General features: G+C 39.6%; 2 non-coding genes across 2 annotated transcripts; one reads left to right on the top strand and one right to left on the bottom strand.

The window, feature by feature from the left end:
• The first annotated feature begins 25,950 nt into the window (after nucleotides 1-25,950).
• LOC130971065 (small nucleolar RNA R71) lies at nucleotides 25,951-26,054 on the top strand. The gene has a single exon (XR_009082300.1). It is a non-coding gene; the product is annotated as a small nucleolar RNA R71 (small nucleolar RNA).
• Nucleotides 26,055-46,557: 20,503 nt separating this feature from the next.
• LOC130971866 (small nucleolar RNA R71) lies at nucleotides 46,558-46,665 on the bottom strand. The gene has a single exon (XR_009083071.1). It is a non-coding gene; the product is annotated as a small nucleolar RNA R71 (small nucleolar RNA).
• Nucleotides 46,666-72,089: the final 25,424 nt, after the last annotated feature.

The following is a 72,089-nucleotide window of genomic DNA, read 5'->3' as shown; positions in this document are numbered from 1 at the left end:
CTAACTGTACCCACTCTGAAAACATTTCAGAGGGGCATTTTCTAAGCATACCTCTATACCTCTTCCAAGCATTATAAAGGGATTCATTATCCTCTTGTTTAAAGCCTTGGATGTCCAGCCTTAGCTGTGTCATCCTCTTTGGAGGGTAAAAATGATTCAGGAATTTGTCTGACAACTGTTTCCATGTCTTTATGCTTGCTGTGGGTTGGTTATTCAACCACCTTTTAGCTTGATCTTTTACAGCAAATGGAAACAGTAATAGTCTGTAGACATCCTGATCTACCTCTTTATCATGTACTGTGTCAGCAATTTGTAAGAACTGTGCCAGAAACTCAGTAGGTTCTTCCTGTGGAAGACCGGAATACTGGCAATTTTGCTGCACTATGATAATGAGTTGAGGATTTAGCTCAAAGCTGCTTGCTTTGATGGGAGGTGTACAGATGCTACTCCCATATGCAGCTGTAATGGGGTTAGCATATGACCCCGAGTCCTTTTGGACTGATCAATCCCTCTTAGGTCCATAATGGACAAAAGGGAAATGATAATGATTGCAAATAGATAAATTTTGTTTTTTTTTTGAATTAACCGAAAAAATAAAATAAAACAAAATAAAAAAATCGGAAATCAAAAAGAAAATAAAATTAAAGCAAATTGAGAACTGAATCAATTAGTTAATTAAAAAGATTTTGAAAATAACAGTTAAAAAGATATGATTGAAAAATTTTTATGAAAAAGATTTGATTTTTAAAAAAGGGGAAAGAGAAAAACAAAAAGACACCAAACTTAAAATTTTTAGAAAATCAAACACTAATTTTCGAAAATTTTAAAGGAAAAACACAAAGAGGACACCAAACTTAGAATTTTCACGGATCAAAAAGGGACTAAAGACATGCAAATTCGAAAATTAGAAGAAAAACAAAAGCATGCAATTGACACCAAACTTAGAATATGGAAATAGACTCAACTAAAAGACTCTAAACCAACAAAAATAAAACAGTCCTAATCTAAGCAACAAGATAAACCGTCAGTTGTCCAAACTCGAACAATCCCCGGCAACGGCGCCAAAAACTTGGTGCACGAAATTGCAATCACACTCTTGCAATCCCGCACAACTAACCAGCAAGTGCACTGGGTCGTCCAAGTAATACCTTGCGTGAGCAAGGGTCGATCCCACGGAGATTGTCGGCTTGAAGCAAGCTATGGTTATCTTGTAAATCTTAGTCAGGATATCAGAAATTATCAGGATTGATTGTGAAAAGCAAAAGAACATGGAATAGGTACTTGTTTTGCAGTAATGGAGAATAGGTTGAGATTTTGGAGATGCTCCATCTTCTGAATCTCTGCTTTCCTACTGTCTTCTTCATCAAACACGCAAGGCTCCTTCCATGGCAAGCTGTATGTAGGGTTTCACCGTTGTCAGTGGCTACCTCCCATCCTCTCAGTAAAAACGTTCTTATGCTCTGTCACAGCATGGCTAATCATCTGTCGGTTCTCGGTCAGGCCGGAATAGAATCCATTGATTCTTTTGCGTCTGTCACTAACGCCCCGCCTGCTAGGAGTTTGAAGCACGTCACAGTCATTCAATCATTGAATCCTACTCAGAATACCACAGACAAGGTTTAGACCTTCCGAATTCTCTTGAATGCCGCCATCAGTTCTAGCTTATACCACGAAGATTCTGGTTAAGGAATCCAAGAGATATCTACTCAATCTAAGGTAGAACGGAGGTGGTTGTCAGGCACACGTTCATAGTTGAGAATATGATGAGTGTCACAGATCATCACATTCATCCGGATTAAGAACAAGTGATATCTTAGAATGGAAGCAAGCATGATGAATAAGAAACAGTAGTAATTGCATTAATCCATCAAGACACAGCAGAGCTCCTCACCCCCAACCATGGGGTTTAGAGACTCATGCCGTGGAAAGTACACAAAGAAAACGTGTAAAGTGTCATGAGGTACAGATACAATGTCAAAAGATCCTATTAATAGTAAACTAGTAACCTAAGGTTTACAGAAATGAGTAAATGACAGAAAAATCCACTTCCGGGCCCACTTGGTGTGTGCTTGGGCTGAGAATTGAAGCTTTCATGTGTAGAGACCTTTTCTGGAGTTAAACGCCAGCTTTCATGCCAGTTTGGGCGTTTAACTCCAAGTTTTATGCCAGTTCCAGCGTTAAACGCTGCAAATTCTGAGGCTGAATTGCCACGCCGATTTGGGCCATCAAATCTTGGGCAAAGTATGGACTATCATATATTGCTGGAAAGCCCAGGATGTCTACTTTCCAACGCCGTTGAGAGCGCACCAATTGGGCTTCTGTAGCTCCAGAAAATCCACTTCGAGTGCAGGGAGGTCAGAATCCAACAGCATCTGCAGTCCTTTTCAGTCTCTGAATCAGATTTTTGCTCAGGACCCTCAATTTCAGCCAGAAAATACCTGAAATCACAGAAAAACACACAAACTCATAGTAAAGTCCAGAAAAGTGAATTTTAACTAAAAACTAATAAAAATATAATAAAAACTAACTAAAAGATGCTAAAAACATACTAAAAACAATGCCAAAAAGGGTACAAATTATCCGCTCATCAGGAGCTCTGCAGCGTCTCGATGAATTAATGCAATTATTTCTGTTTTCTATTCAAACACGCTTGTTCCTATCTAAGATGTTCATTCATGCTTCGATATGAAGAAGGTGATGATCCGTGACACTCATCACCATTCTTAACCCATGAACGTGTGCCTGACAACCACCTCTGTTCTACATTAGATTGAATGAGTATCTCTTAGATTCCTTAATCAGAATCTTCGTGGTATAAGCTAGAATCCATTGGCAGCATCCTTGAGAATCCGGAAGGTCTAAACCTTATCTGCGGTATTCCGAGTAGGATTCAAGGATTGGATGACTGTGACGAGCTTCAAACTCGCGAGTGTTGGGCGTAGTGACAGACGCAAAAGGATCAATGGATCCTATTCCGACATGATCGAGAACCGACAGATGATTAGCCGTGCTGTGATAGAGCATTTGGACCATTTTCACTGAGAGGATGGGAAGTAGCCATTGATAACAGTGATGCCCTACATACAGCTTGCCATGGAAGGAGCCTTGCATGTTTGAAAGTGAGGAAGCATTATTGGTGCACGAAATTGTGATCATCAACAATGGCGCCAAAAACTTTGTAGCACTCTCAAACGTGAATCATACTTAGTCACAACTCCGCACAACTAACCAGCAAGTGCACTGGGTCGTCCAAGTAATACATTACATGAGTAAGGGTCAATCACACGGAGATTGTTGGTATGAAGCAAGCTATGGTCATCTTGTAAATCTCAGTTAGGCGGATAATAGATGTTATAGAGTTTTCAAATAGTAAATAAAGCATAAAATAAAGATAGAAATACTCATGTTATTCAATGGTGGGAATTTCGGATAAGTGTCTGGAGATGCTTGTCCCTGTTGGATCTCTGCTTTCCTACTGCCTTCCTTCAATCCTTCTTATTCCTTGCCATGGCAAGCTGTATGTAGGGTCCCATCCTCTCAGTGAAAATGGTCCAAATGCTCTGTCACAGCACGGCTAATCATCTGTTGGTTCTCGATCATGTCGGAATAGAATCCCGTGATTCTTTTGCGTTTGTCATCACGCCCAACAATCGCGAGTTTGAAGCTCGTCACAGTTATTCAATCCCGGAATCCTACTCGGAATACCACAGACAAGGTTAAACTTTCCGGATTCCCATGAATGCCGCCATCAATTCTAGCTTATACCACGAAGATTCTGATTAAGGAATCCAAGAGATATGTGCCCGGTCTGAGGTAGAACGGAATTGGTTGTCAGTCACACGTTCATAGGTGAGAATGATGATGAGTGTCACGGATCATCACATTCATCATGTTGAAATGCAACGAATATCTTGGAAAAGGAATAAATTGAATTGAATAGAAAATAGTAGTAATTGCATTAAAACTCGAGGTACAGCAAAGCTCCACACCCTTAATCTATGGTGTGTAGAAACTCCACCGTTGAAAATACAAAAGTGATGAAGGTTCAGGCATGGCCGAGAGGCCAGCCCCCCAAAATGTGATCAAAAGACCGAATGGTCAAAGACCTTACAATCAAAGACCTTACAATTCAAGACGTCAAATACAAAGGTAAAAATTTCTATTTATACTAAACTAGCTACCAGGGTTTACAGAAGTAAGTAATTGATGCATAAATCCACTTCCGGGGCCCACTTGGTGTGTGCTTGGGCTGAGCTTGATCTTTACACGAGCTGAGGCTTATCTTGGAGTTGAACGCCAAGTTGTAAAGTGTTTTTGGCGTTCAACTCTGGTTCATGACGTGTTTCTGGCGTTTGACTCCAGAATGCAGCATGGAACTGGCGTTGAGCGCCAGTTTACGTCGTCTAATCTCAAATAAAGTATGGACTATTATATATTTCTGGAACGATCTGGATGTCTACTTTTCAACGCCATTGAGAGCACGCCATTTCGAGTTCTGTAGCTCCAGAAAATCCGTTTCGAGTGCAGGGAGGTCAGAATCCAACAGCATTAGTAGTCCTTTGTCAGCTTTTTATCATAGTTTTGATCAGGTCCCTCAATTTCAGCCAGAAATTACCTGAAATCACAGAAAAACACACAAACTCATAGTAAAGTCCAGAAATGTGAATTTAGCATAAAAACTAATGAAAACATCCCTAAAAGTAGCTAGATCCTACTAAAAACTACCTAAAAATAATGCCAAAAAGCGTATAAATTATCCGCTCATCACAAAACCAAACTTAAATTGTTGCTTGTCCCCAAGCAACTGAAAATCAATTAGGATAGAAAGAAGAAAATATACTATAAATCCCAAAATATCAATGAATATTAATTCTAATTAGTTGAGCGGGACTTGTAGCTTTTTGCTTCTGAACAGTTTTGGCATCTCACTTTCTTCTTTGAAGTTTAGAATGATTGGCATCTATAGGAACTTAGAATTTCATATAGTGTTATTGATTCTCCTAGTTAAGTTTGTTGATTCTTGAACACAGCTACTTTTATGGGTCTTGGCCGTGGTCCTAAGCACTTTGTTTTCCAGTATTACCACCGGATACATAAATGCCACAGACACATAGCTGGGTGAACCTTTTCAGATTGTGACTCAGCTTTGCTAAAGTCCCCAGTTAGAGGTGTCCAGAGCTCTTAAGCACACCCTTTTTTGATTTGGATCATGACTTTAACCACTCAGTCTCAAGCTTTTCACTTGGACCTGCATGCCACAAGCACATGGTTAGGGACAGCTTGATTTAGCCGCTTAGGCCTGGATTTTATTTCCTTGGGCCCTCCTATCCATTGATGCTCAAAGCATTGGATCCTTTTTACCCTTGCCTTTTGGTTTTAAGGGCTATTGGCTTTTTCTGCTTGCTTTTTCTTTTTCTTTCTAATTTTTTTCGCCCCTTTTTTTTCGCAAGCTTTTGCTTTTTCACTGCTTTTTCTTGCTTCCAAAATTTTATGATTTTTCAGATCATCAATAACATTTCTCTTTTTTCATCATTCTTTGGTGGACGAAATTGTGATCACATCAATGTAGTATTCTTTGTTATTGTATGGAATCATTATTATGGCTCTTTGCTATGTGTGGACACAACTCCGTTCAACTAACCAGCAAGTGTACTGGGTCATCCAAGTAATACCTTACGTGAGTAAGGGTCGATCCCATAGAGATTGTTGGTATGAAGCAAGCTATGGTCACCTTGTAAATCTCAGTCAGGCGGATTATTGGTTTAAATATGATTAATGGAATAAATAGAAAATAAAGATAAATAAACTAAGATAGAAATAGTTATGTAAATTAATGGTGGGAATTTCAGATAGGCGTATGGAGATGCTATGCTCCTCCTGAATCTCTACTTTCCTACTTCTTCCTTCTTCCTTCTCATCACTCCTTTCTATGGCAAGCTGTATGTAGGGCATCACCGTTGTCAATGGCTACATCCCATCCTCTCAGTGAAAAAGGTCCAAATGCTCTGTCACAGCACGGCTAATCATCTGTCGGTTCTCAATCAGGTTGGAATAGAATCCCTTGATTCTTTTGCGTCTGTCACTAACGCCCAGCCTTCAGAAGTTTGAAGCTCGTCACAGTCATTCAATCCCAGAATCCTACTCGAAATACCACAGACAAGGTTAGACTTTCTGAATTCCCATGAATGCCGCCATCAATTCTAGCTTATACCACGAAGATTCTGATTAAGGAATCCAAGAGATATGCGCCCGGACTAAAGTAGAACGGAAGTGGTTGTCAATCACGCGCGTTCATAGGTGAGAATAATGATGAGTGTCACAGATCATCACATTCATCAATTTGAAGTGCAACGAATATCTTAGAACAGAAATAAATCGAATTGGATGGAAAAGAGTAGTAATTGCATTAAAACTTGAGGTACAGCAGAGCTCCACACCCTTAATCTATGGTGTGTAGAAACTCCACCGTTGAAAATACATAAGTGAAAGGTTCAGGCATGGCTGAATGGCCATCCCCCATGTGGTCTAAGGACTAGGCGTCCAGAGATATCTAATACTCTAGTAAAAAGTCCTATTTATAATAAACTAGCTACTAGGGTTTACAAGAGTAAGTAATTGATGCATAAATCCACTCCCGGGGCCCACTTGGTGTGTGTTTGGGCTGAGCTTGATCTATCCACGAGCTGAGGCTTCTCTTGGAGTTGAATGCCAAGTTGTAACGTGTTTTGGGCGTTCAACTCCGGGTCGTGACGTGTTTTTGGCGTTTGACTCCAGACAGCAACATGGAACTGGCGTTGAGCGCCAGTTTACGTCGTCAATTCCCGAATAAAGTATGGACTATTATATATTGCTGGAAAGCTCTGGATGTCTTCTTTCCAACGTCGTTGAGAGCGCGCCATTAGGAGTTCTGTAGCTCCAGAAAATTCATTTCGAGTGCAAGAAGGTCAGATTTCAACAACATCAGCAGTCCTTTGTTAGCCTCCTTCTCAGAGTTTTGCTCAGGTCCCTCAATTTCAGCCAGAAATTACCTGAAATCATAGAAAAACACACAAACTCATAGTAAAGTATAGAAATGTGAATTTAGCATAAAAACTAATGAAAACATCCCTAAAAGTAGCTTGAACCTATTAAAAACTACCTAAAAACAATGCCAAAAAGCGTATAAATTATCCGCTCATCACAACACCAAACTTAAATTGTTGCTTGTCCCCAAGCAACTGAAAATCAAATAGGATAAAAAGAAGAGAACATACTATAATTCTCAAAATATCAATGAATATTAATTCTAATTAGATGAGCGGGACTTGTAGCTTTTTTGCTTCTGAACAGTTTTGGCATCTCACTTCATCCTTTGAAGTTTAGAATGATTGGCATCTCTAGGAACTCAGAGTTCAGATAGTGTTATTGGTTCTCCTAGTTAAGTATGTTGATTCTTGAACACAGCTACTTTTATGAGTCTTGGCCGTGGCTCTAAGCACTTTGTTTTCCAGTATTACCACCGGATACATAAATGCCACAGACACATGACTGGGTGAACCTTTTCAGATTGTGACTCAGCTTTGCTAGAGTCCCCAGTTAGAGGTGTCCAGAGCTCTTAAGCACACCCTTTTGCTTTGGATCACGACTTTAACCACTCAGTCTCAAGCTTTTCACTTGGACCTTCATGACACAAGCACATGGTTAGGGACAGCTTGATTTAGCCGCTTAGGCCAGGATTTTATTTCCTTGGGCCCTCCTATCCATTGATGCTCAAAGTCTTGGATCCTTTTTACCCTTGCCTTTTGTTTTTAAGGGCTATTGGCTTTTTCTGCTTGCTTTTTTCTTTTTCTTTCTATTTTTTTTCGCCACTTTTTTTCGCAAGCTTTTGCTTTTTCACTGCTTTTTCTTGCTTCAAGAATCAATTTTATGATTTTTAGATCATCAATAACATTTCTCTTATTCATCATTCTTTCAAGAGCCAACAATTTTAACATTCATAAACAACAAGATCAAAAATATGCACTGTTCAAGCATTCATTCAGAAAACAAAAAGTATTGTCACCACATCAATATAATTAAACTAAATTCAAGGATAAATTCGAAATTCATGTACTTCTTGTTCTTTTGAATTAAAAACATTTTTCATTTAAGAGAGGTGAAGGATTTATGGAATTATTCATAGCTTTAAGACATAGTTACTAACTACTAATGATCATAAAGTAGAGACACGAAACATAAATAAACATATAACATAAAAAAATGAAAAGCAGAAAAAAATGACAAGGAATGAGTCCACCTTAGTGAGGGTGGCGCCTTCTTGAAGGACCAATGGTGCTTTTTGAGCTCCTCTATGTCTCTTCCTTGCCTCTGTTGCTTGATCCTCAGTGATTTTGGTGCTCCTTTCCTTAGTTGCTCCCAATAATTGTGTGGAGGAAAATGTATCCCCTGAGGTATCTCAGGGATCTCTTGATTTGCATTCAAATGTTCTACCACTGAGCTATAGACCCTTTACATGAATCTTTCCATCTCCCATGATTTGGAGGTGGAAGCTTTTTGTCTTCCCTTTTCTCTTTTTTTTTTTCTTTTTTTTTCTTTTGAGGTTTCTCTGGCCTTAGGTGTAGTATAATCACCAAGCATCCTCCTTGCATTGTTATTATTTTTGGCTGCCATCTCCTCTTCTTTTTCGAAAATTTCTGAAAAGTTGCCTCTGGATTGTTGTAATTTAGCTTCTCTTAGTTTCCTCTTCAGAGTCCTTTCAGGTTCTGGATCAGCTTCAACAAGAGTGTCTTTTTCCTTGATCCTGCTCATATAGGGAAGAAGAAAACAAGAAAAGAAAGAGGAATCCTCTATGTCACAGTAAAGAGGATCCTTATTGTTAGTAGAAGAAGGAAGGGAAGAAGAATGAAGAAGAAGAGAAGTGGAAAGAACTTGGTGAATGGATCCTATTCATACCCTGGGTCGAGCTATCCGACCTGAGATGATTGAAGATAAAGCGACCGACCTCTTCAGGTCAGACTATCCGACCTCTTCTCAGAGAGCTCGGCCAAATCGACAAGAGAGCCCAATAAAGGGCCCAAATGGAGGAACACAACCTAAATCCTAAGACGGCCTAAAGCCTATAGAGATAAGGGCAGTTTCGCTGAAGATACACTGACCTCAACCCTAAAGATAAAAGATAAGATAAGATAACTAACTTATCTTATCCAACAAAGGTCATGTCTCAACACTATAAATACACTGGAGCACCCAGGTATAACTGATACTCTGATTTTACTCAATATCTGCTTAATACCCTTGCTAACTTAAGCATCGGAGTCCCTTGCAGGTACCCCCACCCTCCGGGGATGAAGGATCAACACCACCACCAAGTCCAACAAGTCGGACACACCAGCTCCGGCCGCTGTACACCTGCTGGACATGTCGGCTCCGACCAACATCGAAGATCTCGTCCGAGATCGTCCTACAGTTTCAGGTAACCCACGGAACATTGGCGCTGTTGCCGGGGACCTGAAAGTCATCCCACCACCATGGCAGACGACCATGACAACAACCACGACTCAGATTTGGAGGATCGAACACCGCACAAGAACACGGATGCTACGCTACAAGACACACCAGAAACTAATAGAAACAAAGGTTCACCAAATGCAGGGACCATAGAAACACTTCTAGATCGCTTAAAGCAGCTGGAAAAAGAAACCCAGCAACAGCGAGAAATCGGAAGGGATCTACAAAGGGAAATACGGAGACGTCAGGAATTGGAAGAAAAGCTACAGCAATTGGAAGCCGATCTCAAATCAAAAGCTCCCCGCGCTAATCCAGAAGAAAATTCACACAAGGAGCAAGACCCCTTCACCAGAGAAATAATGAAAACCAAAATTCCGAAAGACTTCAAACTCCTAGATATGGCTCTATACGACGGCACCACGGATCCCAACCACCATCTCAGTAACTTCAGAAGCAGAATGTACCTCACTGATGCCCCAGATGTTGTTCGCTGTAAAGCCTTTCCAACAACTCTGACAAAAACGGCTATGCGGTGGTTCGACAACTTGCCACCCAAATCCATCTCAAGTTTTGACGACCTAGCTAAAAAATTCCTAGCAAGATTTTCCATTCAAAAGGATAAAGCTAAGCACGCCCCCAGCTTGTTAGGAATCAAACAAGGAGATCGGGAAAGCCTTCGCAACTACATGAAAATGTTCAACAAAACATGCATGGACATACAAAGTTTACCCACGGAAGTCGCAATCATGGGACTTATCAACGGTCTGCGAGAGGGACCTTTCAGCCAATCTATATCGAAAAAGTACCCGACTACCCTCGACGAAGTACAGGAAAGAGCTGAAAAATACATCAACATGGAAGAAAACGCTCGTTTAGGGGAATCCTCGAAATCGGGAGCCTCCTATTGTGACAGAGACAAGGAATCCAAAAGGAAAGATGACAAACAAGGGGAGAAAATTAAGAAGTACCATAACTACACTCCTCTTAGGGCATCCTTGGTTGAAATATACAAAGAAGTCTGCCACACGGAAAAAATTCCCCCAGCACGGCCATTGAAAGGCAAAAAGGGAGGAGGAAATCGAAAGGAGTATTGTGAATATCATCGGGTCCGAGGACAATCCACCAACGAATGCTTCGACTTGAAAAACATCATTGAAAAATTAGTGAGAGAAGGAAAGCTAGATCGATTCCTGGCTACCCGAGATGATGAGCAAAGAAAGAGACGACGAGATGATGACGCCGAACGAATAGAACGATCACCTCGGACGCCAGAAAAACATGTCCATATGATACATGGCGGCTTCGCAGCAGGAGGAATCTCCAAATCCTCCCGTAAGAGACACCTCAAAGAAGTATACCACGTCGAAGGAGAGGAAGGAGCACTCAACATACCAGTGATAACATTCACTAAAGAAGACGCGATCGGCATCATCACAGGACACGACGATCCCATGGTAATCACCATCATATTGGCAAACGCCAACCTACACCGGACGCTGATATATCAGGGGAGCTCTGCCGACATCTTATTCAAAACAGCCTTCGATAAACTTGGTTTAGAAGAAAAAGAACTCAAAGCATATCCAAACAGCTTGTTCGGGCTGGGAGACACTCCGGTTCGACCACTAGGATACATATCACTACATACAACCTTTGGAAAAGGAGACCAATCCAGGACCCTCAAAATAGACTACATTGTAGTGGATGTAAGCTCGGCCTACAACGCTCTCATAGGCCGGACTACGCTCAATCAACTCGGCGCAATAGTCTCAACCCCACACCTATGCATGAAATTCCCAACTCCAAAAGGGATAGCTACGATAAAAGCAGATCAGAGGATGGCGCGTCGCTGCTACAACGAGAGCCTTAACCTTAGGGGCAAAGGAGAAGAGTTCCACACAATCGAACTAGGCGGAGTTCAACGACGAGAGGAACTCCGCCCTCAACCAGAAGGTGGAATAGAAAAAATTCAGATCGGGGACACCTCGGAAAAAACAACTAATATCGGCACAATCCTCAAAGGAGATCTAAAAGAGCTGCTAATACAATTCTTGCGAGAAAACGCCGACCTGTTTGCATGGAAAGCCGCGGAGATGCCAGGCATAGACCCTCAGTTGATGTGTCACAAGTTGGCAGTTTATTCCGGATCTCGACCGGTACATCAAAGACGAAGAAAGCTCGGGCCAGAACGATCCCAAGCTGTGGATGAGCAAGTGCAGGCACTGTTGGAAGCTGGATTTATAAGGGAAGTCAAATATCCACTATGGCTAGCCAACGTTGTTCTAGTGAAAAAATCAAATGGAAAGTGGCGAATGTGCACCGACTACACAGATCTCAACAAAGCTTGCCCAAAAGATCCATATCCACTCCCGAGTATCGACGCCCTGGTAGACGCCTCCTCTGGATATAAATATCTCTCGTTTATGGATGCGTATTCAGGATACAACCAAATCCCCATGTACCCACTGGACCAAGAAAAGACCTCGTTCTTAACGCCAAAGGCGAACTACTGCTACATCATGATGCCTTTCGGCCTTAAGAACGCAAGAGCCACCTATCAAAGATTAATGAACAAAGTATTCTCGGATCACATCGGGAAAATCATGGAAGTTTATGTCGACGACATGCTAATCAAAACGAAAAGCGAACAGACACTGTTGACCGACCTGGCCCAAGTGTTCGATACCATCAGGAAACATGATATGCGACTTAATCCAGCTAAATGCACCTTCGTGGTAGAAGCAGGCAAATTCTTAGGCTTCATGCTCACACAAAGAGGAATTGAAGAAAATCCAGATAAATGCCAGGCCATACTGAACATGAACAGCCCAACCTGCGTGAAAGAGGTACAGCAACTCAACGGGAGGTTGGCCGCCCTATCCCGATTCCTAGCAGGAGCTGCAATAAGATCTCTCCCCTTCTATGCTACTTTAAGAAAAGGAAAACGGTTTGAATGGACTACAGAATGCGAACAAGCGTTCCAAGACTTTAAGAAGTTCTTAGGACAGCCACCTATCCTATCCCGACCTCAAGAAGGAGAACCACTCATACTATATCTTGCAGTAGGGGATAAAGCAGTAGCATCAGCGCTGGTCCGAGAAAGCGAAAACGGGCAACAACCCATTTACTTCATTAGCAAAGCATTACAAGGATCCGAGCTGAACTATCAGAAAATAGAAAAATTTGCCTACACTCTCGTCTTAACATCTCGGCGACTCCGCCCCTACTTCCAGGCTCACACCATTAAAGTTCGAACTAATCATCCCTTAAAAGGAATACTACAGAAAACAGATTTAGCGGGCAGAATCCTACAATGGGCAGTCGAGCTGTCAGAATTTGACCTCCAATATGAAGCTCAAACCGCCATCAAATCACAATACCTAGCCGATTTTATCGCCGAGTTCACAGATGCCCTAGAGGCCCCCATAGAGTGGAATCTAAATGTGGATGGGTCTTCAAACAAAACGGAAAGTGGCGCAGGAGTAATGATAGAAAGCAACCAGGGAACCCAGGTCGAGCTCTCCCTCAAGTTCGGATTCCCGGCCTCAAACAATCAGGCAGAATACGAAGCATTGCAAGCTGGCCTGAAACTGGCTGGAGAAGTGGGAGCTCGAAAACTCAACATCTATAGTGATTCGCAAGTGGTCACATCACAGATAACAGGGAGTTACCAAACCAAAGATCCCGTCATGAAAAGATACCTGGGTAAAACCAAGCAACAGCTCGAACAATTGGAGGAATACAAGATCTGCCACATACCTCGTGAGCAAAATGCTCGAGCTGACGCACTCTCAAAGCTAGCCAGCACCAAACCAGGAGGCAATAATAGAAGCCTCATCCAGGAAATGCTACAGAACCCATCAATCTCGGAAGCAGAAAAAGTCCTAACCATAACGGGCCAGGACCAAGGCTGGATGATTCCCATAATCGACTACCTCAAGTCAGGGGCGCTCCTCACAGGAGAAAAGGAGGCTAAGAAGCTAAAAAGAGAGGCACAGTACTACACCATCATAAACAACACCCTGTATAAAAGAGGGATCTCAGTACCATTACTAAAATGCGTACATACTTCCCTCACAAGGGAAGTATTAGAAGAGGTACACAGCGGCATGTGCGGTAATCATCTCGGAGCACGAGCTCTTGCCAAAAAGATACTTCGGGCAGGATTTTACTGGCCAACTTTACAAAAAAAATCTACAGAATTCGTAAAGACATGTCCACCATGTCAGAAACATGCCAACTTCCATATTGCCCCACCAGAAGAACTCATCAGCGTGACCGCACCTTGGCCTTTTGCGAAGTGGGGACTCGACCTTCTCGGCCCCTTTCCCCAGGGATCGGGACAAGTTGAATTCCTCATAGTAGGGGTAGATTATTTCACAAAGTGGATCGAGGCAGAACCCTTAGCCAACGCCACTGCCCAGAGAAGCCGGAAGTTCTTATACAGAAATATTGTCACAAGATTCGGGGTCTCACATTCAATAACCACAGACAATGGCACCCAATTCACAGATGCGGGCTTCAGGAAACTAGTATCCGACTTGAATATAAAGCATCAGTTTACCTCTGTCGAACACCCTCAAGCCAACGGACAGGCCGAAGCCGCCAATAAAGTCATATTGGCAGGGTTAAAATGAAGACTACAAAATGCAAAAGGAGCTTGGGCAGAGGAGCTTCCACAAGTCCTATGGGCATATCGAATGACGCCACATTCTACCACAAAGGAATCCCCATTCCGGTTAACATACGGAACGGAGGCAATGATTCCAATAGAAATTGAGGAAGGATCGCACAGGGCAATCCATTATAATGAGGGAGCAAACTCCCAACTTCAGAGGGAAGAACTCGACCTACTACTTGAGATCCAGGAAAGAGCTCGGATTAGGGAAGAAGCACTAAAACGTCGAATGGCTTCCAGATACAACCAAAGGGTAGTACCAAGAAGTTTCACTGAGAACGATCTCATCTTGATCCAAAATGATATAGGAACAACTCAACTCGGAGAAGGAAAGCTGGCAGCCAATTGGAAAGGACCATACCGGGTCATAAAAGTACTCGGGAAGGGCTACTACAGAGTGTCCGAACTTGACGGACGGGAGCTGCCAAGGTCATGGCACGCTTGCAACCTAAGAAGGTACTACAGTTAGAAAGGGTAAAGGATCTCACCAGTGGATGCACTTTTTTTCCTGAAAAGGTTTTTTGATGAGGCACCAGGTAGAGACCTATACCATACCCAACTTAAGAGGATGAAAAAATTCCCACATGTACATATTTGCATTTTTCTCTGAATAAAATTTATCTAGATATTCTACAAGATTTCAAGACGCATTATTCTGAAGTATTCATCGTCCGATTATAAAGCTACAAGTCGGCAAAAAGTGAAAAATAAATTCACTGCACGACCACGATAAAGACAAATCGTCCGATAAGGGTGAAAACGCGATTCACCTAAAGGATGAGCTCGATATGCCAACCACTTCCTAAAAATCGGCAAAGATGAACACAGAATAATGTAAGAAGTTATCGAAAGCAATCTAGAAAAGAACCTGACGAGGTCTTACGGATAGCTAATATAATAACTTAATAAGGCTGGCCGACATCAAAAAATTGGGCCAAGCCAAACCAAGTTATCAGCGAATCCCTGGAAAGAGGTCTGGCCAACCCTATTAAAGAGGAATTGCTATAACTTAGAAGAGATCGACCTAACGAAGTCGGTCTCCTACGAAGATAAGTTATAAAAGTAATCCCTGAAAGAGACCTGACAAAGGTCCAAGAAAGAGGATTACAAAAATAACTTAGAAGAGATCGACCTAACGAAGTCGGTCTCCTACAAAGATAAGTTATAAAAGTAATCCCTGAAAGAGACCTTACAAAGGTCCAAGAAAGAGGATTACAAAAATAATTTAGAAGAGATCGACCTAACGAAGTCGGTCTCCTACAAAGAAGTTATAAAAGTAATCCATAAAAGAGACCTAACAGAGGTCTAAGAAAGAGGATTACAAAAATAACTTAGTAGAGATCGACCTAACGAAGTCGGTCTCCTACAAAGATAAGTTATAAAAGTAATCCCTGAAAGAGACCTAACAGAGGTCCAAGAAAGAGGATTGCAAAAATAACTTAGAAGAGATCGACCTAACGAAGTCGGTCTCCTACAAAGATAAAGTTATAAAAGTAATCCCTGAAAGAGACCTAATAGAGGTCCAAGAAAGAGGATTACAAAAATAACTTAGAAGAGATCAACCTAACGAAGTCGGTCTCCTACAAAGATAAGTTATAAAAGTAATCCCTGAAAGAGACCTTACAAAGGTCCAAGAAAGAGGATTACAAAAATAACTTAGAAGAGATCGACCTAACGAAGTCGGTCTCTAACAAAGATAAAGTTATAAAAGTAATACCTGAAAGAGACCTAACAGAGGTCCAAGAAAGAGGATTACAAAAATAACTTAGAAGAGATCGACCTAACGAAGTCGGTCTCCTACAAAGATAAGTTATAAAAGTAATCCCTGAAAGAGACCTTACAGAGGTCCAAAAAGAGGATTATAAAAATAACTCATAAAGGGATATTACGCCAAAGAAAACATAAATGCGAAGCTTCAAAAAGCCACCATAATCAACCTCAGAAAGCGGCTTTTTGTTTTTCAAAATGAAGTTACCAGGCAGGCAACTTAAAAATGTCAGACGAGAAAAATAAAGAGTTCAAAAAGCCCACACATCGGGCCATCTACACAAAAAAGTTATAGAAAAGTTTCCACAAAATGCCCACAAGTCGGGCCAACTACAAATCAACAGAAGTTTTCTCAGCAGCATCGGGAGCTTTCTTAGGGGCATCAGAATCAGGAGAAGGAGGGCGAGCTTGAATAGGCACAGCATCAACAGTTCCATCATCTCGGTTCAGGATTTGGCAATCCAGATCAGCTGTAACAGGAGAAACCGAGGAGGTTGACACTTTGAGAGAAGGAACTGGAGGAGGGTCAGCATCATCATCTTCTTGGTCGTCAGGGACAATCTTGCCATCCCTCACCACATTGTCCAAACTGACAAGAGATAGGTCGGCATCAGGGGCAACAACGCGAAACTGCTCCATCAGATTCTCGGAGGCAGCAGTTACGCTACCCACAAGATGGCCCTGAAGCTCACCATAATCAGCCCGAGCAGTCTCCAACTCACTCCGAAGGCGCATGATTTCCCTATAAGCGGAGACATAGCTGTCCTTATGCTTCAGGGCCATGTCTTCAGCCAGCCTCAAAGAAGCAGCAAGGGTGATAGAACTAGCTTTTTCACCCTCCAGCTCCTTCTCCACCTTTTCCAACTTCACCTCCAACTCCTCCTTCAGGCCCTTGATCCGATTAAACTCCGATTTGGCCTCCTCCATAAAAGATTTGGTGGCATGAATCGGAATCCCCTGAACTGTCCGGAAAATAGCCGCACTCATATGAGCCATCTTCACACTATTCTTGGCCATAAAATACAGGTGCTGAAGGAGAGACACATCGTCCATGGAAAGTTCACCATAGGGAGCAATTTGCTGATCAATAAATTCAACGGCATCAAAGTCGGGGGCATCCAGATTGAAGGGTTCAATGGTTTTTTGCTTTTTACTAGGAGGGGGACCAGAAGCTGCAGTAGATGATTGGGGAGGATCAACTAGGCGAACCCAAGGAACAGGAATTACTTTCCTCGGTCCAGGGGAACTCGGAACAGGAGGCTTCAAAGGAATTTGAGAAGATCCCTCTCCGGCCACCTTGGCCGAGATGTTCAGAGCAGCAGTGGCCTTCTTCGCCTTTTTAAAGGCCTTCAAAGAATCAGTATTTTTTGACATCTCTGCAAATATAGCAATAGCCAAGAGTCACAAATGTAATGTAGAGAAAGGAAAAACAAGTATAAAAGCAAAGCCAAACAAAATACCCAGAACAGTTCGAACCAAGGAAGGATCATTCAAGAATCTCTTCGTATCAAGATGAGGTGGTTTCCCCCAAAGATCCTCGAGGACAACCACAAAAGCACGCTCAACGTCATCTAGCATCTCCCAAGTGTAGCGAGATACTCGTACATCTTTTTGCCACTCTAGGGGGAAGGAGGGCTCGTCGTTTTCATCAAGAAAAAAGGGGCGGACCCCCTCAACAGCTCGAACTTTAAAAAAGTAGTTCTTAAAGTCCTTAAAAGACTCATCATACATAGCAAACACTTTGTGCCCCTGGGCGGACCGAAAAGAAACCCAAGAAGCTTTCTTTTTTGAGGAACTACCAGGCTTGGCAGAAACAAACAAATAAAGGAACAAAGTCTGGGAAAGAGATACATCTAGTTCGCGGCAGAGAAGTTGAAAAATCTTAATAAAACCCCAAGAATTGGGGTGAAGCTGGGAAGGAGCAATATTACACGACCACAGCAGGTCGGTCTCAAAGGCGGTAAAAGGAAAAGAAACGTTCAACTGACTGAAAAAGTACTCGTAGGCATAAAAAAAGGGACGCTCTCCCTCAACAGAAGTCGGAAAGCAAACCCTCTCGTCAGAGTCAGGGACAACAAGCTCATAATCCTCCTCACGAGCGTTGTTACCACAAATCCTATGTCGCTTCCTCAGTTCAGCACAGAACTCGGCATCCACAACAGAAACACACAACAAGACAAGGGAGTCCAACCAGTCGGACATCCCCTCGGGAACTCTGGAAGACATTTCTACGATGTTATTGCGAGAAGACATAGGGCCAACTAATCCTACAAGAAAGAAAAGAAGACGGGGTTACTAAAAACATCTCGGAGAAGGTAGAAAGCAAACTTAAATATCATACAGACGAGGCATGCAGAAAAGGAAAACCCCAAGACTCAAACCAAAAGTCTTGGGGCATCCTTTGGAGGCAGCAACAACAAAGCAAGGTCCCTGGGAAAAACCTACACCCCAATGTTTCTCGAAAACAAGGAAACAAGGCCTAAAGCAACAAGCATTTCGTACAGCAAGATAAAAAATGAAAAGTCATTAAAGCAACTACCTTTCTACAGTCTACCAGCAAAAGCACTGTCAATGTCAACAATGCCAAACAGAACAACACCAAAGATACAACCTTTTCCAGAATTAGGCAAAAAGCGATCATGCAGAAAAATAAAAGAAGCCCCAGAACACACGGCGATAAACAGGCACGACAAATGCAAAAAGATTCAAGTTTTTCAAACAAGCATGCAAGCAAAACCAAAACTTTATCATAAACCGAAGGTCAAAAAGCAAAAGAAGTACGGAAACGGAAAGTAGAAACCAAACTTGGAAAGTCTTGAAGAAAATGGAAAACTGGGGCAGGAGAACGTCTCTCAAAGGAAGCACCAATGAAGAACCAAAACGAAGCGGCGCAGAGAGAGAGTAAGGCAGAACAGAGCAAACACAGAGGAAAAATTAAAAACGGGAGAAGAGAGAAATACGAAGAAGTTACGAAATGCGTGAAGAAGAAAAACCATTTTCTGGGTTTTTCAAAATTAAAATAAAAGGGCCTAGGAGAAACGGGGCAATTAATGTTAAAATAAAGGCATTAAAACCCTCGCACGTTTCCAAAGCGCCGATATAAAGGCGCGCGCTTTTAGAAGAAAACGTTCTACATTCAAAAACTTCTACAAGGTAAATCGACAAAATGCTTGAGTTCGGCCTCAAGAAGGACCGAAGTCTAAGGACTCGACCTTAGAAAAGAAGACCGAGCTCAAGCAGTTGCACTGTTCATACCCTGGGTCAAACTATCCGACCTGAGATGATTGAAGATAAAGCGACCGACCTCTTCAGGTCAGACTATCCGACCTCTTCTCAGAGAGCTCGGCCAAATCGACAAGAGAGCCCAATAAAGGGCCCAAATGGAGGAACACAACCCAAATCCTAAGACGGCCTAAAGCCTATAGAGATAAGGGCGGTTCCGCTGAAGATACGCTGACCTCAACCCTAAAAATAAAAGATAAGATAAGATAACTAACTTATCTTATCCAACAAAGGTCACGTCTCAACACTATAAATACACTGGAGCACCCTGGTATAACTGATACTCTGATTCTACTCAATACCTGCTTAATACCCTTGCTAACTTAAGTATCGGAGTCTCTTGCAGGTACCCCCCACCCTCCGGGGACGAAGGATCAACACCACCACCAAGTCCAACAAGTTGGACACACCAGCTCCGGCCGCTGTACACCTGCCGGACACGTCGGCTCCGACCAACACCGAAGATCTCGTCCGAGATCGTCCTACAGTTTCAGGTAACCCACAGAACAGATCCCAATACAAGGGTAAAGATAGGGGAAGTGATCTGAGATGAAGAGAGGTGAAGAGAAGTGTTAGTAAATAAATAAATAAATAGAAGAAGAGAAGAGGGAGAGAATTCGAAAACAATTTTGAAAAAGTAGTTAGTGATTTTCGAAAATTAAAGATAAGATATAATTAAAATTAAAATTTAAAACAATTAATTAATTAAAAAGAATTTTTGAAAAAGAGATGAGATATTTTCGAAAATTAGAGAGGAAAAAGTAGTTAGGTGGTTTTGAAAAAGATAAGAAACAAACATAAAAGTCAAATAGTTAGTTGAAAAAGATATTAAAATCAAATTTGAAAAGATAAGAAGATAAGAAGTTTAGATAAGATATTTAAAATCAAATTCTTGAAAAACATAAAATTTTGAAAAAGATATGATAAAAAGATAAGATGAGAAGATATGATAAAAAGATAAGATAAAAAGATATGATAAAAGGATTTAATTTTTAAAATTAAAATTAATCACTTAACTAACAAGAAACTTAAAAGATAAGATTCTAGAATTTAAAGATTGAACCTTTCTTAACAAGAAAGTAACAAACTTCAAATTTTTGAATCAATCACATTAATTGTTAGCATAATTTCAAAAATTTGATATAAAGATAAGAAAAATATTTTGAAAATATTTTGAAAAAGATTTTTGAAATTTTTCGGAAAAAAAAAAAGAAAAAATGGAAAAGATATGATTTTTGAAAAAGATTTTAAAAAGATAAGATTTTTAAAATTGAAAATTTGACTTGACTTGTAAGAAACAACTAATTTTTAAAAATTTTTGACCAAGTCAACCCAAAATTTCGAAAATTTGGAGAGAAAAAAGGAAAATATATTTTTTTTTATTTTTGAATTTTTAAAGATGAGAGAGAAAAACATAAAAATGACCCAAAACATGAAAATTTTGGATCAAACACATGATGCATGCAAGAACACTATGAATGTCAAGATGAACACCAAGAACACTTTGAAGATCATGATGAACATCAAGAACATAATTTTGAAAAATTTTTGATGCAAAGAAAACATGCAACACACCAAACTTAGAAATCTTTAATGCTTGGACTCTAACAAACGAAAAATGTATATGAAAAACAACAAACAACACAAAACAAGAAAACATCAAGATCAAACAAGAAGACTTGTCAAGAACAACTTGAAGATCATGAAGAACACCATGAATGCATGAATTTTTTGAAAATTGCAAGAAAAAAATTTTTTAAAGCATGCAATTGACACCAAACTTAAAAATTGACTCAATACTCAAACAAGAAACACAAAATATTTTTAGTTTTTATGATTTTATGATTTTTTTGTATTTTCTTCAATTTTTTTCGAAAATGTTCTTTAGAAAAACGAAAATAAAAAAAATATTTTTGAAAGGTTTTTGAAAACTTTTTGAAAAGAAAATTACCTAATCTGAGCAACAAGATGAACCGTCAGTTGTCCATACTCGAACAATCCCCGGCAACGGCGCCAAAAACTTGGTGGACAAAATTGTGATGACATCAATGTAGTATTCTTTGTTATTGTATGGAATCATTATTATGGCTCTTTGCTATGTGTGGACACAACTCCGTTCAACTAACCAGCAAGTATACTGGGTCATCCAAGTAATACCTTACGTGAGTAAGGGTCGATCCCACAGAGATTGTTGGTATGAAGCAAGCTATGTCACCTTGTAAATCTCAGTCAGGCGAATTATTGGTTTAAATATGATTAATGGAATAAATAGAAAATAAAGATAAATAAACTAAGATAGAAATACTTATGTAAATTAATGGTGGGAATTTCAGATAGGCGTATGGAGATGCTATGCTCCTCCTGAATCTCTGCTTTCCTACTTCTTCCTTCTTCCTTCTCATCACTCCTTTCTATGGCAAGCTGTATGTAGGGCATCACCGTTGCCAATTGCTACATCCCATCCTCTCAATGAAAAAGGTCCAAATGCTCTGTCACAGCACGGCTAATCATCTGTCGTTCCTCAATCAGGTTGGAATAGAATCCCTTGATTCTTTTGCGTCTGTCACTAACGCCAAGCCTTCAGGAGTTTGAAGCTCGTCATAGTCATTCAATCCCGGAATCCTACTCGGAATACCACAGACAAGGTTAGACTTTCCGGATTCCCATGAATGCCGCCATCAATTCTAGCTTATACCACGAAGATTCTGATTAAGGAATCCAAGAGATATGCGCCCGGCCTAAAGTAGAATGGAAGTGGTTGTCAATCACGCGCGTTCATAGGTGAGAATGATGATGAGTGTCACGGATCATCACATTCATCAAGTTGAAGTGCAACGAATATCTTAGAACAGAAATAAATCGAATTGGATGGAAAAGAGTAGTAATTGCATTAAAACTTGAGGTACAGCAGAGCTCCACACCCTTAATCTATGGTGTGTAGAAACTCCACCGTTGAAAATATATAAGTGAAAGGTTCAGGCATGGCCGAATGGCCAGCCCCCATGTGGTCTAAGGACTAGGCGTCCAGAGATATCTAATACTCTAGTAAAAAGTCTTATTTATAATAAACTAGCTACTAGCGTTTACAGGAGTAAGTAATTGATGCATAAATCCACTTCCGGGGCCCACTTGGTGTGTGTTTGGGCTGAGCTTGATCTATCCACGAGCTGAGGCTTCTGTTGGAGTTGAACACCAAGTTGTAACGTGTTTTGGACGTTCAACTCCGGGTTGTGACGTGTTTCTGGCGTTTGACTCCAGACAGCAACATGGAACTGGCGTTGAGCGCCAGTTTACGTCGTCAATTCCCAAATAAAGTATTGACTATTATATATTGTTGAAAAGCTCTGGATGTCTTCTTTCCAACGCCGTTGAGAGCGCGCCATTTGAAGTTCTGTAGCTCCAGAAAATTCATTTCGAGTGCAGGGAGGTTAGATTCCAACAGCATCAGCAGTCCTTTGTTAGCCTCCTTCTCAGAGTTTTGCTCAGGTCCCTCAATTTCAGCCAGAAATTACCTGAAATTACAGAAAAATACACAAACTCATAGTAAAGTCTAGAAATGTGAATTTAGCATAAAAACTAATGAAAACATCCCTAAAAGTAGCTTGAACCTATTAAAAACTACCTAAAAACAATGCCAAAAAGCGTATAAATTATCCGCTCATCATTCTTTCAAGAGTCAACAATTTTAACATTCATAAACAACAAGATCAAAAATATGCACTGTTCAAGCATTTATTCATTCAAGGGTAATTTCGAAACTAATGTACTTCTTGTTCTTTTGAATTAAAAACATTTTTCATTTAAGAGAGTTGAATGATTTATGGAATTATTCATAGCCTTAAGACATTGTTACTAATTACTAATAATCATGAAGTAGAGACACAAAATATAGATAAACATAAAAAACTGAAAAATAGAGAGATAAGAATAAGGAAGTTAAGGAATGAGTCCACCTTAGTGAGGGTGGTGCCTTTTGAAGGACCAATGGTGCTTTTTGAGCTCCTTTATGTCTCTTCCTTGCTTCTGTTGCATGATCCCTAGTGATTTTGGTGTTCCTATCCTTAGTTGCTTCCAATAATTATGTTGAGGAACATGTATCCCCTGAGGTATCTCAAGGATTTCTTGATGAGGGAATTCCTCATGCTCTCTTGATGTGCAGTCAAATGCTCTATTACTGAGCTATGGATCCTTGAGATGAATCTCTCCATCTCCCATGACTCAGAGGTGGAAGCTTTTGTCTTCCCTTTTCTCTTCTCTTTCTTTTCTTCTTTTTTATTTGAGGTTTCTCTGGCCTTAGGTGCCATCAATAGTTATGGGAAAGCAAAAAAGCTATGCTTTTACCACACAAAACATAGAATGTTGCTCGCCCTCGAGCAAAAGAAGAAAGAATAGAAGAAGGAGAAGAAGATATGGGGGAGAAGGAGAGATGTTTGTGTTTCGACCATGTAGGGTGGGTTTTGGTGTTAAGGATGGATGTGAGTGGTGAAGAAGAGAGAAGGTGAGTTGAGGTAGGTGGGGATCCTGTGGGGTCCACAGATCCTAAGGTGTCAAGAATTTACATCCCTGCACCAATGAGGCGTGTAAAACACCCTCTGCATGCAATCCTGGCATTTAACGCCAGATTGGTGCTTGTTTCTGGCGTTAAACGCCAGCTCTAAGCTTGTTCTGGGCATTCAACGCCCATCTGCAGCATGTTTCTGGCGTTGAACGCCAGCTTTCCTCAGTGTGCAAACCTGGCATTTAAACACCAGATTGCTGCATGTTTCTGGCGTTCAGCGCCAGATCCATGCTCTGTTCTGGCGTTGAACGCCAGCCAGATGCTCCTTACTAGCGGTCCTTCCTCCAGGGTGTGATTTTTCTTCTGATGTTTTTTATTCTATTTTTAATTTTAGTATTTTTTTCGTGACTCCACATGATCATGAACCTAATAAAACATAAAAGAACAATAAAAAGAAAAATAAAATTAGATAAATAAAAATTGGGTTGCCTCCCAATAAGCACTTCTTTAATGTCAATAGCTTGACAGTGGGCTCTCATGGAGCCACACAGGTGATCAGGTCAATGTTGTAGTCTCCCAACACCAAACTTAGAGTTTGGATGTGAGGATTCAACACCAAACTTAGAGTTTGGCCGAGCCCTCTCAACACCAAACTTAGAGTTTGATTGTGGGGGCTTTGTTTGACTCTGTACTGAGAGAAGCTTTTCATGCTTCCTCTCCATTGTTAAAGAAGAAGATCCTTGAGCCTTGAATACAAGGTAGTCCCCATTCAATTGAGGGACTAATTCTCCTCTGTTAACATCTATCACAGCTCCTGCTGTGGCAAGGAAAGGTCTTCCAAGGATGATGCATTCATCCTCCTCCTTCCTAGTGTCTAAGATTATGAAGTCAGCAGGGATGTAAAGGCCATCAACCTTTACCAACACGTCCTCTACCAATCCATAAGCTTGTCTTACTGACTTGTCTGCCATTTGTAATGAAAATACGGCAGGCTGTACCTCAATGATCCCCAGCTTCTCAATTACAGAGAGTGGCATAAGGTTTATACCTGACCCCAGGTCACACAGAGCTTTTTCAAAGATCATGGTGCCTATGGTGCAGAGTATTACGAATTTTCCAGGATCTTGTCTCTTTTGAGGTAAAGTTTGCTAAACCCATGTATTTAGTTCACTAATGAGCAAGGGAGGTTCACCTCCCCAAGTCTCATTACCAAATAACTTGGCATTCAGCTTCATGATAGCTCTTAAATATTGAGCAACTTGCTCTCCAGTTATATCTTCATCCTCTTCAGAGGAAGAATAGTCTTTAGAGCTCATGAATGGCAGAAAGAGGTTTAATAGAATCTCTATGGTCTCTATATGAGCCTCAGTTTCCTTTGGGTCCTCAATAGGGAACTCCTTCTTGCTTGAGAGACGTCCCATGAGGTCTTCCTCATTGGGATTCACGTCCTCTCCTTCCTCTCTAGGTTCGGCCATATTGATTATATCAATGGCCTTGCACTCTCTTTTTGGATTTTTTCATTATTGCTTGGGAGAGTACTAGGAGGAGTTTCAGTGACTTTCTTACTCAGCTGGCCCACTTGTGCCCCCAGATTTCTGATGGAGGACCTTGTTTCACTCATGAAACTTAAAGTGACTTTGGACAGATCAGAGACTATATTTGCTAAGTTAGAGGTATTTTGCTCAGAATTCTCTGTCTGTTGCTGAGAAGATAATGGAAAAGGCTTGCTATTACTGAGCCTGTTTCTTCCACCATTATTAAAGCCTTGTTGAGGCTTTTGTTGATCCTTCCATGAGAAATTTGGATCATTTCTCCATGAGGGTTATAGGTGTTGCCAAAGGCTTCCCCCATGTAATTTATCTCTACCATTGCAGGGTTTTCAGGATCATAAGCTTCTACTTCAGAAGATGCCTCTTTAGTACTGTTGGATGCATTTTGCCATCCATTCAGACTTTGAGAAATCATGTTGTCTTGCTGAGTCAACATTTTGTTCTGAGCCAATATGGCATTCAGAGCATCAATTTCAAGAACTCCCTTCCTCTAAGGCGTCCTATTATTCACGGAATTCCTCTCAGAAGTGTACATGAACTGGTTATTTGCAACCATGTCAATAAGTTCTTGAGCTTCTGTAGGCGTTTTCTTTAGGTGAATAGATCCACATGTAGAATGGTCCAGTGACATCTTAGAGAACTCAAACAAACCATAATAGAATATATCTATCATGGTCCATTCTGAAAACATGTCAGAAGGACATCTTTTGGTCATCTGCTTGTATCTTTCCCAAGCTTCATAGAGGGATTCACCATCTTTTTGTTTGAAGGTCTGAACATCCACTCTAAGCTTGCTCAGCTTTTGAGGAGGAAAGAACTTAGCCAAGAAGGCTGTGACCAGCTTATCCCAAGAGTCCAGGCTATCTTTAGGTTGAGAGTCCAACCATGTTCTAGCTTTGTCTCTTATAGCAAAAGGGAAAAGCATGAGCATGTAGACTTCAGGATCTACTCCATTAGTCTTAACAGTCTCACAGATCTGCAAGAACTCAGTTAAGAACTGTTAAGGATCTTCTGATGGAAGTCCATGAAACTTGCAGTTCTGTTGCATTAGAGCAACTAATTGAGGTTTCAGCTCAAAATTATTTGCTCCTATGGTAGGAATTGAGATGCTTCTTCCATCAAACTTGGACATAGGTGTGGTATAATCACCAAGCATCCTTCTTGCATTATTGTTGTTAGGTTCGGCTGCCATCTCCTTTTCTTGTTCGAAAATTTCAGCAAGGTTGTCTCTGGATTGTTGTAATTTAGCTTCTCTTAGTTTCCTCTTCAGAGTCCTTTCAGGTTCTAGATCAGCTTCAACGAGAATGTCTTTTTCCTTGTTCCTGCTCATATGAAAGAGAAGAGAATAGAAAAAGAAGAGGAATCCTCTATGTCACAATAAAGAGGTTCGTTATTATTAGTAGAAGAAGAAGGGAATAAAGAAATGAGAATCCAAACACAAGGGAAAGGATAGGGGCAGTGATTTGAGATGAAGAGAGGTGAAGAGAGGTGTTAGTAAATGAATAAAAAAATAGGAAAAGATGAGAGAGGGAGAAAATTTCGAAATTAAATTTTGAAAAGGAGTTAAATGATTTTCGAAAATAAAGATAAGAAATGAAATTAAAATTAAAATTTAAAACAATTAAAAAAGAATTTTTTTTTTGAAAAAGAAGGAAGTATTTTCGAAAATTAGAGAGAGAAAAGTTATTAGGTGGTTTTGAAAAAGATAAGAAATAAACAAAAGTCAAATAGTTAGTTGAAAAAGATTTGAAAATCAAATTTGAAAAGATAAAAAGATAAAAAGTTAGAAAAGATATTTTAAAATCAAATTTTTGAAAAAGATAAAATTTTGAAAAAAATATGATATAAAAGATAAGATAAGATAGATTTAATTTTTAAAATTAAAATTAATTACTTGACTAACAAGAAACTAAAAGATAAGATTCTAGAATTTAAAGATTGAACCTTTCTTAACAAGAAAGTAACAAACTTCAAATTTTTTAATCAATCACATTAATTGTTAGCATAATTTTGGAAAATAAAGATAAAATTAAGAAAAAGATTTTTGAAAAATCAATTAAAAATAATAAATTTCGAAAATTAATAAAAAAATAAAAAAGATTTGATTTTTGAAAAAATTTTGAAAAGATAAAATATTTTTTTAAATTTGAAAATTTGACTTGACTTACAAAAAACAACTAATTTTAAAAATTTTTGACTAAGTCAACCCAAATTTTCAAAATTTTGAGAGAAAAAGGAAAAGATATTTTTTATTTTTGAAATTTTAATTATGAGAGAGAAAAACATAAAAAAAATGACTCACAACATGAAAATTATGAATCAAAACACATAATGCATACAAGAACACTATGAATGTCAAGATGAACACCAAGAACATTTTGAAGATCATGATGAACATCAAGAACATATTTTTGAAAAATTTTTGATGCAAAGAAAACATGCAAGACACCAAACATAGAAATCTTTAATGCTTGGACACTATGAATGAAAAAATGCACATGAAAAATAATAAAAGACACAAAACAAGAAAACATCAAGATCAAACAAGAAAACTTACCAAGAACAACTTGAAGATCATGAAGAACACTATGAATGCATGAATTTTCGAAAAATGCAAGAAATATTTTTAAAGCATGCAATTGACACCAAACTTAAAACATGACCCAAGACTCAAACAAGAATCACAAAATATTTTTGGTTTTTTTATTTTATGATTTTTTTGTATTTTATTTTATATTTTTCGAAAAATATATAGGAAAAAGAAAATAACATAGCCAGCCAACTTTAGGATGGAATTACATGCATTGTGGTGATTAGTTGAAGCCTTAGTCCAAAAGAATTTGGATATGGCTTTACAGCCAACCATGCTTCAACATGCTTCATGAAACTCTAGAATCCATTCTTAAAAATTCTGAAGCCATAAAATGATTTATTTTCAAAATATTTTTTTTCGAAAATAGGGATAATTTTTTTTTGAAAAATTTTTGAAAACAAAACAAAAAGAAAATTACCTAATCTGAGCAACAAGATGAACCGTCAGTTGTCCAAACTCGAACAATCCCCGGCAACGGTGCCAAAAACTTGGTGCACGAAATTGTGATCATCAACAATGGCGCCAAAAACTTGGTATCGCTCTCAAACGTGAATCACACTTAGTCACAACTCCGCACAACTAACCAGCAAGTGCACTGGGTCGTCCAAGTAATACCTTACGTGAGTAAGGGTCGATCCCACGGAGATTGTTAGTATGAAGCAAGCTATGGTCATCTTGTAAATCTCAGTTAGGCGGATAATAAATGTTATGGAGTTTTTAAATAGTAAATAAAGCATAAAATAAAGACAGAAATATTCATGTAATTCAATAGTGGGAATTTCAGATAAGTGTCTGGAGATGCTTGTCACTGTTGGATTTCTGCTTTCCTACCGCCTTCCTTCAATCCTTCTTATTCCTTTCCATGGCAAGCTGTATGTAGGGCATCGCCATTGTCAATGGCTACATCCCATAATCTCAGTGAAAATGGTCCAAATGCTCTGTCACAGCACAGCTAATCATCTGTTGGTTCTCGATCATGTCGGAATAGAATCCCTTGATTCTTTTGCGTTTGTCATCACGCCCAACAATCGCGAGTTTGAAGCTCGCCACAGTCATTCAATCCTGGAATCCTACTCGGAATACCACAGACAAGGTTAAACTTTCCGGATTCCCATGAATGCCGCCATCAATTCTAGCTTATACCACGAAGATTCTGATTAAGGAATCCAAGAGATATGCGCCTGGTCTGAGGTAGAATGGAAGTGGTTGTCAGTCACGCATTCATAGGTGAGAATGATGATGAGTGTCACAGATCATCATATTCATCATGTTGAAATGCAACGAATATCTTGGAACAGGAATAAATCGAATTGAATAGAAAATAGTAGTAATTGCATTAAAACTCGAGGTACAGCAGAGCTCCACACCCTTAATCTATGGTGTGTAGAAACTCCACCGTTGAAAATACATAAGTGATGAAGGTTCAGGCATGGCCGAGAGGCCAGCCCCCCAAAATGTGATCAAAAGACCGAATGGTCAAAGACCTTACAATCAAAGACCTTACAATCCAAGACGTCTAATACAAAGGTAAAAAGTTCTATTTATACTAAACTAGCTACTAGGGTTTACAGAAGTAAGTAATTGACGCATAAATCCACTTCCGGGGCCCACTTGGTGTGTGCTTAGGCTGAGCTTGATCCTTACATGAGCTGAGGCTTATCTTGGAGTTGAACACTAAGTTGTAACGTGTTTTCGGCGTTCAACTCTGGTTCGTGACGTGTTTCTGGCCTTTGACTCTAGAATGCAGCATGGAACTGGCGTTGAGCGCCAGTTTATGTCATCTAATATCGAATAAAGTATGAACTATTATATATTGCTGGAAAGCTCTGGATGTCTACTTTCCAACGCCATTGAGAGCGCGCCATTTGGAGTTCTGTAGCTCCAGAAAATCCATTTCGAGTGCAAGGGGATCAGAATCCAACAGCATCAGCAGTCCTTTGTCAGCCTTTTATCAGAGTTTTGCTTAGGTCCCTCAATTTCAGCCAGAAATTACCTGAAATCACAGAAAAACACACAAACTCATAGTAAAGTCCAGAAATGTGAATTTAGCATAAAAACTAATGAAAACATCCCTAAAAGTAGCTAGATCCTACTAAAAACTACCTAAAAACAATGCCAAAAAGCGTATAAATTATCCGCTCATCAATTATGTTACAGGAATTCAGAAGACAAAGCATCTCCAAAACTCTAACATATTCTCTATTACTGCATAATAATTATTAATTAATCCATGCTCTCTTGTTTATTTGCAAGTCAATTGATAACTATAATTGGTATCCTGACTAAGATTAATAAGATAACCATAGTTTGCTTCAAGCCAACAATCTCCGTGGGATTCGACCCTTACTCACGTAAGGTATTACTTGGACGACCCACTGCACTTGCTGGTTAGTTGTGCGGATTGCAAAAGCGTGATTGCAATTTCGTGCACCAAGTCCCTGGGCAAACCAAAAGATACACATACAAAATTCAAACAAAAAATATCAAACAAACAAGTTTTCTTCAAATTAAACAAAAAAATGGGATAGCTAATGATTAAAACTAAAAACAAGTAAAAGAAATACTATTCAATAACTAACAAATTTATTAGAAAAAAAGGATGAAAAACTTACTGCATAACAAAGAAAGAAAACCAATAAAGACAACTAAAATGATGCATGCATTTAGTGACATCCCTAACCAAGGAATAGGTGCAAATTAAGCATAATATCAAGCTCAAAAAATGCCATGCAATGTATGAGATGAACCATGCAAATATCATGCAAAAACAATTAATAGTGATGTGTCGTGCCATGGCAAAAGGGAATTGAGACTTCAATTTAATTCATGCATATGCACCAAGTGTGGGATGCCATAGTGCTGTCGTGTGTATGCACATGCCATGCGTAAGCATGACACCCCTCACCCCGTTTTTTTTAAAATACAAAGGTATCGGGCGTGGGATGCCAAAGCATTGCCGTGGGATGCCATAGTGCAGTCGTGCGTATGCACATGTCATGCGTACGTATGACATCCCCTCTTTTTTTTTTTCATCATGAGTACTAGGCGTGGGTCGGCAAAGTGACATCGAACGTACGCACGAAATCCTTTTTTAGACAAATCATGCTATGCGTACGCACAATTTTCCATTCAGCTGTCCAACGCCTGAATGTTGGAATGCCATGGCAAGCAACAAAATATGCTAGACTAAGAATGTATGCCATGTGAGGACTGATGAGCGGATAATTTATACGCTTTTTGGCATTGTTTTTAGTATGTTTCTAGTAGGATTTAGTTAGTTTTTAGTATATTTTTATTAGTTTTTAGTTAAAATTCACTTTTCTGGACTTTACTATGAGTTTGTGTGTTTTTCTGTGATTTCAGGTATTTTCTGGCTGAAATTGAGGGACCTGAGCAAAAATCTGATTCAGAGACTGAAAAGGACTGCAGATGCTGTTGGATTCTGACCTCCCTGCACTCGAAGTGGATTTTCTGGAGCTACAGAAGCCCAATTGGCGCGCTCTTAACGGCATTGGAAAGTAGACATCCTGGGCTTTCCAGAAATATATAATAGTCCATACTTTGCCCAAGATTTGATGGCCCAAACCGGCGTTCAAAGTCACCCTCAGGAATTCCAGCGTTAAACGCTGGAATTGGCATAAAACTTGGAGTTAAACGCCCAAACTGGCATAAAAGCTGGCGTTTAACTCCAGAAAAGGTCTCTACACGAAAATGCTTCATTGCTCAGCCCAAGCACACACCAAGTGGGCCCGGAAGTGGATTTTTCTGTCATTTACTCATTTCTGTAAACCTTAGGATACTAGTTTACTATTAATAGGACCTTTTGACATTGTATCTGTACCTCATGACATTTTTACACGTTTCATTGTATACTTTCCACAGCATGAGTCTCTAAACCCCATGGTTGGGGGTGAGGAGCTCTGCTGTGTCTTGATGGATTAATGCAATTACTACTGTTTCTTATTCAATCATGCTTGCTTCCATTCTAAGATATCACTTGTTCTTAACCCGGATGAATGTTGATGACAAGTCATCATATACCCATTTTTCAAGCTAATTTCACTTGTTTTGTTAACATTTATGCACTTTCTTGCATCCTAAGTAAGTGATTTGGAGTGAAAATGCATAACTTCTCTAAATCAAGCAACCACTATGAAATTAATGTTAAATCATGAGGTTTAAGCTAATTTTAATTGAATTTTAATTGATTTATAAGCCTCTTGAATTTAGTGATACTTTGAGTGGTTGTTTGGTTTATTATAGGTGAAGAAAAGAAGAGAAAAGGAAAAGCGTGGCATAAAAAGTGTAGCCGAGGAAAGAAAAGCGTGGCCGAATCAAGAAGAAGCGTGCCGTATAAAATGGGGGAAGCAACATTGCCCTCCACAAGGGCAGACTGCCCTCTAGGAAAGCAACATAGAGAACCAAACAAGAATAGGCAACTCTGCCCTGCCCACTACAAGAGCAGAGCACAAAATGGTGCCTTGGGACCAAGAGAAAGCAAACTCTGCCCTGCCCTTGTGGAGGGCAGAATCGGGTTCCATAAGGAAAGAAATTCAAAGGAAAATATCACCCATGCATGCTACAAGGTTCGAACAAGGAACCATGAGGAAGCCAAGACTTAAAAGATGAGTGCCGTGCCAAGAAGCCAAGAAAAAAAATGTAGCGTGTTTGCCTCCTCCGTGACTCGAACTCGGGCGTGCAATATGGCAACTCTGCCCTGCCCTTGGCGCGGGCAGGGCAGCATTTGGATGGCACAAGAACTTGGCGCACCAAGCAACAAATTTGGCGCACCAATTTCCTTCCCTGGAAGCATCTGGCGCGCAACGCTACTCCCCTGGCGCACCAAAGCTTTCCTGCCCTGCCCTTGGCGCGGGCAGGGCAGCATCTGGCAGCACCAACGCGCGCACTCCTCAAATCTGGCGCACCAAAGCTTTCCTGCCCTGCCCTTGGCGCGGGCAGGGCAGCATCTGGCCGCACCAACTCGCACCACGCTGCATCAACACGCACCAAGGCCGCACCAACCTCATGCACCATGCACCAAATTTCTGCCCTGCCCTCCACAAGGGCAGGGCAGCCTCCTGGGAGTGAATTTTCATGGGCCGAAAATTCAAACTAAAATCCCATTTTAATTCATTTCTTCACCAAATCAAAAGCCCATCCAAATCCCAAAATCCAAGAATAGAAAGTGTATAAATAGGAGTTAGTTTGATGTAATTAGGACCTTTATGCTCACTTTTGAATTTTTACTTTTACCTTGGCTTTTGAATTTTTACTTTCACCTTCCTTTGGAGCTTTGGCTCTCTTGCAATTGTTCTTGAGAGAATTGACCGAGCACTAAGAGGATTAAGGGAGAATTGACTGATCTCCTTCCTCATTCTTACTTGGGCAATTCTACTCTTCTGTTTTTGAGTTTTGGGTGTGTGAAATTGGGGAAATTCTGTCCCAATTCCCATTCAAACTCTTTTCACTTTGTTTTCTGCATAATTCAATTCTATTTCTGTTCTTCTATTGTTTCTTCTTTAATTTTCTGTCAATTACTTAGTTAATTCAGATCTGGGAAGGAAATTGGGTTTTAGGCTCTGCTACCTAAGCCCTTGGGATCCTGAGATCATAATTCACTCTTGGTTCTTCTGTGAACCTTGGCTGCATTTTATTTTCTTTCTGTTTGAATGATATTTGCTTCTGATTTAAATTCTGCTCAATCAATTGCTGCAATTTACTTCTTCTTTGTTTAGATCTTGCAATCCCATTCCTCAATTCCCTTTTATATTCAAGCCATTTACCTTTCTTGCCATTTAAGTTACTGCAATTTAAGTTTCTTGCACTTTAAGTTTCAGTCATTTACTCTCTTGCTCTTTAAGATTCTGCAATTTTACAATTCTGTTCTTCAATTTACTGCACTTTTCCCTTCCCCCTTTACATTTACTGTCATTTAATTCTTGTTAAACACAAATCACTCAATCAAAATTTGATTCGCTTGACTAAATCACCCACTAAACTAAAATTGCTCAATCCTTCAATCCTTGTGGGATCGACCTCACTCATGTGAGTTATTATTACTTGATGCGACCCGGTACACTTGCCGGTGAGTTTTGTGTTGGATCGTTTTCCACACCATCAAGTTTTTGGCGCCGTTGCCGGGGATTGAAATAGATTGACAATGATTAAGTGAAGTGGAGGTCTAGATTAGGCACTTTTTCTTTTCTGTTATTCTAACTCTTACTAACACACTAACTGTTTGAAAAATTGCCTCTATTAACTCACTAACAATTTATTTCAAATAAATGCACTTAATTCTCACGCGTGTTGCTGTTTGGTCATCCTGATTGTTTGCATATCACAGGAAATCAAGTTTCTACAGACAAAGGGTACCATGACATGAAGCCACCACTCATTACACTCATTAAGAACAATTGTTCTTATGATGGAAATCCATCGGAAGATCCTCAGCAGCACATATCCACTTTTCTAAAGACTTGTAATGCAATCAAAACCGATGGTTCAGACCATGATACTTATAAGATCCTGTTATTCCCCTTCTCATTAAAGGGTGAAGCTGCACAATGGTTTGAGACTTGTCCTCAAGGAAGTATCACTAGTTGGGATGATTTGGTTACCAAATTTCTGGCCAAATTCACCTCATCCAGACAGATTATCCAGCTGAAAAAGGAGGAACGTCTATTTACACAAGGGGATGAAGAACCACTCTTCAAGGCATGGGAAAGATACAAGAAAGCTACTGATAAAGTGGGCTTCCGAGCTTTCTATGAAGGATTGACCCCAGAAACAAGGAAAGCCGTGGATTACTTCTCAGATGGTCTACTCAAAGCAACAACAACTGCCCAAGGAATTTCAGACTTCAATGACAAAGAAGTCAACGACCAACACTCATCTGAGAAATCACAGAATGCAATCCCAGAAAAAGAAGTGACGAATATTGAAGGGGCGAATGCGTTCAAGGACCTAAACGGACAAATGCACCATCAACCACAGCAAAATATGGAACTGTCTGCTGCAGTGAATGCCAAATTTCCACCATGGAGACCTCATTCTTATCTGAGAATAAGGGAGCCTCAACATCAAGAACAAGGAAGTTTCCACCAGGGCAATCCCATGACCACAACCAATCAACATCCCCCACCCACTAATACTCCCCAAAGCCAATACTCACAACACAGACACTCCCAAACCCATCTCAACTGGAGAAGGAGTGAGTACCAAAATCACAGACCAAGAGAATTCCATTATAACAACCCGAACTTCATAAATCATCAAAAACATCATTACAGCAATAACAACCACTACATGCCACCACCACACCCACCCTTCCTACCTTCAGCATGTCATAACCAACCAACCTCACAAGACTCTCAGAGAATCACAAACTTGGAGATCCTAATGGAGAGAATGATGAAACATCAAGAGGAAACAACAAGGAACCAAGAGATGTTAATGAGAGGAATTGAGGAGCAGATAGTTCAACTGGTGAAGCACTTTGCAGAAATGGGTGAAAAGAAACCAGATACTTTCTTCAAAATCATTGAAGACAAACCAACCAACAACAAAGATGCTGCAAAGAAGGAAGGATGGAAAGGGATCATAAAGGACAACGAGAAAATACTGGACAGAGGAAGCACCAGCCAAGAGAAACACAACAAGGAGTTCTTTTAAGAAGAAGCAGAGAATGGAACTAAAGAAAAGCAAAAAATCCTCACTGGAAAGTTTTCACTAGGGGATCGAGTGATGATCAATATTCAACCCTTGAAGGTGTCCCCACAGTTACCTGAGCACTACACTGTGACTAAGATCCTTCCACAAGAACTCACAGAAGTCATCAAAGAGGAAACCGGAAGGAAGTTCATAGTGAAGACAGACAAGCTAAGGCACTGTGATTTTCGACCCCCTTGAAGCAAAAATGAAGATGTCAAGCTAGTGACAATAAAAGAGCGCTTGTTGGGAGGCAACCCAACCTGAGGTAGTTTCTTTTCATAGTTTTTCCAATAAAAATGTTGAGTAATTGGAGTGGATTGCAAGGAGCTAAGTTTGGTGTTGCACACCAAAACAATTTGAGGGAGAATGAAAACTTCTAAGTTTGGTGTTCCACCAAAAATATCATTTAATACATTCTCACCTCTTGCATGATTCTAACTCCAAGCAATCAACCACATTATTCAACTGTTAAATTGTTTTCTAGCTTTAATTCCATTAACCTTTAGCAAGGATACATGGTTTCAAATATGGTTAACTTGGTACATCTGAGACAGTGGCAAAACAATTAAGTTTGGTGTTCACACACCAAAACAAATCCTGAAACCACACTCAGTTCATACAAACTAACCATATAATTAAGGGCTTGAGAAGCAAGCAACTTTGAGGATTATGCAGGACATAAATCAACAATTGAAGACACTATGCAACTCAAAGGGAACACAATAGAAGGAGAAAAATCAAAAGGGCTGCAACTTCAAAGGTTGTATCTAAACTTAATTCTTGCTGCTGTGTGATGTTTTGAATTTGGAAACCATTGTATATCTTGCTAAAATGTTTACCTAGCTGCAAGTGAAATTGTGTGTTACAAATGCCAAGTTTGCATAATGCTTGTTATCCATCACTTAGTTTAAATTTTGTTTTGTTTCCCATATGCTTGAATAAAAGAGTTTGGTTTGAATTGAAAAGTAAAATATCCAATGTTGCATGAGTATGAATGGAAGTTGGTGGTGGTATATGTGTTTGATTAAATGCATAACTCATGAATAAGTGTTGCATAATATCATTCTCATTCAATTGTGAGTTAGCTTGCTGTTACAAAGACTCCTATCAAGAATGAAACATCCCTTGGTAACAAAAACAAAAAGAAGAAGAAGGAAAAAGCCAAAGTGGTAAGAAAAACAAAGAATAAAGGTTAGACACCAATGGCTTGGACCTTAGGACAAATGCCTGTGGTGTTCTTGTACTGAGATCTGCTTGGATGAGTAAATTCTAAGGGGTATTTTGAAACCCGGTCACTTAGATCAACTGATTTGGGATGGCCAATTGAAAATCCACAATAAAGAGCAACTTAGATACAAAGCACTTAGTAATCCAAAGAGATGCTGGGCATCAATGATCCTAGGAAGAATTAGTGAGCCAAGTGTCTGTGGTGGAAAGATGTTGAGCAAAAGAAAAGAAAATAAAGCCAAAGGCTATGCTGCAGCATTTGACACCCAACCTCTAAAAGAATAATAAGCTTGTTAAAGCATTATAAGCCAAGAAGAGTTAGCAAGGGAGTAATCAAAAGGTGAGTCTTATAACAGCAAGTTTAGCAAACCTTTAATGCAAAATGTGTATTATGCAGCAGCAACAATAAATGAGTTGTCATTGTCTGCATAAATGCCCCATAGATCAAGTTCTGCTATCTGCATAATAAGGATATGCATTCTTTTCTTATTCATTTCATTTACTCTTAGTTTTGATGCTTGCTTGGGGACAAGCAAGGTTTAAGTTTGGTGTTGTGATGACAAGTCATCATATACCCATTTTTCAAGCTAATTTCACTTGTTTTGTTAGCATTTATGCACTTTCTTGCATCCTAAGTAAGTGATTTGGAGTGAAAATGCATAACTTCTCTAAATCAAGCAACCACTATGAAATTAATGTTAAATCATGAGGTTTAAGCTAATTTTAATTGAATTTTAATTGATTTATAAGCCTCTTGAATTTAGTGATACTTTGAGTGGTTGTTTGGTTTATTATAGGTGAAGAAAAGAAGAGAAAAGGAAAAGCGTGGCATAAAAAGTGTAGCCGAGGAAAGAAAAGCGTGGCCGAATCAAGAAGAAGCGTGCCGTATAAAATGGGGGAAGCAACATTGCCCTCCACAAGGGCAGACTGCCCTCTAGGAAAGCAACATAGAGAACCAAACAAGAATAGGCAACTCTGCCCTGCCCACTACAAGAGCAGAGCACAAAATGGTGCCTTGGGACCAAGAGAAAGCAAACTCTGCCCTGCCCTTGTGGAGGGCAGAATCGGGCTCCATAAGGAAAGAAATTCAAAGGAAAATATCACCCATGCATGCTACAAGGTTCGAACAAGGAACCATGAGGAAGCCAAGACTTAAAGATGAGTGCCGTGCCAAGAAGCCAAGAAAAAAATGTAGCGTGTTTGCCTCCTCCGTGACTCGAACTCGGGCGTGCAATATGGCAACTCTGCCCTGCCCTTGGCACGGGCAGGGCAGCATTTGGATGGCACAAGAACTTGGCGCACCAAGCAACAAATTTGGCGCACCAATTTCCTTCCCTGGAAGCATCTGGCGCGCAACGCTACTCCCCTGGCGCACCAAAGCTTTCCTGCCCTGCCCTTGGCGCGGGCAGGGCAGCATCTGGCAGCACCAACGCGCGCACTCCTCAAATCTGGCGCACCAAAGCTTTCCTGCCCTGCCCTTGGCGCGGGCAGGGCAGCATCTGGCCGCACCAACTCGCACCACGCTGCATCAACACGCACCAAGGCCGCACCAACCTCATGCACCATGCACCAAATTTCTGCCCTGCCCTCCACAAGGGCAGGGCAGCCTCCTGGGAGTGAATTTTCATGGGCCGAAAATTCAAACTAAAATCCCATTTTAATTCATTTCTTCACCAAATCAAAAGCCCATCCAAATCCCAAAATCTAAGAATAGAAAGTGTATAAATAGGAGTTAGTTTGATGTAACTAGGACCTTTATGCTCACTTTTGAATTTTTACTTTTACCTTGGCTTTTGAATTTTTACTTTCACCTTCCTTTGGAGCTTTGGCTCTCTTGCAATTGTTCTTGAGAGAATTGACCGAGCACTAAGAGGATTAAGGGAGAATTGACTGATCTCCTTCCTCATTCTTACTTGGGCAATTCTACTCTTCTGTTTTTGAGTTTTGGGTGTGTGAAATTGGGGAAATTCTGTCCCAATTCCCATTCAAACTCTTTTCACTTTGTTTTCTGCATAATTCAATTCTATTTCTGTTCTTCTATTGTTTCTTCTTTAATTTTCTGTCAATTACTTAGTTAATTCAGATCTGGGAAGGAAATTGGGTTTTAGGCTCTGCTACCTAAGCCCTTGGGATCCTGAGATCATAATTCACTCTTGGTTCTTCTGTGAACCTTGGCTGCATTTTATTTTCTTTCTGTTTGAATGATATTTGCTTCTGATTTAAATTCTGCTCAATCAATTGCTGCAATTTACTTCTTCTTTGTTTAGATCTTGCAATCCCATTCCTCAATTCCCTTTTATATTCAAGCCATTTACCTTTCTTGCCATTTAAGTTACTGCAATTTAAGTTTCTTGCACTTTAAGTTTCAGTCATTTACTCTCTTGCTCTTTAAGATTCTGCAATTTTACAATTCTGTTCTTCAATTTACTGCACTTTTCCCTTCCCCCTTTACATTTACTGTCATTTAATTCTTGTTAAACACAAATCACTCAATCAAAACTTGATTCGCTTGACTAAATCACCCACTAAACTAAAATTGCTCAATCCTTCAATCCCTGTGGGATCGACCTCACTCATGTGAGTTATTATTACTTGATGCGACCCGGTACACTTGCCGGTGAGTTTTGTGTTGGATCGTTTTCCACACATCAAATGTGATGATCCGTGACACTCATCATATTCTCAACTATGAACGTGTGCCTGACAACCACCTCCGTTCTACCTTAGATTGAGTAGATATCTCTTGGATTCCTTAACCAGAATCTTCGTGGTATAAGCTAGAACTGATGGCGGCATTCAAGAGAATCCGGAAGGTCTAAACCTTGTCTGTGGTATTCTGAGTAGGATTCAATGACTGAATGACTGTGACGTGCTTCAAACTCCTAGCAGGCGGGGCGTTAGTGACAGACGCAAAAGGATCGATGGATTCTATTCCGGCCTGACCGAGAACCGACAGCTGATTAGCCATGCTGTGACAGAGCATAGGAATATTTTCACTGAGAGGATGGGAGGTAGCCACTGACAACGGTGAAACCCTACATACAGCTTGCCATGGAAGGAGTCTTGCGTGTTTGATGAAGAAGACAGTAGGAAAGCAGAGATTCAGAAGATGGAGCATCTCCAAAGCCTCAACCTATTCTCCATTACTGCTGAACAAGTAACCATTTCATGTTCTTTTGCTTTTCACAATCAATCCTGATAATTTCTGATATCCTGACTAAGATTTACAAGATAACCATAGCTTGCTTCAAGCCGACAATCTCCGTGGGATCGACCCTTGCTCACGCAAGGTATTACTTGGACGACCCAGTGCACTTGCTGGTTAGTTGTGCGGGATTGCAAAAGTGTTATTGCAATTTCGTGCACCAAGTTTTTGGCGCCGTTGCCGGGGATTGTTCGAGTTTGGACAACTGACGGTTTATCTTGTTGCTTAGATTAGGACAGTTTTATTTTTGTTGGTTTAGAGTCTTTTATTTGAGTTTAGTTCTATATTTTAAGTTTGGTGTCTTCTTTGTGTTTTCCTTTAAGTTTTCGAAAATTTGTGTTGGATTTTCTAAAAATTTTAAGTTTGGTGTCTTTTGTGCTTTTATTCACTTAAAAATTTTTCAAAAATTTGTTCTTGGTGTTCATCTTGATCTTCAAAGTGTTCTTGGTGTTCATCTCTTGACATTCAAAGTTTTCTTGTTTGTTATCTTTGCTTTGATCTAAAATTTCTAAGTTTAGTGTCATTCTGTTGTTTTTCTCTTTCCTCATTAAAATTTAAAAATAAAAAAATATATCCTTTCCTTGTTTCACTCATAATTTTCGAAATTTTGCATTAAATTAGTCAAAGATTTTCAAAATCATATCTTTTCAATCATTTTTATTTGCAATCATATCTTCTCAATCATATCTTTTTTCAAAATAATTATCAATCATATCTTTTTAATTAACTAATTGATTCAGTTTTCAATTTGCTTTGATCTTATTTTCTGTTAATTTTCGAAAATTTATTTTAATCTCTATTTATTTTATTTTATATTTTTTTCGGTCACTTTAAAAAAAATAAAAAAATAAAAAAACTAAATAAGTAAATAATCTACTTGCAATTCATATCATTTCCCTTTCTCCATCATGGACCTAAGTGGAATTGAGCAGTCCAGAAGGACTCTGGGGTCATATGCTAACCCCATTACAACTGCATATGGGAGTAGCATCTGTATACCTCCCATTAAAGCAAGCAGATTTGAGCTAAATCCTCAACTCATTATCATAGTACAGCAAAATTGCCAGTATTCCGGTCTTCCACAGGAAGAACCTACTGAGTTTCTGGCACAATTCTTACAAATTGCTGACACAGTACGTGATAAAGAGGTAGATCAGGATGTCTACAGACTATTACTGTTTCCATTTGCTGTAAAAGATCAAGCTAAGAGGTGGTTGAATAACCAACCTACAGCAAGCATAAAGACATGGAAACAGTTATCAGACAAATTCCTGAATCACTTTTACCCTCCAAAAAGGATGACACAGCTAAGGCTGGACATCCAAGGCTTTAAACAAGAGGATAATGAATCCCTTTATAATGCCTGGGAGAGGTATAGAGGTATGCTAAGAAAATGCCCCTCTGAAATGTTTTCAGAGTGGGTACAGTTGGACATCTTCTACTATGGGCTTACAGAAAAAGCTCAGATGTCTTTGGACCACTCAGCTGGTGGGTCTATACATATGAGGAAGACGATTGAAGAGGCTCAAGAGCTTATAGATACTGTTGCTAGAAATCAATATTTGTACTCTAGCAATGAGTTCTCTACAAAAGAAGAAGTTATGGCAGTAGCCACTGATCCTAACCCTCAAGAACAGATGGTTGAGCTTAATCAGCAATTACAACTGATGACAAAACAGTTAGCTGAATTTAAAGAAATGCTCCAAGAAACTAAAATTGCTAACAAGAATATGGAAGCACAATTGAATCAGACAAGGCAGCAACTATCTAAACAGATAACAGAAGAATGCCAAGCAGTTCAACTGAGGAGTGGGAAGACATTGAATAACATTGCTCAAAGTGGCAAAAAGCCAAATAAGGAACAATTGACAGAGGATAGCCAAACCACTATCCAAAATCCCTCTGAGGACAGTAAGAGCCCAGAGAGGAATGCTATTGGCGTTCAAACGCCAGAAAGGGAGGGAAAGCTGGCGTTAAACGCCCATTCCCTGCCCAGTTCTGGCGTTCAAACGCCAGAAAAGGGGGAAAAGTTGGCGTTAAACGCCCAATTTCCACCCAATCCTGGCGTTCAAACGCAAAAGGGGATTCAGACACCTGAGAGTGCTGATAGTAACCCCTCTAAAAAGGCTTCTCCAACCACTTCTGTAAGGAATAAACCTGCAGCAACTAAGGTTGAAGAATATAAAGCCAAGATGCCTTATCCTCAGAAACTCCGCCAGCGGAGCAGGATAAGCAATTTGCCCGCTTTGCAGACTACCTAAGGACTTTTGAAATAAAGATTCCGTTTGCAGAGGCACTTGAGCAAATACCTTCTTATGCTAAGTTCATGAAAGAGATCTTAAGTCATAAGAAGGATTGGAGAGAAACTGAAAAAGTATTTCTCACTGAAGAATGCAGTGCAGTCATCCTGAAAAGCTTACCAGAAAAGCTTCAAGATCCAGGAAGCTTTATGATACCATGCACATTAGAAGGTGCTTGCACCAAGGTAGCCCTGTGTGACCTTGGAGCAAGCATCAATCGAATACCTGCATCCACTATTAGAAAGCTTGGGTTGACTAAAGAAGTCAAACCAACCCGGATATGCCTCCAACTCGCTGATGGCTCCATTAAATATCCATCAGGCATAATTGAGGACATGATTGTCAAGGTTGGGTGATGAGCGGATGATTTGTATACTTTTTGGCATTGTTTTTAGTATGTTTTTGATATGATCTAGTTAGTTTTTAGTATATTTTTATTAGTTTTTAGTTAAAATTCACTTTTCTGGACTTTACTACGAGTTTGTGTGTTTTTCTTGTGATTTCAGGTATTTTCTGGCTGAAATTGAGGGACCTGAGCAAAATCTGATCCAGAGACTCAAAAGGACTGCAGATGCTGTTGGATTCTGACCTCCCTGCACTCGAAGCGGATTTTCTGGAGCTACAGAAGCCCAATTGGCGCGCTCTCAACGGCGTTGGAAAGTAGACATCCTGGGCTTTCCAGCAATATATAATAGTCCATACTTTGCCCAAGATTTGATGGCCCAAACCGGCGTTCAAAGTCACCTCAAGAAATTCCAGCGTTAAACGCCGGAACTGGCACCTAATTGGCAGTTAAACGCCCAAACTGGCACTAAAGCTGGCGTTTAACTCCAAGGAGAGTCTCTACACGAAATTTCTTCATTGCTCAGCCCAAGCACACACCAAGTGGGCCCGGAAGTGGATTTTTATGTCATTTACTCATCTATGTACTAGTTTTCTATAAGTAGGACCTTTTACTATTGTATTAGACAGAGAGATCTTGGTAGCTATCTTTGAGTTTTATGCTATCTTAGATCATTGGGAGGCTGGCCATTCGGCCATGCCTAGACCTTATGCTTATGTATTTTCAACGGTGGAGTTTCTACACACCATAGATTAAGGTGTGGAGCTCTACTGTACCTCGAGTATTAATGCAATTACTATTGTTCTTCCATTCAATTCCTCTTGTTCTTTTACCAAGATATCACTTGTTCTTCAACATGATGAAGGTGATGATTGACGCCCATCACCATTCTCACCCATGAACAAGGTGACTGACAACCATTCTTGTTCTACAAGCATCTGAGGCTTAGTGAATATCTCTTGGATTCTTCGGAATCTTCGTGGTATAGGCAAGAACTGATGGCAGCATTCAAGAGAATCCGGAAGGTCTAACCTTGTCTGTGGTATTCTGAGTAGGATTCAATGATTGAATGACTGTGACGTGCTTCAAACCTGTAACCTACTGGGCGTTAGTGACAGACGCAAAAGAGTTATTCTATTCCGGTAGGGGAGGGAACCAAACCGGTGATTGGCAGCACTGTGACAGAGTGTGTGCATTAGCTTTCACTGCGCGGATGGGAGGTAGCTGCTGACAACAGTGAAACCTTACAAGAGCTTGCCATGGAAAGGAGTAAGAAAGGATTGGATGAAGGCATTAGGAAAGCAGAGAGACGGAAGGGAAGGCATCTTCATACACTTGTCTGAAGCTCTTACACCAATGATATACATAAGTATCTCTATCCTTATCTTTTATGTTATTTTCGTTCATCACCATATACATCTGAGTTTGCCTGACTAAGATTTACAAGATGACCATAGCTTGCTTCAATACTAACAATCTCCGTGGGATCGACCCTTACTCACGTAAGGTTTATTACTTGGACGACCCAGTGCACTTGCTGGTTAGTTGTGCGAAGTTGTGTAATGCCATGGTATTGAGCCACCAAGTTTTTGGAGCCATTACCGGGGATTATTTGAGTTGTGAAAAAGTATTGTTCACAATTTCGCGCACCAAGTTTTTGGCGCCGTTGCCGGGGATTGTTCAAGTTTTGAGCAAGCTTTTGGTAACATCAGTGCCAAGATCCGGCAACAACATCAAGTTTTTGGTGTTATTGCCCGGGATTGTTTAGGCTGGACAACTGACGGTTCATCTTGTTGCTTAGATTAGGTATTATTTTTTTTTCGAAATTCTTGAAGATGAATTCTAGAGTTTCATGATGATTTGTTGAAATCTGGCTGGCTGAGAAGCCATGTCTAATTTCATTGGACCGAGGTTTCAACTTATCATCACAAGAGCTTGTTGATCTTGCTTTTGGAGCAGTGATCTGCTAAGATTTGGCTGACCTTTGGTCATGTCTAGTGTTTTGGACCGAAGCTTTCTTTGAAAGCTTGGCTGGCTGTGAAGCCATGTCTAATTCCTGGACCGGAGTCTTAGACTAGCATTGCACTGATTCCTGGAATTCTCATTAAGAATTTTGATACCTTTTCCTACTTAATTTTCGAAAAACACAAAAAAATTTACAAAATCATAAAAAGACAAAAAATATTTGATGTTTCTTGCTTAAGTTTAGTGTCTCATCCTAAGTTTGGAGTCAAATGCATGTTTTTGTTATAATTTTCGAATCCATGCATATATTTCTTTGTTTTGATCTTTGAATTCTATTGACTTGAAGTATTTTGTGTGTCTCATATGCATTCTCATATTGTTAGTGTCAGTAGTATACAAACTGCTAAGTTTGGTGTCTTGCATGCATTGTTACTTGATTCATTTTGCATTTTGATTATTAAAAATCCAAAAATATTTTTAATTTGTGTATTTTCAAGTCAATGATACAAAGAATTGAAGATTCAGAACATACTGCAGAGGAATTACACAGAAAAAGCTGAGCATTCAAAAATGCCCAGTGAAGAAGGCAGACTGGCGTTTAAACGCCAGCCAGGGCACCTGGTTGGGCGTTTAACGCCCAAAGAGGTAGCATTTTGGGCGTTAAACGCCAGAATGTATACCATTCTGGGCGTTTAACGCCAGGATGGTGCTAGGGGGAAGATTTTGTTTTCAAATCAATTTTTTTTAGTTTTTCAAAATCAAATCTTTTTCAAATCAAATCTTTTCAATCAAATGATTTCAAAATCAATTTCTTTCTTTTTTAAAAGATACTTACTAACAATTAATGATTTGATTGAACATCTCAAAATTGTTGCCTTTTCTGTTGAGAAAGGTTTTATGTTTGAATCATATCTTTTCTTGTTAGGCAAGTCATTAATTTTTAAAATCATATCTTTTCAAATTGTTTTCAAATCATATCTCTTAAAATTGTTTTCAAATCATATCTTCTCAATCACATCTTTTTAAAACCATAACTTTTCAATTAAATCTTTTTAACCACATCTTTTTCAAAATAGTTTGCAATCAAATCTTTTTAATTTCTAATTTTAAAATCTTTTTTCAAAAATCACTTGATTTCTTTCCCACTTTGATTTTCGAAAATCAATTAATGTTTTTCAAAAATGTTTTCAAAATATTTTAATGAATTTTCGAAAAATCTCTTCCCTCCTTCCCACATCCTTCTATTTATGGAGTGCCACTCCTTCTTAATGCACAATTCAAACTCTATCTAATCAAGTTCGAATTCTTCTTCTCCTTCTTCTTTCTATTTCTCTTTTCCTCTGACATTTCAAGGAATCTCTATACTGTGACATAGAGGATTCCACACTTTCTTTTTCTCTTCTCTTTCATATGAGCAGGAGCAGAGACAAAGGCATTCTTGTTGAAGCTGACCCTGAACCCGAGAGAACCTTGAAGAGAAAGCTAAGAGAAGCCAAGGCACAACTCTCTTTAGAGGACCTGACCGAATTCTTCAAGGAAGAAGAACACATGGCAGCCGAAAACAACAACAATGCCAACAATGCAAGGAAGGTGCTGGGTGACTTCACTGCACCTACTCCTGATTTTTATGGGAGAAGCATCTCTATCCCTGCCATTGGAGCAAACAACTTTGAGCTTAAGCCTCAATTAGTTTCTCTAATACAACAGAATTGCAAGTTCCATGGACTTCCAATGGAAGATCCTCATCAGTTCTTAGCTGAATTCTTGCAAATCTGTGACACAGTCAAGACTAATGGGGTTAACCCTGAGGTCTATAGACTGATGCTATTCCCTTTTGCTGTAAGAGACAGAGCTAGAATATGGTTGGATTCTCAACCAAAAGAAAGCCTGGACTCTTGGGAAAAGCTAGTCAATGCCTTCTTGGCAAAGTTCTTTCCACCACAAAGATGGAGTAAGCTTAGAGTGGAAGTCCAAACCTTCAGACAGAAGGATGGAGAATCCCTCTATGAAGCTTGGGAAAGATACAAACAATTAATCAGAAGATGTCCTTCAGACATGCTTTCTGAATGGAGCATCATAGGTATTTTCTATGATGGTCTCTCTGAACTATCCAAGATGTCTTTGGATAGCTCTGCTGGAGGATCTCTTCATCTGAAGAAGACGCCTACTGAGGCTCAAGAACTGATTGAAATGGTTGCAAATAACCAATTCATGTACACTTCTGAAAGGAATCCTGTGAACAATGGGACTAGTCAGAAGAAAGGAGTTCTTGAAATTGACACTCTGAATGCCATTTTGGCTCAGAATAAAATATTGACTCAACAAGTCAATCTGATTTCTCAAAGTCTGTCTGGAATGCAAAATGCACCAAACAGTACTAAGGATGCTTCATCTGAGGAAGAAGCTTATGATCCTGAGAACCCTTCAATGGAAGAGGTAAATTACCAGGGAGAACCCTATGGTAACACCTATAATTCTTCATGGAGAAATCACCCAAATCTCTCATGGAAGAATCAGAGAGACCTCAACAAGGTTTCAATAATAATGGTGGAAGAAACAGGTTTAACAATGGTAAACCTTTTCCATCATCTTCTCAGCAACAGACAGAGAGCTCTAAGCAGAATACCTCTGACTTAGCAACCATGGTCTCTGATCTAATCAAAACCACTCAAAGTTTCATGACTGAAACTAGATCCTCCATTAGGAATTTGGAAGGACAAGTGGGTCAGCTGAGCAAGAAAATTACTGAACTTCCCCCAAGCACTCTCCCAAGTAACACTGAAGAAAATCCAAAAGGAGAGTGCAAAGCCATAAATATGGCCGAATTCTGGGAGGAAGAAGAGGCAGTGAACGCCACTGAGGAAGGCCTCACTGGACGTCCACTGGTCTCCAATGAGTTCCCCAATGAGGAACCTTGGGAATCTGAGGCTCAAACTGAGACCATAGAGATTCCCTTGGACTTACTACTGCCTTTCATGAGCTCTGATGAGTATTCTTCCTCTGAAGAGGATGAGTATGTCACAGAAGAGCAAGTTGCTAAATACCTTGGAGCAATCATGAAGCTGAATGACAGGTTATTTGGAAATGAGACTTGGGAGGATGAACCCCCTTTGCTCACCAAAGAACTGGATAACTTGTCTAGACAGCATTTGCCTCAAAAGAGGCAGGATCCTGGGAAGTTTTCTATACCTTGTACCATAGGCACCATGACCTTCAAGAAGGCCTTGTGTGACTTGGGGTCAAGTATCAACCTCATGCCCCTCTCTGTAATGGAGAAATTAGGGATCTTTGAGGTGCAAGCTGCAAAAATCTCACTAGAGATGGCAGACAACTCAAGAAAACAAGCCTATGGACTTGTAGAGGATGTTCTGGTTAAGGTTGAAGACCATTACATTCCTACTGACTTCATAGTCCTAGAGACTGGGAAGTGCATGAATGAATCCATCATCCTTGGCAGACCCTTCCTAGCCACAGCAAAGGCTGTGATTGATGTTGATAGAGGAGAGTTGATCATTCAAGTGAATGAAGAATCCTTGGTGTTTAAGGCCCAAGGATATCCCTCTGTCATCATGGAGAGGAAGCATGAAGAGCTTCTCTCAAAACAGAGCCAAGCAGAGCCCCCACAGTCAAACTCTAAGTTTGGTGTTGGGAGGCCACAACCAAACTCTAAGTTTGGTGTTGAACCCCCACATTCAAACTCTAAGTTTGGTGTTGGGAGGTCCCAACACGGTTCTGAACAGCCCTGAGGCTCCATGAGAGTCCTCTGTCAAGCTAATGACAGTAAAGAAGCGCTTGTTGGGAGGCAACCCAATGTTTTATAATTAATTATTTTCTTATTTTATCTTTTTTGTAGGTTGATGATCATAAGAAGTCACAAAAACAATGAAAAAAGCAAAAACAAAATGAAAAACAGGAAGAAAAACAGCACACCCTGGAGAAGAAGAAGCTGGCGTTCAAACGCCAGTAATGCTAGCTGTTGGGCGTTTAACGCCCAGTCTGGCACCATTCTGGGCGTTTAACGCCAGAAAGGGGCACCAGACTGGCGTTAAACGCCAGTAAAGGGTAAAAACCCAAAAACCCACAGGACCCTACCATCACTCTCTCTCTTCTTCCCCCATTCACCAATCACCTCAACACCTCTTCCCCAAAAACCCCTCACCTATCAAATCCCATCTTTCTCTTCACCACTCACATCCATCCTTCATAAAACCCCACCAACCTCACCCTTCAAATTCAAACCACTTTCCCTCCCAAGCCCACCCTCAAATGGCCGAACCCTCACCCCCCTCTCTCCTATAAATACCCTTCTCCAACCCTTCATTTTCACACAACCTAAACACCCTTTCTTACCCTTCTTGGCCGAATACACCACCATCTCCCTCTTCCTCATTTCTTCTTCTTCTACTCTCTTCTTTCTTCTTTTGCTCGAGGACGAGCAAACATTTTAAGTTTGGTGTGGTAAAAGCGTTGCTTTTTCATAACCATTTATGGCATCCAAAGCCGGAGAAACCTCTAGAAAGAGGAAAGGGAAGGCAAAGGCTTCCACCTCCGAGTCATGGGAGATGGATAGATTCCTCTCAAGGGTGCACCAAGACCACTTCTATGAAGTTGTGGCCTTGAAGAAGGTGATCCCCGAGGTCCCCTTTTCACTCAAAAAGGGTGAATATCCGGAGATCCGCCATGAGATCCGAAGAAGAGGTTGGGAAGTACTTACCAACCCCATTCAACAAGTCGGAATCTTGATGGTTCAAGAGTTCTATGCCAATGCATGGATCACCAAGAACCATGACCAAAGTGTGAACCCGGATCCAAAGAATTATCTTACTATGGTTCGGGGGAAATACTTGGATTTTAGTCCGGAAAGTGTGAGGGTGGCGTTCAACTTGCCTATGATGCAAGGAGATGAGCATCCTTACACTAGAAGGGTCAACTTTGATCAAAGGTTGGACCAAGTCCTCACAGTCATATGTGAAGAGGGCGCACAATGGAAGCAAGATTCAAGAGGAAAGCCGGTCCAATTGAGAAGGCATGACCTCAAACCCGTGGCTAGAGGATGGTTAGAGTTCATACAACGCTCAATCATTCCCACTAGCAACCGGTCCGAAGTTACCATAGACCGGGCCATCATGATTCATAGCATCATGATAGAAGAAGAAATAGAGGTTCATGAGGTTATAGCCCAAGAACTCTATAGGGTGGCGGACAAGACCTCCACCTTGGCAAGGTTAGCCTTTCCTCACCTCATTTGTCACCTCTGTTATTCAGTGGGAGTTGACATAGAGGGAGACATCACCATTGATGAGGACAAGCCCATCACTAAGAAAAGGATGGAGTACACAAGAGATCCCACTCATCATGAGATCCCTGAGGTTCCTCAAGGGATGAATTTTCCTCCACAAGACTATTGGGGGCAACTAAACACCTCCCTAGGAGAGTTGAGTTCCAATATGGGACAACTAAGGGTGGAGCACCAAGAACACTCCATTCTCCTCCATGAAATTAGAGAGGAACAAAGAATCATGAGAGAGGAGCAACAAAGGCAAGGAAGAGACATTGAGGAGCTCAAGCACTCCATAGGACCTTCAAAAGCAAGGAAGAGCCGCCATCACTGAGGTGGACCCATTCCTTGATTTCCTTGTTCTTTATTCCTTTGTTTTTCGATTTTTTATGCTTTATGTTATCCATGCTTGTGTCTTGTGATCATTAGTGTCTTAGTGTCTATGCCTTAAAGTTATGAATGTCCTATGAATCCATCACCTTTCTTGAATAAAAATGTGCTTAATTGAAAAAGGAAGAATTGCATGAATTTTGAATTTTATAATAGTTTAATTATTTTGATGTGGTGGCAATATTTTTGTTCTCTGAATGCATGCTTAAACAGTGCATATGTATCTTGAATTTGTGGTTCATGAATGTTGGCTCTTGAAAGAATGATGAAAAAGGAGACATGTTATTGAGGATCTGAAAAATCAATAAAATGATTCTTGAAGCAAGAAAAAGCATTGCTATTCAAAAAAAAAAAAAAAAAAAAAAAAACCGAAAAGAAAAAAAAAAGAGAGAAAACGAAAAAAAAATAATAATAAGAGTTGTGATCCAAGGCAAATAAGAGTGTGCTTAAGAACCCTGGACACCTCTAATTGGGGACTTTAGCAAAGCTAAGTCACAATCTGAAAAGGTTCACCCAATTATGTGTCTGTGGCATGTATGTATCCGGTGGTAATACTGGAGAGACAGAGTGCTTTGGGCCACAGCCAAGACTCAATAAAAAGCTATGTTCAAGAATCATCATACTTTACTAGGAGAATCATTAACACTATCTGGATTCTAAGTTCCTAAAGAAGCCAACCATTCTGAATTTCAAAGGATAGATTGAGATGCCAAAACTGTTCAGAGGCAAAAAGTTAAAAGCCCCGCTCATCTAATTAATACTGATCTTCACAGATGTTTTTGGAATTCATTGCATATCCTCTTCCTTTTATCTTATTTGATTTTCAGTTGCTTGGGGACAAGCAACAATTTAAGTTTGGTGTTGTGATGAGCGGATGATTTGTATACTTTTTGGCATTGTTTTTAGTATGTTTTTGATATGATCTAGTTAGTTTTTAGTATATTTTTATTAGTTTTTAGTTAAAATTCACTTTTCTGGACTTTACTACGAGTTTGTGTGTTTTTCTGTGATTTCAGGTATTTTCTGGCTGAAATTGAGGGACCTGAGCAAAAATCTGATCCAGAGACTCAAAAGGACTGCAGATGCTGTTGGATTCTGACCTCCCTGCACTCGAAGCGGATTTTCTGGAGCTACAGAAGCCCAATTGGCGCGCTCTCAACGGCGTTGGAAAGTAGACATCCTGGGCTTTCCAGCAATATATAATAGTCCATACTTTGCCCAAGATTTGATGGCCCAAACCGGCGTTCAAAGTCACCTCAAGAAATTCCAGCGTTAAACGCCGGAACTGGCACCTAATTGGGAGTTAAACGCCCAAACTGGCACTAAAGCTGGCGTTTAACTCCAAGGAGAGTCTCTACACGAAATTTCTTCATTGCTCAGCCCAAGCACACACCAAGTGGGCCCGGAAGTGGATTTTTATGTCATTTACTCATCTATGTACTAGTTTTCTATAAGTAGGACCTTTTACTATTGTATTAGACAGAGAGATCTTGGTAGCTATCTTTGAGTTTTATGCTATCTTAGATCATTGAGAGGCTGGCCATTCGGCCATGCCTAGACCTTATGCTTATGTATTTTCAACGGTGGAGTTTCTACACACCATAGATTAAGGTGTGGAGCTCTACTGTACCTCGAGTATTAATGCAATTACTATTGTTCTTCCATTCAATTCCGCTTGTTCTTTTACCAAGATATCACTTGTTCTTCAACATGATGAAGGTGATGATTGACGCCCATCACCATTCTCACCCATGAACAAGGTGACTGACAACCATTCTTGTTCTACAAGCATCTGAGGCTTAGTGAATATCTCTTGGATTCTTCGGAATCTTCGTGGTATAGGCAAGAACTGATGGCAGCATTCAAGAGAATCCGGAAGGTCTAACCTTGTCTGTGGTATTCTGAGTAGGATTCAATGATTGAATGACTGTGACGTGCTTCAAACCTGTAACCTACTGGGCGTTAGTGACAGACGCAAAAGAGTTATTCTATTCCGGTAGGGGAGGGAACCAAACCGGTGATTGGCAGCACTGTGACAGAGTGTGTGCATTAGCTTTCACTGCGCGGATGGGAGGTAGCTGCTGACAACAGTGAAACCTTACAAGAGCTTGCCATGGAAAGGAGTAAGAAAGGATTGGATGAAGGCATTAGGAAAGCAGAGAGACGGAAGGGAAGGCATCTTCATACACTTGTCTGAAGCTCTTACACCAATGATATACATAAGTATCTCTATCCTTATCTTTTATGCTATTTTCGTTCATCACCATATACATCTGAGTTTGCCTGACTAAGATTTACAAGATGACCATAGCTTGCTTCAATACTAACAATCTCCGTGGGATCGACCCTTACTCACGTAAGGTTTATTACTTGGACGACCCAGTGCACTTGCTGGTTAGTTGTGCGAAGTTGTGTAATGCCATGGTATTGAGCCACCAAGTTTTTGGAGCCATTACCGGGGATTATTTGAGTTGTGAAAAAGTATTGTTCACAATTTCGCGCACCATTGGGCCATTTGCCTTTCCAACTGACTTTATAGTGCTGGAAATGGAGGAGCACAAGAGTGCAACTCTCATTCTAGGAAGACCTTTCCTAGCAACTGGACGGACCCTCATTGACGTCCAAAAAGGGGAATTAACCCTTAGAGTCAATGAGGATGAGTTCAAGTTGAATGTAGTCAAAACTATGCAGCATCCAGACACATCACATGACTGCATGAGCATTGATATTATTGACTCTTTGGTGGAGGAGGTCAATATGACTGAAAGTCTTGAATCAGAGCTAGATGACATCGTTAAAGATGTTCAGCCTGATCTGGAGGAACTAAAGGAAATAAAAGAAATTCTGAAAATTCCTTAAGAAGAAGATAAACCTTCTAGACCAGTAGCAGGAGCATCCCTCCCTCCTACTGAGATCTCTGAAATCTTTCCGGATGAGCAATTGTTTGCTATTCAGGAAACTCCATGGCTTGCAGACAGTGCAAACTATAAGACTCAAGGTTCTCCTTCTGTAACCATGGAGAGGAAGCATGAAGAGCTTCTCTCAAAACAGAGTCAAACAGAGCCCCCACAGTCAAACTCTAAGTTTGGTGTTGGGAGGTCACAACCAAACTCTAAGTTTGGTGTTGGGAGGTTCCAACATTGCTATGAGCCTCCGTGAGGCTCCATGAGGGCCCACTGTCAAGCTACTGACATTAAAGAAGCGCTTGTTGGGAGGCAACCCAAAGTTATATTTTATCTAATTTCCTTTGTTATTTTATGTTTTCTATAGGTTGATGATCATGAGAAGTCACAAAATCAATTGAAAAAGCAAAAACAGAATGAAAAACAGGAAGAAAAACAGCACACCCTGGAGGAAGAACCTATTGGCGTTTAAACGCCAGTAAGGCTAGCAGGTGGGCGTTTAACGCCCAGTCTGGCACCATTCTGGGCGTTTAACGCCAGAAAGTGGCACCAGACTGGCGTTAAACGCCAGGAAAGGGCAAGAACCTGGCGTTAAACGCCAGAAATGGGCACCAGCCCGGCGTTTAACGCCAGAATTGGCCCAAAACGTGATTTTGCATGCCATTTGGTGCAGGGATGACTTTTCCTTGACACCTCAGGATCTGTGGACCCCACAGGATCCCCACCTACCCCACCACTCTCTCTCTCTTCTTCCCCATTCACAAATCACCTCAACACCTCTTCCCCAAAAAAAAAAAAAAAAAACCCTTCACCTATCAAATCCCTTCTTCCTCTTCACCACTTCTTCCCCTGCTTGGCCGAAAACAAAAGCCATTCCCATCTCATCCATTTCTTCTTCTTCTACTCTCTTCTTTCTTCTTTTGCTCGAGGACGAGCAAACCTTTTAAGTTTGGTGTGGTAAAAGCATTGCTTTTTGTTTTTCCATAACCATTTATGGCATCCAAGGCCGGAGAAACCTCTAGAAAGAGGAAAGGGAAGGCAAAAGCCTCCTCCTCCGAGTCATGGGAGATGGAGAGATTCATCTCAAGGGTGCATCAAGACCACTTCTATGAAGTTGTGGCCATGAAGAAGGGTCAACTTTGATCAAAGGTTGGACCAAGTCCTCATAGACATTTATGAAGAGGGCGTTCAATGAAAGAGAGATTCAAGAAGGAAGCCGGTTCAACTGAGAAGGCATGACCTCAAGCCCATCACTAAGAAAAGGATGGAGCAAACAAGAGACCCCTCTCATCATGAGATCCCTGAGAGGCATCAAGGGATGCACTTTCCTCCACAAGACTATTGGGAGCAACTGAATACCTCCCTAGGAGAATTGAGTTCCAACATGGGACAACTAAGGGTGGAGCACCAAGAACACTCCATTCTCCTCCATGAAATCAGAGAAGATCAAAGAATCATGAGAGAGGAGCAACAAAGACAAGGAAGAAACATTGAGGAGCTCAAGCACTCCATAAGACCTTCAAGAGGAAGAACAAGCCGCCATCACTAAGGTGGACCCGTTCTTTAATCTCCTTGTTCTTTATTCTTCTGTTTTTCGAATTTTTTTTTATGCTTATGTTTGTCCATGTTTGTGTCTTATGATCATTAGTGTCTTAATGTCTATGCCTTAAAGTTATGAATGTCCTATGAATCCATCACCTTTCTTAAATGAAAAATGTTTTAATCACAAAAGAACAAGAAGTACAGGATTTCGAATTCATCTTTAAAACTAGCTTAATTAGTTTGATGTGGTGGAAATACTTTTTGTTTTCTGAATGTATGCTTGAACAGTGCATATGTCTTTTGAATTTGTTGTTCATGAATGTTAAAATTGTTGGCTCTTGAAAGAATGATGGAAAAGGAGACATGTTATTGAGGATCTAAAAAATCATAAAAATGATTCTTGAAGCAAGAAAAAGCAGTGAATACAAAAAAAAAAAGAGAGAGAAAGAAGGAGAAAAACGAAAAAAAAAGGGGAGAAAGAAAAAGAAAAGAAAAAGAAAGAAATAAAGTTGTGATCCAAGGCAAAAAGAGTGTGCTTAAGAACCCTGGGCACCTCTAATTGGGGACTTTAGCAAAGCTGAGTCATAATCTAAAAAGGTTCACCCAATTATGTGTCTGTGGCATGTATGTATCCGGTGGTAATACTGGAAAACAGAGTGCTTTGGGCCACGGCCAAGACTCAATAAGTAGCTGTGTTCAAGAATCATCATACTTAACTAGGAGAATCAATAACACTATCTGGATTCTGAGTTCTTAAAGAAGCCAATCATTCTGAATTTCAAAGGATAAAGTGAGATGCCAAAACTGTTCGGAGGCAAAAAGCTACTAGTCCCGCTCATCTAATTTGGAGCTAAGTTTCATTGATAATTTGGAGTCTATAGTATATTCTCTTCTTTTTATCTTATTTGATTTTCAGTTGCTTGAGGACAAGCAACAATTTAAGTTTGGTGTTGTGATGAGCGGATAATTTATACGCTTTTTGGCATTGTTTTTAGTATGTTTCTAGTAGGATTTAGTTATTTTTTAGAATATTTTTATTAGTTTTTAGTTAAAATTCACTTTTCTGGACTTTACTATGAGTTTGTGTGTTTTTCTGTGATTTCAGGTATTTTCTGGCTGAAATTGAGGGACCTGAGCAAAAATCTGATTCAGAGACTGAAAAGGACTGCAGATGCTGTTGGATTCTGACCTCCCTGCACTCGAAGTGGATTTTCTGGAGCTACAGAAGCCCAATTAGCGCGCTCTCAACGGCATTGGAAAGTAGACATCCTGGGCTTTCCAGCAATATATAATAGTCCATACTTTCCCCAAGATTTGATGGCCCAAACTGGCGTTCAAAGTCACCCTCAGGAATTCCAGCGTTAAACGCTGGAACTGGCATAAAACTTGGAGTTAAAAGCCCAAACTGGCATAAAAGCTGGCGTTTAACTCCAGAAAAGGTCTCTACACGAAAATGCTTCATTGCTCAGCCCAAGCACACACCAAGTGGGCCCAGAAGTGGATTTTTCTGTCATTTACTCATTTCTGTAAACCTTAGGATACTAGTTTACTATTAATAGGACCTTTTGACATTGTATCTGTACCTCATGATATTTTTACACGTTTCATTGTATACTTTCCACAGCATGAGTCTCTAAACCCCATGGTTGGGGGTGAGGAGCTCTGCTGTGTCTTGATGGATTAATGCAATTACTACTGTTTCTTATTCAATCATGCTTGCTTCCATTCTAAGATATCACTTGTTCTTAACCCGGATGAATGTGATGATCCGTGACACTCATCATATTCTCAACTATGAACGTGTGCCTGACAACCACCTCCGTTCTACCTTAGATTGAGTAGATATCTCTTGGATTCCTTAACCAGAATCTTCGTGGTATAAGCTAGAACTGATGGCGGCATTCAAGAGAATCCGGAAGGTCTAAACCTTGTCTGTGGTATTCTGAGTAGGATTCAATGACTGAATGACTGTGACGTGCTTCAAACTCCTTGCAGGCGGGGCGTTAGTGACAGACGCAAAAGGATCGATGGATTCTATTCCGGCCTGACCGAGAACCGACAGCTGATTAGCCATGCTGTGACAGAGCATAGGAACATTTTCACTGAGAGGATGGGAGGTAGCCACTGACAACGGTGAAACCCTACATACAGCTTGCCATGGAAGGAGTCTTGCGTGTTTGATGAAGAAGACAGTAGGAAAGCAGAGATTCAGAAGATGGAGCATCTCCAAAGCCTCAACCTATTCTCCATTACTGCTGAACAAGTAACCATTTCATGTTCTTTTGCTTTTCACAATCAATCCTGATAATTTCTGATATCCTGACTAAGATTTACAAGATAACCATAGCTTGCTTCAAGCCGACAATCTCCGTGGGATCGACCCTTGCTCACGCAAGGTATTACTTGGACGACCCAGTGCACTTGCTGGTTAGTTGTGCGGGATTGCAAAAGTGTTATTGCAATTTCGTGCACCAAGGACCAGGCGTGGGATGCCATCATCATGCCGTGCCACGGCAAGCTCAAAATAATTTTATTTGGTATTGTCTAAGACCAAACTTCTCCAGTGACACCACAATCACTATTTTCTCAAAATTCATATTGGTTATTTTGGTTCTTTTCATGCATACTATAGGTACCAAATTTGCGTGGTTTCTAATGGTTCACTCATTATGGATCATTGTAAAATTGATTGCAACACTAAACTTAGTTCTATGTAAAGTATGGTTCAAATTGAATTATGGATGCATGCAAGGTGCAACAATACAATTTAAAGAACATGCCAAAAACCAATTTGCTATTTCACCCTAAATAATTACCAACTTGAATTGAAATAAACAAAACCAATTGAATTGGAGCAATTAATGTATGCATGAACTGCAAAATGTTAGAATTATGCAAAATGCAATTTCAAATGTCATGCTAGTATCATAATTGCTACAACAATAAAAACTTATCCTCTGTTGCATTAAATGCATGGTTAGCTAAAACACCAAACTTGTCTCTTGCTTAAGCCAAGGAACTTTGAATCTAAAACAACAAATTCTTTTCTCATATGCATCATTTTAGCAGTTAAAATAGAAAATTAATAAAAACTAATAATTAACTAGAAATAAAAGGATACTATAGTTGAGTTACCTCCCAACAAATGCTCTTTTAATGTCGTTAGCTTGACATGTGATTCTTGAATTTTCTTTCTCTTTTTCCAGTTAGTTAAAAGGAATGACTTCAAGGGAGAAGAGAAGAAAATTGATGCCCCCAGATTTGATTTCCTCCTCACAAGCTTGCTTTCATTATTATTAGCTTGACTGAACTTGCTTGTTGGAGTAGGGGTTAGATTACTTTTTGTTGATCTTCTCTTTTTCATGGATGTTGTCTTTTATTTATTGGTCACAATCTTTCTTGGAGTTCTTTCCTTGATTGCCTTCACTTTTTTGGTTTCAGGATTTTGATATTGTGTATTGGTTGGAGTGTCCCCTTCAAGAACTTATTGGATTGATGGTTCAATTAAACCAACCACCATGCAATTCTCTGACTCATTTGAATGTAGACTCCCTTGGTTGTTTTTCTCCATTTCTTTTGCATGATTTTGCATTTCTTTTTTTGGGAGGGATATTGCTTATTCTTTTGCCACCTCTTGTAGCCTCTGAGAATATAGAATCCTAGGCTTGTATGCCTCCACAACCTCCTTCTTTTTTGGAATTTTACTGGGTGCAGGAGCCTCTTTGTCTTGATTTTCTAACTCCTCTTTTGAACCCACAATTTGATCTTTATTCTCCTTGATAGGCACTACTCCACTCTTCAAGCTTATGGCATTGCCTTCATCCCTTAGCTTAGGAAAGACATTGGTTGGTTTCTCAATAAGATGTTGTGCCAATTGTCTCATTTGCACTTCTAAGTTCCTATTTGAGGTTTTGTGTTCCTCTCTAAATGCTCTGGACCATTGAGTGTAACTCTTGACTTCTTGAGAAAATGAAGTGGTCATTTGAGAAATTTGTTCTAAGGTTAGTTCAAGAGATAAAGATTGAAAATGGTTTTGTGGATATGTGGGTGCTGTGGTGAAGTTATTTTGAAGGGTATGGAATGAGTTTTGTGGGTAGTGAGATGAGTTTTGTGGATTGTGAAAGAATTTTTGTGTATAGTGGAATGGATTTTGTGGGTGGTGAAATGAATTATGTGGGTTTCGAAAGGAATTTTATGCTGATGCATACTCAAGTGGTGAAAGATTTTGATTTGAATAATTGGGAGATGAGGTTGGACCATTTTGCATAAATACATTCAGAGATTATGGCTCTTGATGAATGGGATATGGCTCATTAAAATCTCTTTGGTAATGACTTTCCCAGTGAACCACAATTTTATAGTTTATTTTGTATTGAATTTAGTGGATTTTACCAACTTTTCCTACATTTATTCAAAGAAATAATATGGTTTTATGAATTTTTCCTAAATTGTACTTAAGAGTAAAAACATGCTCTTTAGACCTTAAAATTACTAAATTTAATTCACTTTAATTCCATTCGATGCCTTGATATGTTTGCTGAGTGATTCCAGGTTTAGAAGGCAAAGATTGGATTGAAGGAATGAAGAAAAAGCATGCAAAGTGGAGAATTCATAAAGAAATGAAGATTTGGTAGAATCAAAGCCACGCACATGCATCATCCATGCATACGCGTGAGAAGGAATTTTGCCAAGCGACGCACATGCGTCATCCACGCGTACACATGATATTGGTCACATGACCTCATTAAAGGAACATGCTGGGGGGGCGATTTCTGAGCTCAAAGAGGCCCAAATCTAACTCATTTTTTATGCTTTTGAACCCAAGGATTGGAGGGGGATGAACTAAGTAGTTATAGTTTATTTTTCACCATGTTTTAGGTTAGGTTTTCTAGAGAGAGGAGCTCTCTCTTCTCTCTAGAAATTAGGGTAGATTAGTTTAATTCCTCTTTAATTCTTCTTTTAGTGTAGTTTTATTTATGTTTTCATGCTTTATTGCCTTGGGTCTCTTTGTTTACATTGTTAATTTCCTTTTTATGTCATTTAAAGTTTATGAACTTTTGTTACTTTTGATTTCTATTAATGAAATTTATGTTTTCTATGTTTATTGTTGCACTTTTATGATGCTTTTCTTTTATGCCTTCCAAATATTTGATAAAATGCTTGGTTGGATTTTAGAGTAGATTTTGGTACTCTTGGCTAGTGATTGAGGATTTAGGACTCTTGAGAAGAAAACAAGAGAGAGAATATATGTAAAAGAGAAATAAATAAATAGGGGACTGGTGCACGAAATTGTAAATCACACTTTTCACAACTCGTACCACTAACCAGCAAGTGCACTGGGTCGTCCAAGTAATACCTTACATAAGTAAGGGTCGATCCCACGGAGATTGTTGGTAAGAAGCAAGCTATGGTTATCTTATTAATCTTAGTCAGGATGCCAATAAGGTTCTTTGAATTTAATTGTAAAAAGTGAAAGTGTTTGGAATAAGTAATTGTTACTCAATAATGGAGAATATGCTGGAGTTTTGGGGATGCTTTGTCCTCTTTATTTCAGCTTTTCTCTTGTACTCCTCTTCACACACGCAAGGCTCCTTCCATGGCAAGATGTATGTAGGGTGTCACTGTTGTCAATGGCTACTTCCCATCCTCTCAGTGAAAATGGTCCAAATGCTCTGTCACAGCACGGCTAATCATCTGTTGGTTCTCGATCATGTCGGAATAGAATCCATTGATTCTTTTGCGTCTATCACTACGCCCAACAATCGCGAGTTTGAAGCTCGTCATAGCCATTCAATCCTTGAATCCTATGCGGAATACCGCAGACAAGGTTTAGATTTTCCGGATTCTCATGAATGCCGCCATCAATTCTAGCTTATACCACGAAGATTCTGATTAAGGAATCTAAGAGATACTCATTCAATCTAATGTAGAATGGAGGTGATTGTCAGGCACACGTTCATGGATTGAAGAAGGTGATGAGTGTCACGGATCATCACCTTCTTCATGGTGAAGCACGAATGAACATCTTAGATAAGAACAAGCGTGTTTGAATGGAAAACAGAGATAATTGCATTAATTCATCGAGACGCTGCAGAGCTCCTCACCCCAAACAATGGAGTTTAGAGACTCATGCCGTCAAAGAGTATAAAATTCAGATCTAAAAATGTCATAAGATACAAAATAAGTCTCTAAAAGTTGTTTAAATACAAAACTGGTAACCTAGGTTTACAGAAAATGAGTAAACTAAGATAGATGGTGCAGAAATCCACTTCTGGGGCCCACTTGGTGTGTGCTGGGGCTGAGACTTGAGCTTCTCACGTGCCTGGGCTATTTCTGGAGTTAAACGCCAGGTTGTAACCTGTTTCTGGCGTTCAACTCCAACTTGCAACCTGTTTCTGGCGCTGAACGCCAGAATGCAACATGGAACTGGTGTTGAACGCCAGTTTACGTCATCTATATTCGCGCAAAGTATGGACTATTATATATTTCTGGAAAGCCCTGGATGTCTAATTTCTAACCCATTTAAGAGCGGGCCAATTGGACTCCTGTAGCTCCAAAAAATCCATTCCGAGTGCAGGGAGGTCAGAATCCAACAACATCAGCAGTCCTTTTTCAGCCTAAATCAGATTTTTGCTTAACTCCCTCAATTTCAGCCAGAAAATACCTGAAATCATAGAAAAACACAAAACTCATAGTAAATTCCAGAAATATGAATTTTGCCTAAAAACTAATAAAAATATACTAAAAAGTAGCTAGAACCTACTAAAAACTACCTAAAAACAATGCCAAAAAGCGTATAAATTATCCGCTCATCACAACACCAAACTTAAATTGTTGCTTGTCCCCAAGCAACTGAAAATCAAATAGGATCAAAAGAGTAGAATATACTATAAATTCTAAAATATCAATGAAGCTTAGTTCTAATTAGATGAGCGGGACTTGTAGCTTTTTGCTTCTGAACAGTTTTGGCATCTCACTTTATCCTTTGAAGTTTAGAATGATTGGCATCTATAGGAACTCAGAATTCAGATAGTGTTATTGATTCTCCTAGTTAAGTATGTTGACTCTTGAACACAGCTACTTTATGAGTCTTGGCCGTGACCCTAAGCACTTTGTTTTCCAGTATTACCACCGGATACATAAATGCTACAGACACATAACTGGGTGAACCTTTTCAGATTATGACTCAGCTTTGCTAAATTCCCCAGTTAGAGGTGTCCAGAGCTCTTAAGACTTTAACCACTCAGTCTCAAGCTTTTCACTTGGACCTGCATGCCACAAGCACATGGTTAGGGACAGATTGATTTAGCCGCTTAGGCCTGGATTTTATTTCCTTGGGCCCTCCTATCCATTGATGCTCAAAGCCTTGGATCCTTTTTACCATTGCCTTTTGATTTTAAGGGCTATTGGCTTTTTCTGCTTGCTTTTTTTTTTCTTTTTCTTTCTATATATATATATATTTTTTTTTTTTTCGCCACCTTTTTTTTTTCCGCAAGCTTTTGCTATTTACTACTTTTTCTTGCTTCAAGAATCAAATTTATGATTTTTCAGATTATCAGTAACATTTTTCTTTGTTCATCATTCTTTCAAGAGCCAACAATTTTAACAACAAGATAAAAAATATGCACTGTTCAAGCATTCATTCAGAAAATAAAAAGTATTGTCACCACATCAATATAATTAAACTAAATTCAAGGATAAATTCGAAACTTATGTACTTCTTGTTCTTTTGTATTAAAAACATTTTTTTCATTTAAGAAAGGTGAAGGATTCATGGAATTATTCATAGCCTTAAGACATAGTTACTAAATACTAATGATCATGAAGTAAAGACACAAACATAGACAAACATGAAGCATAAAAATTGAAAAATAGAGATAGAAACAAGGAAGTTAAGGAATGAGTCCACCTTAGTGAGGGTGGCACCTTTTTGAAGGATCAATGGTGCTTTTTGAGCTCCTTTATGTCTCTTCCTTGCCTCTGTTGCTTGATCCCTAGTGATTTTGGTGCTCTTATCCTTAGTTGCTCCCAATAGTTGTGTGGGGGAAAATATATCCCCTGAGGTATCTCAGGGATTTCTTGATGAGGGAATTCCTCATGCTCTCTTGATGTGCAGTCAAATGCTCTACTACTAAGTTATGGACCCTTGAGATGAATCTCTCCATCTCCCATGACTCAGAGGTGGAAGCAATTGCCTTCCCTTTCCTCTTTCTTGAGGTTTCTCTGGCCTTAGGTACCATAAATGGTTATGAAAAAACAAAAGAGTTATGCTTTTACCATACCAAACTTAGAATATTGCTCGCCCCCGAGCAAAAGAAGAAAGAATGGAAGAAGAAGAAGAAGATATGGGGAAGAGGGAGAGATGTTTGTGTTTTGGCCATGTAGGGTGGGTTTGGGTCGGAAGGATGGATGGATGTGAGTGGTGAAGAGGTGATGGGGAAGAGAGATTGAGGTGATTGGTGAAGAAGAGAGAAGGTGAGTTGGGGTAGGTAGGGATCCTGTGGGATCCACAGATCCTGAGATGATCCTGTGGGGTCTACAGATCCTGAGGTGTCAAGGATTTACATCCATGCACCAATGAGGAATGTAAAATGCCCTCTGCATACAATCCTGCGTTTAACGCCAGATTGATGCTTGTTTCTGGCGTTAAACGCCAGCTTTATGCTTGTTCTGGGCGTTCAACGCCCATCTGCAGTATGTTTCTAGCGTTGAACGCCAGCTTTCCTCAGTGTGCAATCCTGGCTTTTAAACGCCAGAGTGCTGCATGTTTCTTGGTGTTCAATGCCAGATCCATGCTCTGTTCTGGCGTTGAACGCCAGCCAGATGCTCCTTACTGGCGTTTAAACGCCAGTAAGCCCTTCCTCCAGGGTGTGCTGTTTCTTTTGCTGTTTTTGATTTTGTTTTTAATTTTTGTATTTGTTTCGTGACTCCACATGATCATAAATATAAGAAAACATAAAAGAATAATAAAATAAAAATAAAATTAGTTAAAAAAAATTTGGGTTGCCTCCCAATAAGCGCTTCTTTATTGTCTTTAGCTGGACTATTACTGAGCTTTAATCCAGTCTCAGTCTTGAGCATTCTTGCTCAACATTGCCTTCAAGATAATGCTTGACTTTTTGCCCATTAACAATGAACTTTTTGTCAGAGTCACTATCATGAAGCTCTGCAAACCATGGTGCTTCTTGAATGGCAAAAAGTTGCTCATCCGGATAGGTTTCAGAGATCTCAGTAAGAGGGAGGGACATCCCTTCTACTGGTTATATTTGGGATAGGTGATCTGCTACTTGGTTCTCTATCCCTTTTCTGTCTCTAATTTCTATATCAAACTCTTGCAGAAGCAACACACATCTTATGAGCCTGGGTTTTGAATCCTACTTTGTGAGTAGATATTTAAGAGCAGCATGGTCTGTGTACACAATCACTTTTGATCCTACTAAATAGGATCTGAACTTGTCAATGGCGTAAACCACTGCAAGTAATTCCTTTTCTGTGGTTGTGTAGTTCTTCTGCGCATCATTTAGAACACGGCTGGCATAATAAATGACGTGCAGAAGCTTGTCATGCCTCTGTCCCAACACTGCACCAATGGCATGATCACTGGCATCACACATTAATTCAAATGGTAATGCCCAGTCTGGTGCAGAGATGACTGGTGCTGTGACCAGCTTAGCTTTTAGAGTCTCAAACGCCTGTAGACACTCCTTATCAAAGATAAATGGCGTGTCAGCAGCTAGCAGATTACTCAGAATTTTTACAATTTTTAAAAAATCTTTTATAAACCTCCTATAGAATCCTGCATGCCCCAGAAAGCTTCTGATTGCTTTAACATTGGCAGGTGGTGGTAATTTTTCAATTACCTCTACCTTGGCTTGATCCACCTCTATTCCCTTGTTCAAAATTTTGTGCCCAAGGACAATTCCTTCAGTCACCATAAAATGGCATTTCTCCCAGTTTAAAACCAGGTTAGTCTCTTGGCACCTCTTTAGAACAAGTGCTAGATGGTCAAGACAGGAGCTGAATGAGTCTCCAAATACTGAAATGTCATCCATGAAGACTTCCAGAAATTTTTCCACCATATCAGAGAAAATAGAGAGCATGAACCTTTGAAAGGTTGCAGGTGCATTGCACAGGCCAAATGGCATCTTTTTGTATGCAAATACTCCAGATGGACATGTGAATGCTGTTTTCTCTTGATCCTGGGGATCTACTACAATCTGGTTGTAACCTGAATAGCCATCCAAAAAGCAATAGTAATCATGACCTGCTAGTCTTTCTAGCATCTGGTCTATGAATGGTAAAGGAAAATGATCCTTTTTGGTGGCTGTATTGAGTCTTCTATAGTCAATACACATACGCCAACCTGTAACTGTTCTTGTAGGAACCAGTTCATTCTTTTTATTATGAACCACTGTCATGCCTCCCTTTTTGGGGATAACTTGGACAGGGCTCACCCGGGGGCTATCAGAAATAGGATAAATAATCCTAGCCTCTAGTAATTTAGTGACCTCCTTTTGCACCACCTCCTTCCTGGCTGGATTAAGCCGCCTCTGTGGTTGAACCACTGGCTTAGCGTTATCTTCTAATAGGATCTTGTGCATGCATCTCGCTGGGCTAATGCCCTTAAGATCACTGATGGACCACCCAAGAGCTATCCTGTGTGTCCTCAGCACTCGAATTAGTGCTTCCTCTTCCTGTGGCTCTAAGGTAGAGCTTATGATTACAGAAAAAGTGTCACCTTCTCCCAGAAATGCATATTTCAGAGATGGTGGTAATGGTTTGAGCTCGGGTTTAGGAGGTTTCTCCTCTTCCTGAGGGATTTTCAGAGGTTCTATTATTCTCTCTGGTTCCTCCAGATCAGGCTGAACATCTTTAAAGATATTCTCTAGCTCTTATTCGAGACTCTCAATCATATTGACCTCTTCCACGAGGGAGTCAATAATATCAATGCTCATGCAGTCGTCTGAGGTGTTTGGATGCTGCATAGCTTTGACAACATTCAACTTAAACTCTTCCTCATTGACTCTCAGGGTTAATTCCCCTTTTTGGACGTCAATGAGGGTTCGTCTAGTTGCTAGGAAAGCTCTTCCTAGAATGAGAGTTGCACTTTTGTGCTCCTCTATTTCCAACACCACAAAGTCAGTGGAAAAGGCAAATGGCCCAACCTTGACAATCATGTCTTCAATCACGCTTAATGGGTATTTAATGGTGTCATCAGCAAGTTGGAGACATATCCGGGTTGGTTTGACTTCTTCAGTCAAACCAAGCTTTCTGATAGTAGATGCAGGTATTAGGTTGATACTTGCCCCAAGATCACATAGAGCTTGCTTGGTACAAGTATCCTCTAATGTGCATGGTATCATAAAGCTTCCGGGATCTTTAAGCTTCTCAGGTAAGCTTTTCAGAATGGCTGCACTGCATTCTTGAGTGAAGTAAACTTTTTCAGTTTCCCTCCAATCCTTCTTATGACTTAAGATCTCCTTCATGAACTTAGCATAAGAAGGTATTTGTTCAAGTGCCTCTGCAAACAGAATCTTTATTTCAAGAGTCCTTAGATAGTCTGCAAATCGAGCAAATTGTTTATCCTGTTCCGCTTAGCGGAGTTTCTGAGGATAAGGCATTTTGGCTTTGTATTCCTCAACCTTAGTTGCTATAGGTTTATTGCCTACAAATGTGGGTTGAGAAGCCTTTTAGAGGGGTTGCTATTAGCACTTGTATGTGTCTGATCTCCCACTGGCGTTTGAATGCCAGGGGTGGAAGCTGGAGTGGCGTTAGACGCCAACAATTTACCTATTTCTGGCGTTTAAATGCCAGAACTGTGCTTCCTTTGGGCGTTTAACGCCAATTCCTTGCTTGTTTCTGGCGTTGAACGCCAGGGCTGAGCATGGTTTGGGCGTTCAACGCCAGCTTTCCACCAATTTTCTGGCGTTTGAGCGACAGAATTATTCCTCTCTGGGCTCTTACTGTCCTCAGATGGATTTTGGGTAGTTTGCTCATTTCTTGGCTTCCTGCTACCTTGAAGTGAGGTATTTAATGTTTTCCCACTTATTAATTGAACTGCTTGGCACTCTTCTGTTATTTGTTTTGATAACTGCTGTTCTGTTTGCTTTAACTGTACTTCCATATTCATATTAGCCATTCTTTTTTCTTGTAGTATCTCCTTGAATTCGGCTAGCTGTTTTGTTAGAAAATCCAATTGCTGATTGAATTCAGTAACTTGTTCTGCAGGACTGAGTTCAACAGTTACTATTTTGGTCTCTTCTTTCAAGAAAGGTTCACTGCTCAGGTACAGATGCTGATTTCTGGCAACTGTATCAATGAGCTCTTGAGCTTCTTCTATTGTCTTTCTCATGTGTATAGATCCACCAGCTGAGTGGTCTAGAGAAATTTGAGCTCTCTCTGTAAGCCCATAATAGAAGATGTCTAACTGCACTCACTCTGAAAACATTTCAGAGGGGCATTTTCTTAGCATCTCTCTGTATCTCTCCCAGGCATCATAAAGGGATTCATTATCTCCTTGTTTAAAGCCTTGGATGCTCAGCCTTAGCTGTGTCATCCGTTTTGGAGGAAAATAGTGATTCAGAAATTTTTCTGACAGCTGTTTCTATGTCTTTATGCTGTCCTTAGGTTGGTTATTTAACCACCTCTTAGCTTGGTCTTTTACAGCAAATGGAAACAGTAACAGTCTATAGACATCCTGATCTACTTCCTTATCATGTACTGTGTCAGCAATTTGTAAAAACTGTGCCAGAAACTCTGTAGGTTCTTCTTGTGGAAGACCGGAATACTAGCAACTTTGCTGCACCATGATAATGAGCTGAGGGTTCAACTCAAAGCTACTGACTCCGATGGAGGGTATACAGATACTACTTTCGTATGAAGCAGTAGTGGGGTTAGCATATGACCACAGAGTCTTTCTGGACTGTTCATTTCCACTTAAGTCCATAATGGAGAAAGGGAGATGATGTGAATTTATTTTATTTATTTTATTATATATAAAAATTTCGAAATAATAATAATAAAATAAAATAAAATAAAGACGAAAATAAAATTAAAAATAAATAAAAATAAAAATAAAAAAATAAAAAGAATTTAAAAATATTTTATGAAGATTTTTGAAAAAGTGAGGAGAGAGAAAGTGGTTAGGATATTTTCGAAAAACATATAATAAATTTTTTTTTAAAAAATTCTTAAAAGGATAAGATTTGAAAAATTTTGAAATTGAAATCTGAATTTTTATATAAAAAATTTGAAAATATGGCTTAAAATTAGTTAGAAAAGATTTTTTTTTTTTGAATTTTGAATTTTATGATGAAAGAGAAAAACACACAAAAGACACAAGACTTAAAAATTTTTAGATCTAATGCTCCTTGTTTTCGAAAATTTTGGAGGAAAAACACCAAAGAACACCAAACTAAAAAATTTTAAGATCAAAACACAAGGAAGACTCAAGAACACCTTGAAGATTTACAAAAACACCAAGAACAAAAGAAAGAACACCAAACTTAAAATTTTTAGAAAATCACAATAAAATTTTTGAAAATTAAAGAAAGATTAACAAGAAAACACCAAACTTAAAGTTTGGCACAAGATTTAATCAAAGAAAAATTATTTTTGAAAAAAGTTTTAAAAGGAAGATACCCAATTGCCAAGAACATAAGCCAACGCTCTAGCCAACTGAGCTATAAATGTAACGTGTTTTAATATTGTATATAAAAGATATATTTTTGAAAACTAATATTTTGAAAAAAAGCACAAGGAAAACACGAAAAATACACAAAATATGAAAAACCAAAGATCAAACAAGAAAATTTGACAAGAACAATTTGAAGACTAAGGAAAAATAAAGAACATGCAATTCAAAAATTTAAAGAAAAATATAAAATATGCAATTGACACCAAACTTAAAATATAAAACTAAACTCACGTAAAAATTAAAAATTAATAAGGAAAAATAATATTTTTGAAATTTTTTTGAAAAAAAAAATAAAGGACTCAGATTTAATGACTCTATAGCAACAAGAATAAATTATTCCTAATCTAAGCAACAAAATAAACCTTTAGAGTTGTTCAAACTCGAACAATCCCCGACAACGGCGCCAAAAACATGGTGCACAAAATTGTAAATCACACTTTTCACAACTCGTACCACTAACCAGCAAGTGCACTGGGTCGTCCAAGTAATACCTTACGTGAGTAAGGGTCGATCCCACGGAGATTGTTGGTATGAAACAAGCTATGGTTATCTTATTAATCTTAGTCAGGATGCCAATAAGGTTCATTGAATTTAATTGTAAAAAGTGAAAGTGTTTGGAATAAGTAATTGTTACTCAATAATGGAGAATATGTTGGAATTTTGGAGATGCTTTGTCCTCTTTATTTCAGCTTTTCTCTTGTACTCCTCTTCACACACGCAAGGCTCCTTCCATGGCAAGCTGTATATAGGGTGTCACCATTGTCAATGGCTACTTCCCATCCTCTCAGTGAAAATGGTCCAAATACTCTGTCACAGCACGGCTAATCATCTGTTGGTTCTCGACCATGTCGGAATAGAATCCATTGATCCTTTTGCGTCTGTCACTACGCCCAACAATCACGAGTTTGAAGTTTGTCACAGCCATTCAATCCTTGAATCCTACTCGGAATACCACAGACAAGGTTTAGACTTTCCGGATTCTCATGAATACCGCCATCAATTCTAGCTTATACCACGAAGATTCTGATTAAGGAATCTAAGAGATACTCATTCAATCTAATGTAGAATGGAGGTGGTTGTCAGGCACACGTTCATGGATTGAGGAAGGTGATGAGTGTCACGGATCATCACCTTCTTCATGGTGAAGCGCGAATGAACATCTTAGATAAGAACAAGCGTGTTTGAATGGAAAACAGAGATAATTGCATTAATTCATCGAGACGCTGCAGAGCTCCTCACCCCCAGCAATGGAGTTTAGAGACTCATGCCATCAAAAAGTATAAAATTCAGATCTAAAAATGTCATAAGATACAAAATAAGTCTCTAAAAGTTGTTTAAATACTAAACTGGTAACCTAGGTTTACAGAAACTGAGTAAACTAAGATAGATGGTACAGAAATCCACTTCTGGGGCCCACTTGGTGTGTGCTGGGGCTGAGACTTGAGCTTCTCACGTGCCTGGGCTATTTCTGGAGTTAAACGCCAGGTTGTAACCTGTTTCTGGCATTCAACTCCAACTTGCAACCTGTTTCTGGCGCTGAATGCCAAAATACAACATGGAACTAGCGTTGAACGTCAGTTTACATCGTTTATCTTCGCGCAAAGTATGGACTATTATATATTGCTGGAAAGCCCTGGATGTCTACTTTCCAACCTAATTGAGAGCGTGCCAAAAAATCTATTCCGAGTGCAGGAAGGTCAGAATCCAACAGCATCAGCAGTCCTTTTTCAGCCTAAATCAGATTTTTGCTCAGCTCCCTCAATTTCAGCCAGAAAATACCTAAAATCACAAAAAAAACACACAAACACATAGTAAAGTCAAGAAATATGAATTTTGCCTAAAAACTAATAAAAATATACTAAAAACTTCGTAAAAACAATGCCAAAAAGCGTATAAATTATCCGCTCATCAGGGACAAAATTATCCCAATGTGAAGTTCAATAAGAAAATCAATGCATATGTGATGGAATTAGAATTGATGCATGAGTGTGTGAATATATGTAAAAGTGAGATTTTGGGTGGCTAAGTGATGAATCCACATTTTATGATATTTATTTGCTCTAATTGGGTGGATTTCATTGACTTTTCTTGCACTTATCCGTTGAAATAGCATGCTTTTGTGAATTCTTTCTAAATTGTGCTTGAAAGTGAAAACATGCTCTTTTGTGCTTAATTTAGTCAATTTTATTCACTTTAATCCCATTTGGTGCCTTGATGTATTTGTTAAGTGATTTTTAGGTTTCCAAGGCAAGTATAGGTTGAAGAAGTAAGGAAAAGAGCATGCAAAAGGGAAGAATTCAAGAAATAAAGGATTTGGAAAGCTGCCAGCCCTGACCTCTCTGTACTAAATTGGTAATAACTTGAGTTATAGAGATCCAAATGAGGCGGTTCCAGCGGCATTGGAAAGCTAATGTCCGGGACTTCAAAATGATATGCAATTTGATATAGTGGACATAAGTCTATGTGTGCGTACGCACAAGTCAGGATTCAGCATGTGTACAGACGCACACATCTGTGCGTCCGCACAGGTCCCTGGACGTGAACTCATTAATTGGAAATCGATGGGGGCGATTTCTGGGTCCCAAAACCCAATCCAACTTATTTCTGAAACTATTTAAAGCCAAATTGAAGAGGAATGAAGGGGGAGCACTTAGGTTTAGGTTCTTACATGTTTTTGTTAGTTTTCTAGAGAGAGAGACTCCCGTTTCTCTCTAGAACCTAGGGTTTTTAGTTTAATTGCTTTGTAATTTCTTGTTTTAATTCTTGTTTTAATCTAGTTTCTTCTATCTTTCCTTATTCTATTGTCTTAATTTCATTACTTTATCTTGTCATTTTCTCCATTTTGCCACTTTTATGTATTTGCACTCTTGTTACTTTAATTTATATTTAATTTAATTTTATGTTTCATGCCTCTTTTATTGCTTTATTGAGTTGCTATCTTTATTTTCCTTACTTGGTAGTTGTAGCATTTATTATTCATTGTCATTTACCATGCTTTCTTTTCTTACCCACCAAGTATTTGATAAAAAGCTTGGTTGGGTTTTTACATAGTTTTTTCTCACTCTTGGTTGAGAAATTGAGTGGTTTGGGTAAACTTGAGTGGTGGATGTCCATTCCACATTGTGTGAGGGTTGTAAATTAACTTGGTTTTCACTAATGCTAGCTGATGACAAGTCATCTTATGCTAGTTTTACAAGTATTTTTCATTAGTTTCATTAGGTTTTATGCACTTTCTTGCACAATAAGTAAGTGATTGGAGTGGAATTTCATGATCATTTTGAATCAATCAAACATCATTTATTTTACACAAAATCATAAGGTTTTAAGCTAGAATTAATTGATTTCATGAACAATGCAAAGACCTTGCAAATTTGGTGAGACTTTGATTGCTTGTTTGGTTGCTTGTAGGTGAAGAAATGAAGAGAAAGGGGATGCAATCAGTAAAGCATTGCGTTCAAAAAGGAAGCGCCATGCTCAATAGCCAACACAGCTAGCGTTCACTTTGGAAGTTAGTGCCACGCTCACTTTGTGAACTTTTTCGTGAGTTTCAGCTTGGGGAGCGAAGGATTTGCCTTCCGTACAGCATAAGTAGCGCTCATTATCCCAACGTAGCATTCACTAAGGCAGCGCTAGTAGAAGGAATTACACACCAAGGAGCACCAAAAGAGCTAGCGCT

This window comes from Arachis stenosperma, chromosome 3, assembly GCF_014773155.1.
Source record: "Arachis stenosperma cultivar V10309 chromosome 3, arast.V10309.gnm1.PFL2, whole genome shotgun sequence".
In the NCBI taxonomy this organism is placed as follows: Eukaryota; Viridiplantae; Streptophyta; class Magnoliopsida; order Fabales; family Fabaceae; genus Arachis; species Arachis stenosperma.
This window is presented reverse-complemented; position numbering and strand designations above follow the sequence as displayed.